Source organism: Podarcis tiliguerta (genome assembly GCF_965153285.1).
Source record: "Podarcis tiliguerta genome assembly, chromosome: 2".
Lineage (NCBI taxonomy): Eukaryota > Metazoa > Chordata > Lepidosauria > Squamata > Lacertidae > Podarcis > Podarcis tiliguerta.
Genome location: NC_139535.1, coordinates 117575687 through 117647775, shown reverse-complemented (window position 1 = coordinate 117647775; position 72089 = coordinate 117575687). Strand labels below are relative to the sequence as shown.

At 45.4% G+C, this 72089-nt stretch overlaps 2 long non-coding RNA genes across 2 annotated transcripts; both read left to right on the top strand.

Moving 5' to 3' along the window:
- The first annotated feature begins 44223 nt into the window (after positions 1 to 44223).
- On the top strand, positions 44224 to 52312 carry LOC310671947. Its single transcript, XR_014508305.1, has 3 exons — positions 44224 to 44354; positions 44942 to 45018; positions 52156 to 52312. It is a non-coding gene; the product is annotated as an uncharacterized lncRNA (long non-coding RNA).
- On the top strand, positions 48029 to 50986 carry LOC310670035. Its single transcript, XR_014507490.1, has 2 exons — positions 48029 to 49614; positions 49853 to 50986. It is a non-coding gene; the product is annotated as an uncharacterized lncRNA (long non-coding RNA).
- Positions 52313 to 72089: the final 19777 nt, after the last annotated feature.

Here is a 72089-nt window from a genome sequence, read left to right as displayed (position 1 = left end):
TATTTGTGAGGAAGTGTTCTCCCCGCTCTAATTTTGGAGGTGTGGATATGTCCGTTCCCCTTCCTTCTTTATTGAAGCCCACATATTTAATATTCACACATTACTGTTTTCTTCCTCACATTTACTTTTTGATTAATGTTCCCTTCATGCTGCTTTTCTTCATGGGTGGGGGAAGGTACCTGGAAGGAATATTAATCAAAGACGGGTAGAAAATAAGAGGAGAAAAGGAGGATTTGTACCAGGTAGCCGAGCAAACTAATAATAGGATAGGGAAGGCCACTGAGGGCAACTCTCTTTGGAGAGTATTGAAACTAGGTCTGAGCCAAAATTTATCAGAGAAGACCTTGCTGACATTGGGGGGGGGGGGTTGTATATGTGTGTTCTTTTCGAAGCTGCTCCTGAACTCTGGAGACTTTCAGGTTTCCCCAGTTTTTACACCTGTGGCCTTTTGTGTGGAATTGCGGGTCCAGTTTTAATATGTTACATGTAACAAAAAGGTAAGGTTGTTATCACACAGTGGCTTATTTACACATATATACAACCTGAGCCTCTAATGGAGGGGTTCACAGCATTAACACTCCAAGTGGGTCTTGCATCTCCCACAGATGCAGTCTTTGATCCAAAAAAAAAAGCACCAGAACATCATGCTCTACCTGCTGCTTTGTTTCTCAGTCACATAAATCCTAATTCTGCTACTCAAAGCACTGGCTTTATTTGTTGAGGGAAAGGCTCCACTCATCTACTGTCTCACACAGAGTCCCTTTGTTGTCTTAAGGACCCATCAACCAAGCTATCACCTCAATGCAGAAGACTAGCCTGGCTTAATTAGCTTTTGACATGTGCTAATTCCAGGGGATTCCAGTGTCTAGTACATGACTCAATACACACAGGTTTGGCACCTAGTTTTAACACCAGAAGCTTTAATTAAATTCTAACACCTACTGGACCTAGGAATTTAGGGATGTCTACCACCCACAAACCCATAACACTATGATGGTGTTTATACCTTTTACTCAGCTTTAGTTTATATTGGTTTCCATATATGTGCTATTTTTCGTTTCCTTGAGTTACATTTTGTTTTTAAAAAGTGACTGACAAGTTCATTTGCTTGATGGCCCTGAATGCCTGGTGGTTACATAGCCTTTGAAAATTTTTGGAGACAGGTGAGATCCCTAGAGTCTGGAGGTGGGTAAATGTTGTACCCATCTTCAAAAAGGGGGGGGGGGAACCCAGGTAACTACTGACTGGTGAGTTTAACATCAATACCAGGAAAGGTCCTGGAACAGATAATGTAACAATCGGTCTGTGAACATTTAGAAAAGAATGCTATGATTACTAGACTCAGCATGGGTGTCTCAGAAATAAGGCATGCCAGACCAATCTGATTTCTTTTTTTTGATGGAATTATAAACTTGGTGGATCAAGGAAATGCTGTGGACATAGTGTATCTTGATTTCAGTAAGGCTTTTGACAAAGTCCCCCATGATATTCTCTCAAGGAAGCTGGTAAATGTGGGTTGAACAAGGTAACTGTTAGGTGGATTTGTAACTGCTTGACTGACCAAACCCAAAAAGTACTCATTAATGGTTCCTCGTCATCCTGGAAAAAATTGACAAGGGGGGTGCCGCAGGGTTCTGTCCTGGGCCAGTTGTTGTTCAATGTATTTATAAATGACTTGGATAAAGGAATTGAGGGGATGCTCATCAAATTTGTAGTTGACATGAAACCAAACTGGGAGGGGCAGCTAATGCCCCAGAAGACAGAATCTGAATTAAAAATGACTTTAACAGATTGGAGAACTGCAAGCTAACAAAATGAATTTCAATAGTGACAAATGTAAGGTTCTGCACTTAGGCAGGAAGAACCAGATGCACAAATAGACCACAAGCTCAAGGTGAGTCAACAGTGTGATGCAGCAGCAAAAAAATGTGTATGCTGTTCTAGGCTGCATCAACAGAAGTATAGTGTCCAGATCAAGGGAACTCACAGTCCCACTCTGTTCTGCCTTGGTCAGACCACACCTGGAATACTGTGTCCAATTCTGGGCACCACAATTTAAGAAGGATGTTGACAAGCTGGAACGTGTACAGAGGAGGGCAACCAAGATGATCAAGGGTCTGGAAACCAAGCCTTATGAGGAGCCCTTGAAGGAGCTGGTTATGTTTAGCCTGGAAAAGAGGAGAGTGAGAGGAGATATGATAGCCATCTTCAAATATCTGATGGGCTGTCACACGGAGGATGGAGCAAGTTTGTTTTCTCCTCTTCTGGAGGGTAGAACTTGAACCAATGGCTTCAAGTTAGAAGAAAGTAGATTCCAACTAAACACCAGGGAAAACTTTCTGACAGTAAGAGCTGTTCAACAGTGTAACGGTCTCCCTGGGATGCTGTGGACTCTCCTTCCCTGGAGGTGTTTAAGCAGAGGTTGGGTGGCCATCTGTCATGGATGCTTTAGCTGAATTTCCCGCACTGCAGGGGGTTGGACTAGATGACCCTTGGGTTCCTTCCAGCTCTAAGATTCTATGATACTGCGCACACACCACACACGTGCATGTGAGTGCACATTAAACAATTTTGACAGTTTGGATCCAGACAGAGAAGAAGACAGAAGCCTTAAGTCTATGCAGCTGGCTGGCAAAAGGGAGCCTTCGGAAGTTGTTTGCAATGTTGCTGCCGGGGGAGGGCAGCTGCTGTAAGGATGAGAGCTGCCTGCATGTCTGCTTGATCCCCCATTCTCAACTTGTATGTCTGTAAAATAAATCAATATTGGAAAATGCACCATAGCGCTCCACAGTGTTCTCTGCTATGAGGAGAATGACCCCATGTAAGTGGCTGCCCTGGATCTTCAAGCTGCTCAGGCAAGTGGGGAGAACAAAATGGCTGTAAACATTCAGCGCCTGTGCTTGTACTTCTTGACATCAAAGCACTTTGTTTTACATCACCTGGGGAGGTAGCCTAAAGTAAAGTACTTTAAATGTGTTTGGGTTTTTTTGTATAATGCTTTGAAACAGTCAATGTGCATGAAAATGCTTACCGGTGTTAAACCGCTTTGAGCCATTTAAAATATTTGAACCATCTAAGTGTTGGATGCACCATTAGGGAGTTTCAAAGCACAAGACTGTCTTTTATCTCCCCAGCTCCCCACTCCCAAATTGTTGCCTTTAGCAGCAACCCAAACCCCTTTTGTCCTTGCCTGTGCTATGGATTCTGCTTTGCAAAACCGCTCTCTTGTTTCAGCCCAGCATGCTCTTTTATTTTTTGTGTTTAGCAATGATGTGATGCCTGCCAGCTGCCCACAGAAGGAGGAACACTGACCTTTGTAAGCCAGTGAACTCTTTTCTCTTTCACACCCCCCCCCCACAATTAGCTACCTGCAGAGTGGGGGGGAAGAGGGGGGGTCAAACCACCAATTTATTAGAAGACTACAAGGTGAGAAGCTGAATAACCAAAGGGTTACTCCAAGGCAGCCTTAGATAAGGAGAGTAGGTTTGGGGCATTGAATTAAGCTAGGATCAACAATTCCATGGGGTAACATAAACTTCATGAAGCCAGTCTCAATGGCTGGCTGCCTGGCTTACATACATGCAGCAGAGGACAGGAATAGAATCCTGAGGTGGGAGAATGAACTGCACCACTTCAGGATGCAGGTGGGGAGAACACATTGTTGAATGCTCCTCTCAGGGTTAGCTCTGTTAGGATCGTCCTACTCGCGTGGAGGACCCTGGCAGAGATACATGCCCGACTGGCAAGTTCTCTCCCTCCTTCAAAAGTTTTCTTCAGCCCAAACATCACAGCGACTGATACCAAGAAGCATCAGCACACTTAGGGATCCTGCAGAATATTGGCGGTTCAGTAACAGACTCAATAGCTCCGCATCTTGGCTAATCTCCTTTATTTAAATATAATACACTCGGGCCATTCTGACTTAGCTCCTTCCTCTTTCTCATCAGAAAGCAAAGAGAGAAAGAACCAAAGGACAATAGTCCTACTTTCCGGAACACAGAAGCATCAAAACATCCTGTCTCCGTCACTTCCCACACTGTGGAATGAAAACATACACCGTCATGTGATAGACAACAATCTCATGACTGCAAACACGGAGCAAGAATCCTAACAAGCTACCAATGAGACAAAGTGAGGGGACTGCCCCAGACTGCTGGATCCACTGGGGCAACAGATCACAATGTAGATCTTCACCCACTCCCCTGCTCCTGACGTAGCTCTTCACTTACCCCTTCTTCTCTGGCAGGCAGGAGGGTGCCATTTTGTGGTTCATCCCAGATGGGCGGGTACAAATAATAAATTATTATTATTATTATTAGGCTGGCCCTGGCTCCTCTACATTCACTGCAAATTTAAAAAGGAAAGAACAGCACAGCACAGCACTTTCTCTCCCCAGTGTGCTATGTTTCTTTGCTTTCGTTTTTACATTTAATACCATTCAGAAGTAGCATTCCTCACCTGAAGTCTGAATGGTACAGTACCACATTAGCCCTCTGCCACCTCCTTCTGCAGCACATGCAGACTCATCCTATGTTGATGACTGGCACTTGAACAAGGAGCCTTAAAAGTGGGTCCCAGTGGTGTAGCATGGGTTGCTGGCACTCAGGGCAGGGTAAGGGCTGCGCCCTTCTGGTGGACTGGGCAGCTGGAGTGGGGGGGGGGCGGGTTGCAAAGAGCCCACTTGGAGGGTGAACAGAGCCTGCCTCCAACAGACTCCTCGCCCACTGCCTCTGTCCACCTGCCCACTAGACCAACCTGCCCACCACTGCGCCCTAGCTGCCTGTCATGGGGGCGCCTGGTTGTGCCCCCTCAAAAATGTGCACCCAGGGGCATGGCCCCCTGCCCCCCCCCCACTATATGTCTAGTGGGACCTGAATGCAACAAAATGTTGAAGTGTGGATATTGCAGCCATCCCCTGCCCTGGTTTTCTGTTCTCTCCCCCTGCCTGCCCCCCATCTCCCTCAACAGTCAGCCACCATTTTGTGCAAATTCTTGTGGTCGGGATATCTGCTATCCTAATGGAGTGATTACAAGAGGTATCTGCACAGTGAGCCCAGCACTCAATCTCATGTTGGGACGGGAGAAACTGGGAATACAGAACAGGAGGAAATGATAGAAACATAATGTGCACTAGGGTGCCCTATAAATAATCTCCCCACTGTGTGGCAGCCACTTATCCATGAGAACTTTCCACGGGGCTGAGAGACTGTCTAAATGACTCAAATGCATGGGTCCTGCTCATGCCAATTCCACAGGAAAGTCACACTCGATTGTGATGGAGGAATGTGATGTAGTGGTTAGAGTGTCAGACTAGGGCCTGAGATACTAGGGGTGGATCTGAACACAGGGGGAAATGCTATAGATAAGTCAGAAATTTAATCGTTATAACAAAAGGTTAAAAAAACCCTATGTAAAAATGCTATAGAAAGGTTTTGTGCTCTCTGGCACCATCTGGTGTTGTATGTTTATAAGACATTCAAATCACTGTATTTTGACAAATGTAGCTTCCCCCCAGGATTCAAATCCCCACACGGCCATGAAGTTCCCTGGGTGACCTTGGGCCAGTCACGGCCTCTCAGCCTAACCTACCTCACAGGATTGTTGTGGGGATTAAATGAGGAGGGAGAGGGACAGGCACCCCACCCTGAGCTCCTTGGAGATGTAAACACCGGCTGCGACAAATTTCATTTGTGAAATAACAATCCAGAAAATCTTCCTTATCCTAAAGCATTCGCTGCAGCGCTACTTGAGGAATTAAGTTGCAGGTACATTTGGCATGCTTTATTCTTCTGCACAGCCGTTGCCGTCTGTGCGGAATTGAAAGTGAGTTCATGAGCTGCCCATCAGGGAAACATAACAAAGCTATTGCGGAGGCGATTGCATTTTGATGACGCCAAAGAAAGTTGGGTTGCTTCTGCACTTCTGGCGGGACCTTGGAGGGGTGGGAAAGAGGCCGTCACTGCAGTTCTCTGTGCTGTTGTTTTTCCTCTCTTTGAAGCCTCGAGATGCTCTCTGTGTAATTACCCGGAGGGGATTTCAAATATCTCTGATTCTGGGGTTAGGGATGGACAAACCCATCCATATTTCTTCACCCAATTTCTCACTTTCCCCAATCTTAAATTTGTGGAAGATTTATGCAGCCCAACACACCTGTGCATAAGTGCCAGTAAGAAAGGGGTTAAGGATCACAGAGTTCTTAATTGTTAGAGAAGGCTCAAATTAGTCATGACCCCTAATCTGAGGGGGGAAATAACAGCTGTTCCCTGTTCCTCTCCCTCCCGTTTGAACCATTTAATTGACCACACGCATGAGGCTGGAGCTCCGGAGCCCAGACTCCATGCCTGAAGATACTTTTTGTATTTTGCCTGTGTTGTTTCTGTTGTAGCATTGAACGAGGCACGAGTGAGACCTGTGATTAAGTAAAGCATTTCAACATACTGAAGATTGTACTCTATTCACTCCAAGGATGGCAGAAGTGGAGGAGCTCATAGGCAGCCATTTTACTTTTGCAGTTTCTCACACATGTGGGACTTCAGAATTAATTGGTATTCTCCAGTTGGTATTCTCCCAACAAAATTCACTTCTTCACATTTGCCAATTCATCCGCATTTTAGTGCAAATTTCTTTTGATGAGCACATTTTGCTTGTATGCAGTTTTGACAAACAACACGTGGGGGATGGAGGGCCAGAGCTTTCCCATTCCTGGAGTAAATAATACAAGGCTAGATGGACTAATACTGGATACTAATACCAATACCAGATGGACTCCATATGAGGCAGCCTCCAGCCTTCCAGATCTTCCTCCCATCATTTGCTGGGTTCTGCCCTGACTCGGTCCATGGAGAAACGGATATGCCAACATCATCCAGATACAGCTTGGCCCCAACTAGGCACTTTGTTTTCTGGGACTCTTTTTCTCTTTCTGGTCACATTTAAAGGACACCACAAGATATAAATTAATGCAAGGCAGAGACGGAAGAAAATTCATTCTTCTTCCTGACAAAGTGCCGCAGGGAGCAGGGATTCCACAGTGACCTTCAGATAACCTTCATCTAGTTCGGCAATTAGGCGTTTTCTGGAGGTGCTGATTGCAAAACAACGAACCCCCTCATCATCCCCATGCCTGGGACCTGGCAGTGACAGCAAAGCGTTATTTTTTCCCTGGCAATTACAGCCATGCATCCAAGTTTCTCCTTACTCCTGCTGTTAATTACTTATTTTGACAGTCTTTATATGTCATGAAACAAAAGAGGAAGAAAAAGAAAAGAAGGGGGGGTGAACCTCTGAACCTCTTGACAGAAAAGTTTATGAATTCTTCTCCTTCGCTGTCTTATTCCCTATTTTCCACCCTCTGCTCCCTCCACTGCCCCCCCCAGCTCTTTACTCGCAGTAATTTGCTACCTACCCCACAGCTCTGCAAATGAAGGGTATAGCTTCCAAGGAGAAAATGCACACAGAGTCCATGTGACTCTGTTTCCTAAGTTCTGTGCTGTAGAATTAACTCTTCACACCTCTCCACAGCATTCCCCTTCTATAATGCAAGGGTCATACACCCAGGCATCTGTGTGCAGGCCCTGATGGCAAATTAAAAATAATGAGAAACCTCCCCAAAATAAATATAAATGTTGTGCCCAGATCACTACATTTTAAATTTTATTTTATTTTGCAATTTTGTTGCATAGCCTCAGCTGCTATTTTCTATTGCTAGGAAGCTGAGATCACTTTAATCAATCTGAGGTAGGCAGTGGGTGATAGGGTGTGTGTTTTTTCTGCCAGAGGGTTGAGGATGGCATAATAGATATATCATTGACCCAAGTACAGATGTCTGCTTTATTGCCCAAGCATGGTTTCTGGTCAAATAGGTTAAATAGGTTTTTGTCATCTTTAGAAACCTGCAAAACTCATTTGACTGGGTGATGATAGCTTTATCATATCGCCTTAAAGACCATACCCATAGAATAAACAATTATTTCCGGCCTCTTCTGGGTGTTCTAGAATCTTCTTAGAACAGTCTTCTCTTTGTGACAATCTCAGAGACACTTTACATAGGACAATAGGAGTCTGCATGCATCCTAAAATCATTAGAAGAGACTCCTGCTGGATCCGACCAGTGGCCCATCTGGTCCAGCATCCTGTTCTCACAGTGGCCAACCAGATGGTTGTGGGAAACCTGCCAGCAGGATCCCAGTACAAGATCAGTCTCCTCTGCTGTCGTATTCAGAAGCATTACTGCCTACTGCTCAAATCCCATCGATAGATCTCTCCTCCAGGAATCCTGCATGTTGGTTGCTGACACGCCAGACATACAGCAACATGTGTTAGTTGACAATTTGTTCAGATTACTTACCTGGAAGTGAATCTGTTTTCAGACATTTTATCCCCATTTCACACTCTGAGATGCACACACTCTTGCAGGTGCTGCTAGAGGTATATCCAGTAATCTTCAGTTCTTTGTGGTGAACTACGAAAACTGAAGCTCAGAAGGTTTTCCTGGCAGTGAAGCATTTTCAGGTACTGGTCTGGCCCCACCCACTCAGGCTGGCCATTGGGCGCTTCTGGACAGGAAGGGATGTAGAGGCCCTCCTCTTTGAGGTTGGCTCACCTCAGCCTTCTCTCTCTCTCTCTCTCTCTCTCTCTCTCTCTCCATGTGTCATACCAAGCAGCTCTTATGTGACCTGTCCTGCCATTTTGACACCCACAGTAAGAACTGTAATGATCAGCCTCATTGTCACAGGGGATTTGCAGTGAGGGTGCTGGTCTAGCTCTTGCCTTACTTCGCCCCCCCCCCCCGCCTGCCCGCCCAAGGCAACAAAGAGAAATGGTTTCTTGGGTGGAGCAAAGCTTCCTTCACTTTTCTTCTTGCCTTCAGTCCTTGCAGCCACAGTCTTTACCTAGAGCTCTCCTTCCTCCTCAGATGGCCTCTAGATCAGGACTGGGGCTCCTTTTGTAGCTCAAGGGCCACATTCCCTACTGGGGGCCACATGTCAAGGGTGGGCAGAGCCAGAGGCAAATGTGGGTGGAGCAATGAATGCAGATTTCATCACCCTGGCTTCTACACACACTCAGGCACCCCTCTCTACCCTCCATCCAGGCAAGCAAGAGTTGAAGGACACAATCCGGCCAGGCAAAAGCACTCAAGGAGGGTGTGAAACGGAACTAGCAGGGAATGTCTCAGGAGGATGTGTGGCTTGGAGAAAGTCCCGTGGGGCAGATGGAGTGGCCTGAAGGGGTGCGTTTGGCCTCTGGTCCAGTGGCCCAGTCCTACTTCCCCAAGGTCAGTGGCCAGCGCTCTCCTGCCGTCTGGCTTCTTCCCTCTTGAAACTGCCTGCAAGATAGACACTGGTTTCCAGCCAACTGACATTTGCATGTTAAAGTTAATTACAAAAGACACAACACGGGTAAATAGCTTTGACTGGACCAATGTTTGCTGTAGCAGGAGTATGCAAGCTTCCTTTGGAAGGATAAATAATGAAACCTTAGATATATACATATGAAAGCTGTTACAAGAGACTGATTCAAGCTTGCTTCATCTAACATGTCTAACACTTTTTCTGTCTTTCGATTCTACCTTGTTTAACCTGTTTTTATTACCAATTTACCTCCTCTCACATCTCCTATCCCTTTGGGACTAGCAATCCAACTGTCTACTGGAAAAAAATATTAGTAATGAGAGCTGTCTGTGTTCAGATAAATCAAGAACTTCAAATTCTGAGTGAAGGTAATTCCAGCTTCTGCACTATGCAAATAAATTGAATGTGCATATATTTATTATGTATAATAAATAAATAATATGCAAGACACTTTACATAGCAAATTGCAGTCTGCAAAATACAAAATGGAAGAGAAAAATGACAAGTACTATCTTGGGGAGCTTTACAATACAGTGGTACCTCGGGTTACATACGCTTCAGGTTACAGACTCTGATAAACCAGAAATAGTCCTTCAGGTTAAGAACTTTGCTTCAGGATGAGAACAGAAATAGTGCTCCAGTGGTGCGGCGGCAGCAGGAGGCCCCATTAGCTAAAGTGGTGCATCAGGTTAAGAACAGTTTCAGGTTAAGTACAGACCTCCAGAACGAATTAAGTACTTAACCCGAGGTACCACTGCATTAAGCTGTGGTTCTTTGAACATGTCAGAGATGGAGAACCTGCAGCCTTCCAAATGTTGTTGGACTCCATTTCCCATCAGTCCCAGCCAACATGACCAGTGGTTAAGGTTGATGGGAGTTGTAGTTCAACAACAAGTTCCTTGTCTCTGCCATATGTTGAATTAGCTTTTTTTTTTAAGTGCTGGGGTGGCAAATGGAAAATCAGAAAAGTTTTGGAATAGATGGAAATAATATGGGGTAGGTTGTATTGATTGATTGATTGATTGATTGATCAATCGATTTCATTGCATTTGATTGCATGGCATTATATTCCAGCCATATAACTATAAATGCCTCTGGGTCTTTTAGACATATTATTCACAACACAACCTAAAGTTTTAAACAATAAAAACATTTGTAAACAATACAGAAAACAACCTAAAAGTTTGGGATATGTATCCCAAGCTTTTAGGTTGTTTTCTGTATAGTTTTTATATGAAGAATCTAGAAAAGCTAACGTGTGTGTGTGTGTGTGTGTGTGTATGAAGAATCTAGGGTTGGGGGCAGGAGATTTGATTCAATTCATATTTAATTGCAGATCTACTGAATTCTCACAGTCCAAAACAAGGCATGAACCAAAGCACAGCCCTCCTTCCAAAGTTGTACTTCCCCAAATTTTGCAGTGCAGTTTTCTATATAAGTAATATGCACAAAAATGCATGCACTAAGGGAAACTGTGAATATAAATGTCTATGTTAGTGAAAATAATTTACAAGAAAATGCATTATATTCAGGAAAATGTAAATATTAGAATACAGTTTGCAATAATAATAATAATAATAATAATAATAATAATAATAAGGCAAAATTGGCTGCAAAAAATGTGCATATTAAGAAAAATCCACACTAGAATGCTGTTGAACTGTTTTAAAGGCAATCACAAAGTGATGTGGAACCAAAGACAACTGAATTTAATATTGGAAAAATGAGACAAAGCAATACTGACAGATTCTCCTGTCTCTAGTGGAGACAGAAGGTACTGAAAACCCTTCTCTTGTTTGTTGAAAATACCCCAAGCCTAAAACCTCTGGTTTCTGGAATGTGCAGGTCTGTTCTACATATCAATGAGAGCTAGAAATTCTTCTTTAAAAATAAAAACTGATAGGGGTCAATGTAAAGGTACTGCTGGGCCTTCACATACAATAACATGCACACACACTGACATACTTCTGTTTATGCAATAATTAATTTATTGGTGCCACAAGGGCTCTTGCTGCAGAGGTTGCCCCTTTGAACATCCCTGTAAGCAGGGTTGCATTGTCCGGGCGTGCAACATAGCAGTGTTCCGTATGCTGTCATTAGACTAGCTCTGAGTCGGGTCCTTCCATGCAAATCTGTGTTATTTTGTCCTGAAAGTGCCTCTAACATTTGTTACAGATATAGTGATGTTTCTCAGATTCTGGTTTCTGGGTTGAATTTGGATCATAAATAGCTTTTTAAAACTCTATAGGTGGTACTCAGCCACATTTTACTCAAAGTAGACCCACTGAAATTAATTGACCTAACCCTAAGGCTTTTTGCAACAATTGCATGAATCAGATTTAAATTTATATATATATATATATATATACCCCAAGTTTCTAGCCCTTAGGACTCATAAAAGTTTTGTAAGGTGAATGTAAGGTTCTTCATAAAAGGCAGACATCATCAAGTGTACAGAACTGTCCTTGGTGCTGCAAAACCCAATAAGCGAAATATGGCTTAATTCAGATCTATGGGCCAGAAGAACCATCTCTCATCTCTGCACCAGCACCAGCCTACAAACTCAGCCTTGTAACTCAACACACAAACAAACAAACAAACAAACAAACAACTCAAAGAAGCATTATGTTCTTCCCCTGCCCCAACTCCACTTGGCTATTAACAAATTCAGTTATTTTGTCTGTGTGAATGATACATAGTAAATACAAATCAAGGTTCTGAACTATTAGATGTGTACAATGCTGTGATCATTTCCCTGGAAAAGACGTGGGCACAAAACCCCTCAGGTGGTTCAAGATTGAATTTGGGGGAAAATAAATGAGGCTAGGTGTTTATTTCCATCCTAGTGCTTCTGTTGTTTCAGACATCAAGATTAGGGAGCAATGTACGCTTTTATATATGTTGTTAATTCCACCCCCCATTTGAGCAGTGGTCCACCAAATGTTGGACTCCAACTCTTACCAGCCTGAACCAGAACGGGCAGTGAACAAGGTAATGGGATGTGTAGTCCAACAACAGATTCCCCATCCTTGCTGTTGTGCATCATAAGAGTATGTGCAATGCTGTGAATGAACTAGCACTGGGAATTCCCCCTGATCCATCAAGCCATCCACTATCTCAGCCAAGACTTCCTCCCAGAGTTGGTTTGATGATAGGGAGGTAATCATGCACGTCTTCCTAAACTCATTGGGAAAATATCACATAAAAAATAACAAATTGTGGATTAACACAATTGAAAAAGAGGATAGGGTGTGCAGTTATGCTGGAGGGACATTGCTGCTGCTGTGAGGGCTGGAAGGAAGGCTGCTTCCTGCTGCAAGGCTCCAGGGAGGCCACTGGGACATTGCTGGAACAACTCTTGGGTTGGGGCAACTGGCGAAAATGTTTTACAATGTTTTAAACGGTCCTAATTTTGGTTCTTCTGTTTTGTTTTTGTCAGGGTTGATGGTTATTTTAATTTGGGTATAACTGTAAACTGTTTACTATTGTTGTTATTATCATTGTTATTGGTTTCTATTGATTTATTGGTTGGTTGGTTGGTTGGTTGGTTTGTTGCTTGCATAGGATATTCTGTTTTTTAATGTTTAATTTTTTTGTGTTTTTATATATGCTGTAAGACGCATATTAGTAGTAGTAGTATTAGTATTAGTATTATAGCATAATGGATTGCCAAGATTGGGGCTGGGAAGGACTTTCCTCCAAAGTCAGACTTGCTTGCTTCATTCTACCCATATAACACATGTCTTCATTCAATGCTTTGAGTCATCTGAAACTATTCCTCCTCAGGCACATTTCATCAATGAACAGGTACTCTGCTTTGCATAGGCCAATCTGTGAAAAGAACAGGTTGACTGATGGCATTTCTTAGCAATGGCTCAAAGCCCCCCTGAGAAATCTACTGCATAAGCTCATCCCCCTCAAACAGAGGTAGCCAATGTGGTGCCACCCAATTGCTGTGGACTACAGCTCCCATAACCTCTTACTATTGGCCCTGCTGGCTGGGTCAGATGGGAACTGTAGTGCACTACAGGTGGAGGACCCCACCTAGCCCCAAGAAGTGGTATTCCACCAGGAGGGTCATGTCCATGGTTAAAGTTGTGCATACTCCAAAAGGCTGTGTTCATCAACCTTTTCCATCTTGGCCAAGGCCCCCTTCAAAACTTATTCTGCCAACTCCTCCTCATAGCCCCAGCCATCTAGTCATAGCAAAGTGCACAAAGATCCTTTCATGCAGCAACAACAACAACAAAATAATTTATTATTTATACCCCATCCATCTGGCTGGGTTTCCCCAGCAATGTTCTGCAAGCAGCCTCCTGTTTTGTGCAAAGATCTGTGCAGCAGCGTACTAATCCAACACTGGTATTAGCCAAGAAAATACTATTTAGTGTTATTATAGTTCTGCCTTTTTTTTCATTGTGGTGATCAATGCAGCGTATATGGACCTAAAACTGCTATGTGGTTACATTGTTTGCTCTCAGGGCATGCACAACAATACATATTTGTACACACTATATTGCTCAACCCTCGAAAACAGCACATCAGTAGAGCAAGTAGCAAGTTGGGAGCCTTCACCACCCTCACACACATCCAATATGAACTTAGAGCAGTCAGTACACCAACCTCTTGGCTAGTGAGGGGAGGAAGTCAAAATCCTTGGAATTTTGTAACCCCTTTCAAGACATTTCATCCCTACAAGGAGGCCTGCTCCACAGTTTGAGGACAGCAGGTTCATATAGGCCCTAAAAGTTGTTTGGGGTGCATTTTTGCTCAGAGTCCACATTGAAGCATGGAAATCATAGCACTGTATCCAAAGCTGTCACTCAACTGATGGCAAAGTTTCCTTCAGCACAATGAGGGAGAACATTTTGAGGGGAATCCATCTCCCAACTGCAGCCCCCAACCAAATCCGCTCCAGAGGGTTGAAGGACCCTCCAGATATAGGGCATGGGAGAGTAGATGAAAACTGTTTCCTTCCCTCTTCTGTTGACAGAAGCCTCAGAAGTCTCAATGTTGCACAGGTATATATGATTGAGTTTACACTGTAGCACAGAGCTTGTAGTGTTTAAAGCTTTGCAATCATTTGTTGTGCATGTGTAGCTTGAAGATGCCCTGCCACACGGGATATAGAGACAAGATGAAAAGGTTTCGCAGGAACAAGATTTAAATGGCAATATTATGAGAATACAGAATGGAGTATAAAAACAGACACAGGAACTCCCTGGACAAGTAAGCACAGCAGGTTTGACTGATGTGATTCAGATTCCCATAATGGTTGTGTCTGTCACTGTATTTCAAAGGTCAGCTGGGCTTCATATGTTCCTGTACATGTGGCAGCAATTAGTCAAGTCACAAATAAATCCTGTGCTTGGCCACTTCCAACCACACAGCCTCACAAGCAGCAGAGCCCATGGCTCGGTTCCCAGGTGACTGCTACCTGCCTTTTACACTTTTCCCTCTGACTATGTTGCTTGCCCACCTGAGGATTAAGAGTGGGAGGGCAATCAGACCTGATCTGTTTGTGTTATAGATGGTTTGGAGCAACCTGCGGGGCTGTGTGACAACCTAGAGCAATTGCTCTGTGAGAGCATCCCTGGCTATCCTGGAGTAACTATTTATACTCTATCCTGGGGGGCGGGGGGGGGGAGGAGAAAGAGAGAATATATCAGTCTTCTAGAAAACATTAAGAGGGACCTTATTGTTCCTTGTTTCTGTAGATTCTGTAGATTATTGTTCCTTTTGTTCTGAGAAGTTTGCATAGCAGAGTCTAGTTCTACGGGTACATGCTCTAGTTTTGTTAGGATCCAGACCCTGAATGAGAAAGCAGAGCTTTCTGACTATCACGGTGTCCTTTTGTGTAATAGAAAAGGGAGCAAAACTGCACAGATCCTTACAAAAGGCAAAGGGCCATAGGTCAATGATAGGGTGCATGGCTCGGCAAGAAAATGGTCAACAAAAGAACACAAGAAGAGCCAAAAGCCCAGCCAGTCCCGCCTCCTGTTCTCACAGTAGCCAACCAGATGCCCCCATGGGAAGCTCACAATCAAGTCCTGAGTGCAACAGCGGTGCTCTCCCCTCCCATAATTCCCATCAATGGGTATTCAGAACACAGCTCTCACGGCTAGTTGCTACAGTATTTCCGATCCTCAGTGAATTTGTGTAATGTAAGTTAGTGGCCAGCACCAGGGGCGGCACATCCCAGTTCGCCGGTGAAATGGGAAGTGCTGCCTAACTCTGCCACCTCTTAACTGTTCCTGCCACCACCTGCTCTGCCGCCACCATGTACCCTGCTGCACCCACTCCTGGTGGTGGAGAAGCAGTGCTGCCATCGGCTAGGGTTGCCATATTCCCAAGAGCAAAGGAGAGGACACATTTGCCAGCAGTGTGTGTGTGTGTGTTGAAGGAGTGCGCATGCGCACCAGGTACACCATGGGCCTATGAAGCCACACAAACAACAACAACAAGAGAGAGAGGGGCTCACCCTGTTCTGATTGCTCCACGGTCTTCTCAGTGGCACCAAGTCCCAAGCTTGGCTCATGGCATCTGGCAGTGGCATGGCGTGGGAGCCAGAGAGGAGGAAGCTGCGGCTGGGGGGGGGGGACATGGGGCTGCCAGGGGTTGCCGGTGGCGCACAGGCCTTGCACACGCTCATCTCCAGCCAAAGCAACCACTTCTGCTTCCAGGGCAAACTCTCTCTCTCTCTCTCTCTCTCTCTCTCTCATCTCTGTCTCTATCTCTATCATCTCTATCATCTCTATCATCTCTATCATCTCTATCATCTCTATCTCTATCTCTATCTCTATCATCTCTATCTATCTCTATCTCTATCTCTATCATCTCTCTATCTCTATCATCTCTCTCTCTCTCTCTCTCTCTCTATCTCTATCTCTATCATCTCTATCTCTATCTCTATCTCTATCTCTATCTCTATCTCTATCTCTATCTCTATCTCTATCATCTCTATCTCTATCTCTGTCTCTATCTCTATCTCTATCTCTATCTCTATCTCTATCTATCATCTCTATCTCTATCTCTATCTCTATCTCTATCACCTCTCTATCTATCTCTATCTCTATCTCTATCTCTATCTCTATCTCTATCATCTCTATCTCTATCATCTCTCTCTCTCTCTCTCTCTCTCTCTCTCTCTCTCTCTCTATCTCTATCTCTATCTCTATCATCTCTATCTCAGACCCGGACATTTCCTATAAAATGTAAAAATCCACCCAGGCATGTTGGCCCTCCAAAAGAGGATATGTCTGGGAAAACCCAGACACATGGCAACCCTACCATCAGCACCAATTTGAGACAATATCACATTGATTGCGGGCGAGATATCACGCTCCACAAATCTCACAGTCTTGTCCTAAATCAGGACTGGTGGCAGAGCTGCTTATCGGCTACTGGTGGTGGCAGGCGGGACAGCCATGGACATGCCACCTGGGGGCTTCTGCTGTCTGAGGCTGCAGCCTCACCCTGCCTAACGGCTGGGCTGGCTCCAGCCATCACAACCAACCCCACAGTTTGACTCCGTACTGTGTGAAAAATGCCTTTATGTGCCCATTCAGCTTCACTGGATGGTCCCAAGTTCTAGCCTTCTGAGAGAAAGGGAATAACCTTTCCTTCTCCACTCCGCACAAAACATAATTCTGAATACCTCTGTCATGTCTCTCCTTATTCACCTTTTCTCCAAAAAGCCTCAAATGTTGTAACCTTTCCTCATAGCGGGAATTACTTCAGCCCCTTGATCATTTTGGCTGCCGTTTTCCAGCTCCACGATATCCTCAGGTGCAACAGCAGATTCAGCCACTGCCAATTCTGGCTAGGCTGGGAAAGTCCAAGTCTGTAACCCTGGAAAGTCACTGTGAGTTGATGTATACAACAGTGAACTACATGGACCAATGAATAGTTTCACTATGTTCTTCAACATATACAAAGTGACCTATAGTTGGATGAAGGTGGCGATGGATGAATATGTATCTTCAAGTTATTAATTTTTCCAATATTAAATTCAGCCCACCCTGTTGGTCATTCATTTTCAGAAAACTGTGAGTTTTTGTATGTAAGACAAAACTCTGGCTGTGAAGCTGGATTGTTTACACAGCTGCAAGATAAGACGGTGGACACATGGACATATGCACTGCGTTATGTGAGCAACTGAGAGAACTTTCGTTTTTGGCCCACGGAGAAGATGCAAGCAGATCTGCCGCTGCTGTGGGGATCCACAGCAGTTAAGGACTATCTCTGTAAATAGCAGCCAATACGCTTAATGATGGGCAATAAAGTAATCTGCCTACAACACTCTTGTGTTGCTGGTCAATCAGACTCAGGATTATTCTGTTCACTTTGCTGCCGACTGTCCTCTAACTCTGCTGGAAGCCTGGTGGAAGTGTGCCGAGCAAAATCTGTTTTATGGCAGCCTTCATGCCATAAACAGCCACACACCCTTATTTAGGAAACATGTTAACAAACAATTTTTTCTTCTAATACAATGCATTTTCATATGCATTGTTATGTACACTTCCCCCTGATATAGATGCCAAAAAAACACTTTTGGTTGGAGAACTACATCACAAAATTCAGAGGAAGGAGATTTCAAAGGACAGCTTTGTTTTGATTTGTGTTCCTTTGTTACTTTAACAGCACAAACCTAATAAGGTGTACTCAGAAGCAACTTCAATCAAATTCAATGGGACTTTGTTGTTCAGTCGTTTAGTCGTGTCCGACTCTTCATGACCCCATGGACCAGAGCATGCCAGGCACTCCTGTCTTCCACTGCCTCCCGCAGTTTGGTCAGACTCAGGCTGGCAGCTTCGAGAACACTGTCCCACCATCTCGTCCTCTGTCGTCCCCTTCTCCTTGTGCCCTCCATCTTTCCCAGCATCAGGGTCTTTTCCAGGGAGTCTTCTCTTCTCATGAGGTGGCCAAAGTATTGGAGCCTCAGCTTCACGATCTGTCCTCCCAGTGACTTACTCCCAGGCAAGCCCAAATATGAATCTTATCTCACTTACCAAGGGGTGGGCTCCATTGAGTCAATGGCACTTATGAAGGGAGGTGTATTACATTGCACTGTAAGGGTGTAGCCAATGCAAAATAACTTATCCTCCCTCTCCTGTCCTCTGTGCCCTCCACCTGTGCCCCCAGATCTGCACTGGAGGATTGGAGGAACCCATTTTAGGCAACTCGGAGGTGGATGGACCAAAGGCCTAGCATTATAGAAAGCAGCTTTCTGAGAAACGAAGCCCAGGTAATGCTTCTAAACTGTAACCTGTAACCTGTAACCTGCGACCTGAAACCAGCAACCCTTCCTTTCCCTCCTGATTAGCCCAGACCTGTTATTGTAAGCATGGCCGTCTCTGAAGTTCTCTCGCTCACTGTCTTACACGCCTGCCCCTTCTGCAGGGGAGAGCCCTCCGAGGTCTTCCATCCAGGCCCCTCTTTCCCAGCGCATGTAGCTGAAGTTTTGCTGTGGGTCACTCTAGGTCTCCATTATCCAGAAGCGAGGCTAGTTAGCCTCTCTGACCCTCTCCATCTCGCCCCCTTCCCAGCTGCCTCTCACCCTGCTAGTGAGTAATACGGTGCTGGAGTCTGCAAAATCAATTCCTATTCCAGCCAGGACACGAATGGAATGCGACAAATCAGAGCTCTAGTTCCGTAACGAGATAATGTCATTTTTCTTACTGAACTTCATAATAGGAAATCAATGGGGAGTCTCTGTGCGACTGGCTCATCATCCCCCACAATTGACTCCCCCCCCCCCCCCCGGAGCAAGGCAACACTTCTGGGAAAGAAACCAAACTCAAGCAGGTGGTAGCACAACGAACAAAACAACTGCCAGCCCCACTGTGATCTTGCACCCTGCACCCTGCCTCTGACAATGGGGAAGGAAGGCATCATTAAAATATTAAACAATATGATATAGGCAACTGTTGACAGGCTGGTCTCAGAGTACGGATGGATAAGTCTGTCAATTTCAGTTTCTCTTTTTTTCCAGTCTCCAAAATCCAATTTGCAATTTTAAAAAAGTCATCACAAAAATACCAATGTGTGCTTTTCTATATGCTATTTTCACTTATCTATGCATTTTTCTGGGCACTTCCCCCAAATATAGACATATTATTTTTGGTATGCATTTGTGGGGCAGGGATTGGAGAACTGCATTGCATGATTTGCAAAAGTGCAAATTTTAAAGGACAGCTGTGTTCCAACTCATGTATTGCATGTTCAGACCCAGAGACCCCCCCCCCCAAATAAATACACATTTGACTCAAATTTTAGTTTTGGTTTTTGGCAGAATTTAGGCCACAACTTTATTGATTACAGAAAAGTGAGTGGTTGCACAGGCTCTGGTTTGACTAGCTTCCTGCACCCTGCAGGTAGCGCTGACCCAGGGCACCAGCATAGGTCAGCCAAGTGTGAACACCTGAGGTAGGTGAAAAGCCCGGGAACAGACTCTGTTCACTCCCCAGATGCTCCCCTGGACTCAGGCATGGGCACAGCCCCCCCTCGGGGGTTGACCAAACCAAGTTGATTTCTTTAATGGAATACCCTTCACATTGGGATGGTGAGACCATTCTCCCATCCCTATCACCTGAACCAGTGTCTATCCACAACCTTACAAGTTGTGACGATTTGCTACCTGGCAGGTGAAACCCAAATGGCAACAGCCAATCAGCCAAGTGGGGGAAATTCGTGCCATGCCCCTGTCCCAATGACAGACGACACATGACTGCATAGCAAGGTCAATCGCAAAATGCCCTAAAAGTAAGGAGAGGTGGGCTGTTGTTTCGATTCAAGAGCTGAAAGAGGAAGCTCTGGGTCACATGCATAGGTATACATAGATCCCTCGATCTGTTTAGACTGCACCCCATTGGCCAGATTAAACCCAACAACAAGGGACCTACCAATCGAGTGTTGTGGCTAACCGATATACCCACCCACAACCAGGAGGTCAGTCTCCAGGTCTCACCGCAACACAGGCCCTCTTTCAAGGAGGACACAATTTGGTTCAGGAAGTGCAAATCAGGTAGGTTTGCATTAAAATGGAAACTAAACCCCCAATCTCTACCTCAGAGAACAAGATGAGAGGACTGTGCATCCTTTATTGTGACCAGCCAAATATTAAAAGTTTCTGACTTCAGGTGAGTTCTGCTGAACCCAAAAACCTGGACTGTTTTACATATTAGCACTCTATGGAGAAAGGAATTATAGAAAAATAGCCGCTATAAGGTCCTCCCCACACATACAGAGAGAGGTTTAAATCACCTTTAAGCATTTCACTAGGAACGCCACTAGGGTGGTGCTGTGGTCTAAACCTCAGAGCCTAGGGCTTGCTGACCAGAAGGCCGGCGATTCAAATCCCCACAACGGGGTGAGCTCCCATTGCTCGGTCCCAGCTCCTGCCAACCTAGCAGTTCGAAAGCACGTCAAAGTGCAACTATATAAATAGGTTCCACTCTGGCAGGTAGGTAAACGGTGTTTCTGTGCACTGCGTGGCCACATGATCCGTAAGCTGTACACCAATAAAGCAAGATGAGTGCTGCAACCCCAGAGTCGGTCACAAGTGGACCTAATGGTCAGGGGTCTCTTTACCTTTACCTAAGCATTTCACACACAATTGGAGAGGGTTTTGTAATGTGAATGATCACTTGGGGGCCAAGGTAGATTTTACATTTACATTATCAACCTGATTGATATCAAAGCTACATTAAGTCAAGTCACATATGAAGAAGTCTCCATTAGTCTATAACTGCAAGAAGGCCTAAAGTGATGAGGCAACAAAGAGAATGGGCTAGAGACCAACTTCACTGGGTTTCTGCACTGACTCTCGGGTAGTTTCCTGGCCATACCTGGAGATAGTGGGGTTTGAACAATCCTGAGATGTTTTAGTGTGCATTGCAGATGCTCCACAACTTAGGCCACACCCACACCATACACTTGATGGACATTACACCCCCCCCCCAAAAAAAAATATTATGGGAACTCTTTGGTTTACCCCTCACAGAGCTACAATTCCCAGCACCTTTAACAAAAGGCCGTTCCCAGGATTCTTTGCAGGAAGTCATGTGCTTTAAATGTATGGTTAACTATGGCCATTTCCCATGCAATCAAAAGTTGTCCTGTTAACATTTGCAGATCAAGCTGCTGTCTTAAAACTCACAGGAAGAAGAGCAGGTAGAATTACTGGCAATCTTCGCTGAAGCACAATGGATGATAATAATCCAAATTTCAAAAGATATTATTATTTGTAAAACTCTCCAAATGGTGTACAAATAAAATATGGATAAAAAGCACAACTCAAATCCACAAGCCATTGAAAAAACAAAAACTGAAAATCAATGAGATGAAATGAATGAACTATAATTTGCAAACTGCACCCTGTTTTGAAATCTGGCACACAATCTAAGTTTTTTTGCTGGAGAATTAGAGCATTGCCTAATAAACAACTGCTATCACCCTAAACAGAAATCAATTCCCTGTTGGAGTGAGGGAGCCACCCTTAATTCTTATTGAAATAACAAAATTGGAACAACATGTTTAAAAGAAAAAAACAACAAGTAGGACTTGTTTGGTGTGCAAGAAGGAGGAGGAGGAGGAGGAGGAGGAGGAGGAGGAGAAGTTCCTGAGCCAAATCTGCAACCTTTTAAGATCTGGGCATGATAGCTTAATGTCAGAGCACATCCCTGAAGAATAGGAAAGGAGCAATTGGGAATCCAGAGTTTTAGGTTGGCAGAAAGTGAGTCATGCAGCGATTCATTTATTATCTGCACTCTGGGCAAGACAAGGTGTTATCGCTAGGGAACTAGCAGGGATCCCTTGTGGTACAGAAAAGAGCTCTGATTATCCAAAGAGTTAAGGCAGAATTCAAACACAGTTTTGCACAGGTTGGATCTGACTGTAGTTTAAGCTTTCTTTTGTTTGAGTCATGATCATGGTGTGCTGCTGAGAGATTCAAATGAGGATGCGTCTTGCAGAGAGTTTGAAAAGGCCACAAATCTCAGTGAGATAGATAAGCATGCTTATGGAGGTACCTAACTCAGATCAGTGCCTTGAGAAGGCTTTGAAGGCTTCCTCTGGTGGTGGTGGAGAATGCGGAGAGTCACAAACACTTAGAACAGAGGGACCTTTTGAGTAATAAAAGCCATGTGGGGTAAATGAGTCACAGCTGTGGTTTTTAGGAGCCAACACGTGGTGGCCTTCATTGTGGAATCTGGTGTTCAGAATGGAACCTAGAGAAATGAGAGTCAGCCTAGTGTAGTGGTTAGAGTGCTGGACTAGGACCGAGGAGACCAGGGTTCAAACCCCCACTCAGCCATGAAGCTCTCTGGGTGATCTTGGGCCAGCCGCTGCCTCTCAATCTAACCTACCTGAAAGGGTTGTTGTGGAGATTTAATGAGGAAGTGGAGAACCGTGTATACCATCTTAAGCTCCTTGAAGAAAAGCGGAGACATAAATGCAATAATGAATAAATAAATATGCACTGGGGCAGCTTCATTTAAGTTTGAAATAGATGAGTGCTGGTTTCATGTAAGTTTTTTCACTTCTGGAGTAAGGTTGCTATCAGCTGGTTTTCTTCCTGCTGGAAATCCCTCCCTACCCACCCTCAACCCAGTCTGATATATTCATTTTTAAACGATACCCCCCCTCCCAATTTTACACACTTGGTTTCAAAATACAGTTTATTCGCACTGCATTCTCGCTTTAAAATGAATGTTAATTTGTTTGTGTTTACGCTTAATTGTATGTTGCACAACTGCCATGTTGATGCAGAAGCATTGCATAGTACAGAGAACCGCTTGCCTTCACAAGCCTTTGCAATTTCCAAATATATAAGCATTTCCATTCAGCTGGTGTGCAGCTTTTGATTAGAAAGAACCATCCATTCAACGGGATCCTTCTAATCAGAACTGGCACCATCTGGCTCTCTAAGAGTTTTTCATGTGCAGCCACAGTGACTGTGGGTGACTTGTTAGGGATGTTTAATGCAGCCACCAAGGCATGGAAGTGGGAAAGGGCACATCTTTCAGGTGGACCATACTAAAACTATTCCCTTTGGTTATACAGAGCAGCGTAAGGTGGATATTACAACCAGTGATGACAGAAAGCCTAAAAAGAGATGCTAGTCAAGTTTGCCAGGTTTGGGCCCATAAATGAACTTCAGGGGTCCAGAAATGCTCATCTCAAAGGAGAGGTGACCACTAAAACAGAGACAGGGAACCTGCGGCCCTCCAGATATTATGGGTTATGACTCCCATCTGATCATTGGCCTTTTTGACTGGGGCCATCTGAAACTGTTCCAGAAACATCTGAAAAGCCACAGGTTCTCCACCTCTGCATTAGGACCTCCTGAATTCTTCTTTGGATCAGATTAAGATCTGAGCCAGAGAATAATTCCCAGCCTGCCACCCACCTCAAAATGCTGCAAACAAACCAGTTTGCAGCATTTATTATTGATGTGGTTTCAGAGAAATGAAGGGATGACTGCATAGAGATGTTACAGATTGGCTAGTGCCTGTGATGTCACCAACACAGCTTCCCACTGATTCCCCACTATTTTTCCAAATATGCTAAAGGATAAACATGAAGGTATATATTCCACTTTATTTAGTTTCAAAAAAGCTAGGCACTGGACACTCGTTTGAAACCCAAAAGCTAAGTTAGCATGCAATGTCCTTTTGCAATGTAAATGGCAAAGCCAGGTTCACACCATGTATGAAGAACCCACTATGGGTCCGGCAATCCACTGCAATTGTTAAAATGCTGGGTTATGACCAAGAAGATCTGGGTTCATATTCCATTAGTCAACCTCAAAGATTAGCCAAGTGACCTCAAGCTAACCACCACCTCTGTGCCTAATCTACCTTGCATTCATGCACACCAGCTATGGGACTGAGGACATCTCAGCCCCCCCCCCAAAAAGTATGTGGGGACAAGGCTGAGCTCCCCCCCATCTTGAGGGGCTGGGCCCCACCAGGCCTCCCTACCTTGGCGGAAGGCCTCTCTGGGCCTCATGGCCTCCTACTGACATACGTGACGTAACACATGTGTGTCGCACATGTGGTGTCAAGCACACATGACAATCCCCCTCCCATGTTGTGCAGAACTTGAGGCTTCTGCTTGCAATGATGGTATTCAAAGGAGAGAAGGAGAGAGAGAGAGAGAGAGAGAGAGAGAGAGAGAGAGAGAGAGAGAGAAGCCAAGCATGCTAAACTGAGCTCCCTGAAGGGAGGGAAGAATGAAAAATGTGAGCTTAATCGTATTCACCTGATCAATATGTCTGACTTCCCCCTCCACTGCAGCCTGTCCCACTGTATGCCACTGCATTGCACAGACCTGCTTGCCACTGCGTGGTGTTAGTGCTGCATGGTGAGCTTCCCTCTGTCATACATCACAGGCACCTGCGTGGCACTGAATTGCGTTGCAGTGAACCTAGTGCTTTCACACATTTGCGCATTTGGCTGAGCCATTCTGGTGCCCCCCCCCCCCCCCCCGGTTCTCACAGACGAGGGGAGAAGGCTCAGAAGCCTCTTCTGAAAGGAGACAGCTTCCTCTCTGCTCCTGCCAAGGCTAATCTTATCCCTTCATAGCCTTTAAACTACCAAGCAATAATTGTGGGCCAATTAGCCTGTTAAATGCAGCTTCCTTTCCAAAGCACTGCTTTGTTGCTACCTGAGGCTGTCCCAATCCACGGAGGGAATTTATGCCAATTAATCGTAGTCTTTAAAAGAGAACAGCTTTCATTTGCTTGGGAAAGATAGACATTTCTTTTTATTTTATTTTAGTTTAGTTTTTTGTTTTTAAGATACATGCATAGTTCTTTGGGAGAGAAAAAAACAACAACCTTCCAGTTTACTTCCAGCCAAACATCTACTTATTAGCATGGAAAGAAAAATGCAGTTCTCTTTCTAAGTTTGAAACAGGGAACAAAATTCATATCTGCTCCCAATTTATTGTTCTAGTTTTCAGATACAGTATTGCTGGACTGAGCTGCTAAAAGTCTAGGGCAGTGGTGGGGAACCTCAGGCCCAAGGGGTTAAATGTGGCCCTCCAGACCTCTCAGCATGGCCCTCGGAACTCTCCCCAGGCCACATCATTCACGGGCCCTGCCTCATCCTTGAATGTTTTTGCCTGGCTAGAATGTGTCCTTGAACTCTGAAAATGCCTCTTGCTTGCCTAGATGGAGGCAATGGCTTTTTCCACCTGCCTTGCGCCAACTTCCAGCCCTAGGAGTCTTTCCCAGACTGCGACTTTAAGAACAGCAGAAGCAGCTAGGAAGAGAGGAGAGGAGAGGAGTTCAGAGAATCCTTTATATGTATGTATGTATGTATGTATATATGTATATATATATATATATATATATTGTGGTATTTCATGCATTGTGACTTGCTGTTATTTTAATATATTATTTATTGTAATTTTCCAGATCTAATCTCTGTCTACTTCATGCTTAAATTTATTTTGTTGTGAACTATTATGTACTAATGGATTAGTGAATATTACTTTAGCTGATATAAGTTGTTTATTTTAAAGATATTTTTTTTGCATTGGATCAGATTGTTATAAGGTGTGTAATCTTTCTTGTATATTTTGTTGTTTCTTTGGCTTGCAAACCACCTTGTGTACAGTGATACTGAAAGGCAGCGTACAAATTAAAAGTGAAATGAAATGAAATGCAGGTAGAGAGGGGTGTGCGAATGTGTTCAGAAGCTAGCCTGCAGTATAAAGAAAAATCACATTTGTCGCTGTACCCACTTTTGCCTCTGGCCCCGCCCACCAGCGGCTTGTGGCCCTTGGAAGGTTGCTGCAATGGGAATGTGGCCCTCAGCTTGAAACATGTTCCCCATCCTGGGCCTAGGACTCAAAGTTTCTGCACGTGTAAAGATGTTCAGAAAGGGCAGCTTTGCCTGCTGAATTTACACTTCTTCCCATTTTATAGATAGGAAAACTAAGTATCCTAGGCCAGTGTTGGCTTAGTGCGGCCACTCTTTGGAATCTCACTGGCAAAGGTACAGTGTAGAGGAAGGGCTGGTGTAAGTACTGAGACAAGCTTTCCCTTCCCCTGCATATATAACCTGTTCCTACAAGGAATGTTTATGGTTTAAAACTTGGTTTAAAAGATTAGCATCTCTCCTAAAGATTACAATCCAGCAAAGCATACGTTGTGATGAAGTCCTGTTTCAAGCAAGGAAATGAGATTTAACCATGAGAAATAGGTTCTGGCTTGCACCGAAGAGCAGACAGTTGATATTTGTGTTCCCATGAAGTTTGGAATCCAAGGAATTGTGAGGATGCATCCAGTTCTGTTATGTTTTAGGTCTGTTCAAGGACAACTGGAGAAACAGACGGGGCTTATGTCACTTGATTCCAGAGCAGGAAGTGGAGAGCCGGCTGTACACGTTGATGTAGCATATCACAGTTTGCTGACTGTGTGAATAATCTACACTAAATGCATAAAGTGTGAAGAAGGGGGTGCACATCTCCAAACAACCCGGAATTGGTTGCGATGCAGAGATGCTTGTCCGCTCTACATCTCCCCTCCGCACATCATCCTGCTCCCCCATAGCTATGGGTGTATGTGCCTGAAAGGATGTCATAAGTAGGCATACAAACAGTACTGATTTTGGCCAGATCTAGCAACCAGGTTGGTACATGCACAGTCTGTCAGTTCATCTGCTTAGTATGGAGAAAGAGGAGGGTAGATTCCAGCTGCCTGCCCCCAGATCTGAGTAAGGCTTGATCCTGTGGGATATATTCAATTAAGTCCTATTCAGAGTAGACCCTCTGGAATTAATGAATGTATATTAACTTCAGCAGGTCTGCTCTGAGTAGGACTTGCACTGCACACCACCCCATATGTTTCTAGAAGCAATCTCCTTGATGCATCAAATGCACGACAGCTTTTTAAACCCCATTTTCAGCAAGGGGTAACTAACGCCGTCATTGTAGGGGCTTGTTCATTGTCTTGTGCTTCCCCCTGGTGGCTGTTCCGCACCACAACATCTGAGAGACAGGGCTAACCCCCTACGGGACCACGGACTTCCACACTGCAGGTGGGGGTTAAATTACATTAAGAAGAATGGATCTATACGGGATGCTTCTTGTCTCGACATACCCATTCCTCCCAACCCAGTCCAGTAGCACAAGGAACCCAGGGGAAGTCTAAGAATGGTGCTATTGTCACTTTAAAAGAGAAATTGATTCTAAATTCCACGAGGGATGCCAAGGTACCACTGTCCGTTCCCCGTCTGGAAATAAAATCCGTGAAATGCATCCGGAAGAGAGTTGGGTTTGCAATTTATTTTAATTATCCTTGGTTCCAAAACACAGGCAGAAATAATACAAATGCCTACGTGCATCAGACTGGCAAAAGCATTAGTGGCAGCGAGAAGTCCCACAACGCGGGATGGGAATACATTATCTGGCCTCTTGTGCGCAGTGAAACTGAGGCACAGATCAAGGTTCACCTGGATACTGCTACCAGCTCTTCCAAAGGCAGGTGGTCTCCCTGGTGAAGACGTGGAAGCTTCAGTAGAAGTTCTAGTTCACTGTCCTGTCTGTGGCCACTGTCATATTGAAGGTATAGAGGCTGCGGCAAAATAGAGCCCTGGGAATCTATTTACTCTAACAAAACCTCCATGTTCTGCTTATACATTTGCAGGAGCCAAACAAGAGCAAATAGCTAAGTCTCCCATCACTGCCCAGGAACATCGGACTGTCCATTTCACATAGCAGGTCATTAAACCATGGGATTCTCTACTACAGAAAATAGTGACAGCTATCAACTTGGACAGCTTTAAAAATAGATTAGACAAACCCATGGAGGCTATCAGTGCCTACTAGCCACAACAGGAACTGGACCTCAGTGTCTGGGCTGAACGATGGGGGTGGAGACGCTCCTTCAGGTATACTGGACCAAGGCTGTTTAGGACTTTAAAGGTCAGCACCAACACTTTGAATTGTGCTCAGAAACATTTCTGCACTCAGATTCCCCAATTTTATTTAAAGTAAGTGTGTGTGTGTGTGTGTGTGTGTGTGTGTGTTGGTGGAAAATGTGGACTAATAAGACAAATCCATTGCATATTTTTAAGTATGGCATTGGCTATTGAGCCCATACATTTTTCATGCTATCTTCATTAATATATGCACACTTAATATATGCACTTAATATATTAATATATGCATTTTTGCACACATTACTTAGCTGGAAAATGGCATTGCGAAATTCTTAAAAGTGAAATTTTTGATGGATAACTGTGCTTTGGTCCAAGTTAAATTCTCCTTTAATTGAAAAAAGGAATCAGATTCCTCCCCCATTCCTAGAGGAAACAGCACATTACCCACAAATTACCCACACTGGGTTCAGTGGCGGGTGGGAAGGCCAAAGGCATTTTTCCTCGAACCCTGCCCACATTCCGCTTAAAAAAAGAGAAAAAAGCCACATGCAGGCTTACTATACAGAAATGCATTATATTAGTGGAAATTGCTTTGCAAGAATGTTATGTTAAGTAAACTTGCAAACAAACATGTGTGCATTAGGAGAAATTTGCACTAAAATGCTACTGAATTTTCATGATTTTTTTTTTAATCACAAACTGATGTGGAAATGTGGAGCAATTGAATTTAAACCTGGGGAAATGAGAGGAACCAGAATTGACAGATTCAACCATCCCTAATTGGGACCCTCATGTGTGCATAATGGGTGGTGTAAAGACTTTAACCCTTCATTCCCCATTGTAGTACTAATCCAGAATGGACTTCCTGCGACTGCAATTTGCAATGTGGGGGAAAGCTCTCGTCCTCTCCAATTAGTTTTCCACACAAATTGTTGGTGATATGGGGATCCCATCGGGATTAGGACCATTCCAAGAGGCAGAGGGGTACATCTCGCCTTACCTAGGGTTGCCATATTATTATTTTTTACAAAAGCATCAAATAAAGTGACTTGCCTAAGATCCAGGACCAATGGCCACCTTTCAGGTGTGGAGGAGAGGCTGCCATTTCCCCAGACATTGCCAGGGGGAATGTTGCAGGCTGTCTGGCCCCCAGGAATGCCCCTGCTGCTGTGTCAGATTTCTGAGCATGCAGGGGCTGCCTAAAAAGCTTCTCTGCTTTTCAGGCCCTGCCACCCACCCACCTTTCTTTAAACTTTGTTAGAGACTTTTGGCCTTTGCTACATCTTGTGGTAACAAACACACACACACACACACACACACACACACACACACACACACAGCACACACATGCACATTAATAATGAGCTGTGTGGAAAAAGTAGTTAGTTAAAGAACCTGAGGTTCTTAAACTTGGGATCCTCTGTTTGGCTCTGGCTTCTGAGCCTGCTGCTTCTTCATCTCATTGTGCACCCCTAGAGCTGGTGCTACTGACTGAAGCTGGGAGCCCCTTGTTTCCCACAAGCAAAACCTTTCTCGGATCTCTTCCTTTGAGGCCTGCCAGGCCTAGTACCAGGCAGCCTCCGTCCTTTGACTGCCATCCCACAGTGCTGTCAAGTTTTAAAATGGTGCATTATCTATTGAACTATTGAGCTCTCCCTGTGCACCTTTTTCCCCAGCTGGGGGTGGGTGGTGGGTGGGTGGGAAGCAACTTCCCAAGGCTTTTTCTCTTTGAACAGCTTTTGACACCTGTGTTGGTGGGGGTGGGGGGTACAGGCAGAAGGATGATGGGACCGACAGTGTTTGCAGCTGCTCACAAAATGCCACCAGATACAGCTGCACAAGTTCAGGACTCAGTGAGCTTGGGAGACACTTTAATTAGCTCTAATAGCACTTCCCTGCCGCGCTGACATCGAAAACCTACATAATTACCAGCAGCTACTGGGAGACAGGTACAGTAGTATGGTCCTAATTGAGTGTTTACTGAAGGTGCACAGACAAAAGGGGGGTAGAGAAGGAGAAACCCATCAAAAAACAAAACCCCTAATACAGCGGGGAAGTCTGCTCCTCCCTGTCGCCACGGCATTCGGGAGAAGCACAAAGGACGACCTGTGCGTCAACCTGCTTAATTGCACATTTGACATTTTTCGGGGGTGGGCAGAGGGTGCACTGGGAAGCAGGGGTGGGGATTCTGCAAAATGGTTTGAGTCAGGAATGGGCGAGGCCTCCAGAGACCAAACAGGGAGAGATGAGATGTGTCGTTGTGTCTTTATGTGATGGTATTTGCAGCCTGACTTCATTAACAAGGAGCCAAAAAGGATGAGAATGTCTCCAAAGGAGATGGCATACCCTCCAACATTCCTCAAATGAAAATAGAGCCGTTTTTCACTCCCCCTCAACTGACCCTCCTTGGACCCCCCCCCCCATTTTTGTCCCCCCTCCCTGCAGAGCACCATGATACAGCACAGGCACCCTCCACTGTCCTGAGAAAACCCGTTAATCATGGTTTTATTTTATTCTTTGGTATGAGTTGGAAGCATATTCTGACATGAGGATTGTGCTGAAAGTTTGCCTCTTTGAGGTTTTCTGTTTTAGTTTGCGGGTGTCCCTAAAGTATTCTCTAAAACAGCCTCCCCCAGCCTGTGACCCAGCTCCCATCATCCCTGGCTATTGGCCACACTGGCTGGAGATGATGGGACCTGGAGTCCCAACAACCATCTGGGAAGCAAAAGGTTGGAGGAAGGAGGCTGCTCTGTGTAGCTATTTAATTGACATTGTTTGCAAGCAAGTTCACTGCTATGTTTCTTCTTCTGATGTAGAATCATATGCTCTTCTTGATCCATTTATTTCTGCAGGAACCGCTTCCTGCTTTATCACTGATTGGAAAATGATCTGTTTTGTACCCATTTTCTTGCACTGGACCGCACTGCTAATCCATTGCCCGCCCATATCTCCTGCGTGGGCTGCATCAGAAACCCATTTGGGGACCTCTCTTGCACCACAAAACAGTACCACATTTCTTTTAAGTTGCCAGATTTTTGTTCATTCTCAGGGATTCAAGGTCAGCAAGAGTCTTTTCTCTCATCTGGAAACCACAAGAGGGAAGGATATGATGCTGAATCTCTAGAGGATGCTGAATAAACAGAACTATGCATTCCGCAATTCTGCAGAAATGCAGAGTGCAGGATGTAGTAGTGGGTGTATAAATTCAACTTCTTAATAAATGTCTGCTTTCATTTGGAAAAGAGAGAGCGAGCAAGTTTCTAGTCATGATGGCAGCAAAGCTGATCTTGAAAGTATGTGAGCAATATCTGATAAAATCTCAGAAGCCTGGAAGATGGCTGAATGAGATTTTCAGTAACGGGGGGCTCCAATGTCCTACCCATAAAGAGCACTAGAAATTAAACAAAGCAGCAATGGCTGATGAGAAATCATGCAGATTTGCTCTGTTGGCATAATTCATACAGGTCAGAGAGTTCAGCATCTGGGTGCAAAATTTGGTGGAGAGTTTTAAATTAATTTCTTTATTTTGCAGGTAGTATTCAGAAGTCCGCCAATAATTTCCCCCAGCTTGATGCTGTGGTGAAATAACATAGGTGAGGGCCATCAGAGATTAGTTCAATATCCTTGTGGCAGGGCAAACACTGCAACTGACAGATTTAAACATTTAAAACCCACCCGCCATTCCTCCAAGAAGCTCGGGGTAGCATGCAAGGTTCTTCCCCATTCCTCCTTTTATCTTCACACGCACTCTGTGCGGTAGTTTGGAATGATATTGCGACCGGCCCAAGGTCACCCAGGGAGCTGCAGGGATGCATACGAATTTTAACCCAAGTCTCCCTGATCCTAGTCTGGCACTCTAACCCCGCATGACACTCCTCCTCCCGCCCTCCAATCTATGCCTCTGCGGGAGCTTTCCTTGGAGGGATCCTGCGTCTCACCAGCTCTTAAGCTCTCTGCGCCAGCCATCTGCCACCCGCACCCTGAGTTTTGTCCGGGCACCTCCATCTCCTCCACCCGCCTTTCTTTGCCTGTCCTCCCTACTTGGTGTCTCTTGTTTGACTTGCTAATGCCGATCTCCACAGCTGTTGTAGCAAAGGTCTGGGTGCCTGTCAGCCAGGCTGAAATCCCCCCGCAGGCTTTCCTGGGGGTGCCTGTCACTTAGCCGTCCACCTTGCTCGCCTTTCTGGTGGCTCCGCGTGTCCTTTCTCCTCCTGACAGGCAGGCGCAGCCAGGTTGAACGGAGACGCCGTCACCTGAAGGGGAAGGAAGGTTGCGGAGCTGCTCCTTCCCACCCACGACGCCCCTTCATCCTGGGACGGGGGGGGGGGGCGACGCTGCAGTCGGCCTGGCGGCTCTGCGCACCTGCCTTTGGGAGGGGGCTGCAGCACCTGGGCGGAAAGGGGCCTCCGAGGACTTGCCGGATCATCCCGGGGGGGGGGGGTGTGTGAAAGATGAGCAGCCCGCCTTTGGGACAAGCATGGCTGCAAGTCAACGCTAAAAGAGAAGGATCCTTGTGGACAGGAGACACCGCTGCGCAGGGGCACCGACTTGCGCCCCACATGGGCGCCCCGTGACGCGTCCCGCCCGGGCCTCCTTCTCCCTGCGCGGCATCCGGCAGGCAGGAGGAGGATGGGGATGGCGGTGGGGGCTGGGATGCGCGGAGGGCGCCCGGCAGTGCATGTCGGGCCCCTCAGCATTGGGGGGTTCAAAATATTGAGGGGGCTGGAGCCCCTTGCACCCCCTATACCCGGCGCCGGTGCTGGTGTGCACACAACACTAGTGCATTTTACGGGGTGGGTTGGATTGCTCCGTTCGTGAGAGTACACCCACTGCGTGATATTCAGCTAGGTCTTACTCATAGTCATTCATGGACCTAGCTTAGTCATGCTCATTCATTTCAGTGGGTCTACGCTGTGTAATACTTCGGTGACTGTTTAAATCAATGGACTTAAGGGCTAGACTCAACTAACTGGGCCCGCTAGTCTGTGCCCATGCAAGGACTTCTGCTAACACAGTAGGGCTTTCCCCTTCCTCTCCTCCACATACCCCATGCCTCCCCCCAAACTGGTTCTGGGGTGGTCATGATAACTCCTAGAATGGGGGGCGGGGGGCGGCGGGAATAATTCCCTCAGGCAAGCAGAAATGCTTGTGCTGATGGACCATCGGCAACAGTGTGCTCGCTGTTGAATTCCACCCTAAGTATTTAAATCTCTATGATTGGCTATATTGGCTATCACTCAATACTACGAGTTTATAGCAATAGTACTTAGCCTACTTTTTCTTCTTCTTCTTTTGGTAAGTACATAGTCCTCAAGATTGCAGAGAAAAACCTCCAAAGAACATTTGGGTAGATCCTGCTAAATGCTTAGGCAATCAATCTATATGTCCATAAAGTAAAGGAGGGGCACTCCCAGTAGACAGTGGATGGGACAGTCTCCCTCATTGGCTGCCAGTGGTGTCACTCTCACTGCACATCTCTAGCTCCTCAATTTTCTGCTAGTCCCAACTTCCTTTCTCCAGTATGTGAATCCATCACCTGAAAAGGCAACTGCCAGTCATAAAAGGGTTAAAACATAAATGGGCAAGGAGATTAGGGCTGCAATCCCCACCCGGTGCTTACCTGAGAGCAAACCCCACCAATGCAGTGGGACTTCTGCGTAAATATGCATAGGGATGTGCTTAAGAATATAAATTAAAGCATGTGGTTGAAACCCTGGTTTTGCTTTGAATTTTATCTCTTATTGCAATGTAAGTCCACTGGGCTTTTGTCCTTCCTTCTCATGATTGCATTTTCGAACTGCCCAGGACTCTCAGCCTCTCTTCCTAGACATTGCGCCCTAAAACCTTGATTATATTTGACACTCTCATCAGAACTCTCTCGAATTGGTTTACTGTGTTTTGGAAGAGCAAACCCCACAACACTGTCCTTTCTTGGAGGTCTGACCCAGGCTGCACACAAGGTCTCCAATGTCTTACGGGGGGGGGGGGCGGGGGGTGTTGATTCAGTTCACATTTAAAGGTGAACTTCCCTAATTCACATTTTCCAAAACAAGATGCAAAGCAAGACATAGCCACCCACTTTGCCAATTTTGCAATGTACTTCTCCACCCAGGTAAAGGCATACAAAAATGCATATACTGGTGTAAAATGTGCGTAAAATGGTATCTATCCGTTCAAAATAACATACAAGAATGCAATGTGTTAGTGGGGAATTGTTTTTCAAAAATGTGTATGTTAAAGCAAAACTGCATACAAAAATGTCTACCTTAGGAAACATGCGCTATAAAAGTGGGGCTGATAGGTGCTGGAGTCCAATGACATTTGGAGGCCCACAGGTTCCTTGTCCCCGCCCTATGGGAGCCAGATGGGGACCGAGAGAGGGGACCGAATCTTTCATTCTTCTCCCTTGGTTTTCCTCCTGATGCCTTTATACGTCCTACCTAGCACAAAAGTTTCTCATCGAAGTACTCAGGTGAGCTTGTTCTACCACACAGTAAAGTCCATGGTAGGGCTTTACTGCTTTCAAACGAGTTGATCCACAGTAGGGATTCCCACACCACGGTGGGGGGAGAGGAAGCTTCCAGTCAGCTCTGCTGAGATGAGAGGAGACACTCTTCCGTATGAAAGATCAAGGGGAGAGTTAAAAACAGGAGTCACTGCACTCTGTTAATAAGTTCAGTCACTACACTTCTGACATCCCCCCAAGCTTTCTCCAGGATCAGCTGGGTGTCATGACACTTTGGAGCAGAAACTGGTTATGTATTGTGCTGATTGGCAGGAGGGTTGTGATGTCAGAGCAGGATTGCGGGTGTCACAAAAGCTGGTTTGGGGTTTTTTTGAATGTCATTTTTTATTATTAAAAAAGTTTAAAAGTACAAGCAGTGTTTTAAAGGAAAACAGGTTTCTCTGAACTTGTGTGCAGGGATGGGAAAAGGGAATTCATCATACATGGGCTGCTACTTGTGGTGTGACCATTTGCATGAAGAATGTGGGGAAATTGGGCAGCTAGGCCCATGCTGGCTCCTGTTTTAAGTTATGTCAACTCCCCACAAGGAAAACAGTGAATAGCTCAGCTGGGCAGAACATTCCTTCTAGTAAGCAAATACGCTAATGGCAACAAGAGCCATGCCGTTAAGCAAGTCGAGTTGGCCTGTCTCGTGCGACAGATTTGGGGGTGCCATTTAAAGAACAGCAAAATTGTCAATTACATACACTCCAACATTTTTCTGATGAAAATAGGGATGTCCATTCCATAATAATAATAACTTTACTATTTATACCCCACCCCTCTGACTGGGTTGCCACTCTAGGTGGCTTCTAACATATATAAAACATAATAAAACATTAAACATTAAAAAAACTTCCCTATACAGGGCTGCGTTCAGATGGCTCAGGGGTCAGCTAGCTCCATACCCTCCAACATTTCTCCCACGAAAATAGGGATATCCTAAGGAAAAGCGGGACATTCTGGGATCAAATCAGAAAAGGAGAGGGCTTCTGTAAATTGGAGATGTCCCTGGGAAACAGGGACACTTGGAGGGGTTTCAATTATTTAGTCAGTGTATTATTGCCATCAGCAGGGAGTACCCAAGTCTTGGGTTGAATGATGGCAGATACAGATTTCTGGTACTTTGACCTCACATTATAGAACCTAGGTAGGCTCATATGGTACACTAGAATTGCCCTAGCTGAAATTATTCCAGACCAGCAGCTTATTAGTTTAAACAATTATAATTTTTAAAATAAAATTATTGCTTATTGTAAAAACATTATATTTATACCCCACTTTTCTTTGATTAGAATCCTGGGAACTGTCATTTGTTAAGGGTGCTGAGAGTTGTTGTTGTTGTTGTTTAGTCGTTTAGTTGTCCACCTCTTCGTGACCCCATGGACCAGAGCACGCCAGGCACTTCTGTCTTCCACTGCCTCCCGCAGTTTGGTCAAACTCATGTTGGTAGCTTCGAGAACACTGTCCAACCATCTCGTCCTCTGTCGTCCCCTTCTCCTTGTGCCCTCCATCTTTCCCAACATCAGGGTCTTTTCCAGGGAGTCTTCTCTTCTCATGAGGTGGCCAAAGTATTGGAGCCTCGGCTTCACGATCTGTCCTTCCAGTGAGCACTCAAAAAGCAGAGACATCACCTTGCCAACAAAGGTCCGTATAGTAAAAGCCATGGTTTTCCCAGTAGCGATGTATGGAAGTGAGAGCTGGACCATAAATAAGGCTGATCGCCAAAGAATGGATGCTTTTGAATTATGGTGCTGGAGGAGACTCTTGAGAGTCCCATGGACTGCAAGAAGATCAAACCTATTCATTCTTAAGGAAATCAGCCCTGAGTGCTCACTGGAAGGACAGATCCGGAAGCTAGGGCTCCAATACTTTGGCCACCTCATGAGAGTCCTTTAATAAACTACAGCTTCTGGGAGGCTGCCAGCTCATCTTACCAAGTGCCTGATGCTGGATCAGGCCTCGTACTGCAGCAGCAGCAGCAACATGGCAAATGGTCCATAGAAGTTATTCCCTGTACACAGCTTCAGCAAAACAGACACTTTGTCAACCTGAAGCATTCCTATTACTAAATGGACCTTGTCTTGGAGGATTAGCCCTCTTAAAAATAAAAAGGCTGTGCACTATGCATGACATCATGCAAAGCCATTACATATTTGGCAAGAGCCTGTCTCAGCTTTGTACATTTCACTTCAAGTGTTGCACAGCATAGGTGAGTGCAATTCTTTTAAGCCAGAAGCTGAAGCTTGCTCAGCTTGTTCAAACTTTCAGTTTCTTCTTCTTCTTCTTCTTCTTCTTCTTCTTCTTCTTCTTCTTCTTCTTCTTCTTCTTCTCTTTGTCATTTTTCCAACTTGCACATTTTTCACAGAACTCGCTTTTCTGAATCCTTTTCTCCACTGCCCCTGGGGCTGCTTGCCCTTTGCTGCACTAGAAGATTTCCCGCTCCTACCCCCACCGAGAAAGGATCCCTTTGGGTCCTTGAGTGCTCCATGTTCCCTCCCCATCCCATCCAAGATCAAAGTCACATCCCTTCCCTAGGCGGCGTGGCGGACTCCAGCAATCTCCGTCCTCCCCCCCCCCCTACACACACATACTGGTTAATTTTTCATGAAGCATTATGATAATAAACAGCACCAGGCGACCGCATGTCTGCGTCCCATACAAATGAAGTGCTTAAGAAACCCACCAGACACAGGGAAGGAGTTAATCATGGGAGTGCATATATTTCCAGCTGCCAAAAGGTCTCTGAAGAGGGCGCAACCCAGCCCCTACCTCCAGAATGAGAATACTTGGTGGCTACTTGGCATGCAAGGGTTGCCATCCTTCTGCCGCACTCCCTCCTCGCCCCTCCCTCCACCTGACCTCCTGTTTGGAATGTGTAAGGTGCTCTGCCTTTGGAATCTAGGTAAATTCACTCTGAGTGCCTCTCCTGATCTAATTTTCAAAGTGATGGAGGAAGGAGAAATTGAAAAGGCAAACAACACCAAGAGGGGCTCAGCCAGCCTCCATCAAGACCTTTTCCTATAACACTCCCAAACCAGAAGAGCAAGGCTTCCACACCCTTTGGAGAGGGGCCATTGCTCAGGGATTAGAGCATGTGGCTGGCATGTCTAAGATGGTCCCTGGGCTCTTCTGGGCTCTCTCTCAGGTAGGAAGTCTTGGACGGCAGCTTTCTAAGCCCGAGTCCTTAGACATCAGCTGGTGGCTGGAGTGGTTGATACTAGGTCAGACGGACCAGAGGGTCTGACTCAGGATTAGGGATGGGAGAAAAAGTCTGTTTGGTCACATTTGAGTACAAACCTGTCTCATTGCATTCCCTGAAACAACCTGCAGACTGAAACGCAGCTATCCTTTCAAATTCACGCGTATCTGAATTTTTCAATGCATTTCTCCAACGCTATCACACGCACAAAAATGTATATTTTTTGTGCACCAGAATATGCATGAAAATGCATACATTAGTAAAAGTAAACTTTCAAAAATGTGTGTTATATATGGGGCAACTGCTTGCAAACACAGATGCATTATGTGTTTAGTTCAGATCCTCTTGTATGTATTACTGAAACACAATAAGGTCTCCATACTGTTGTTGGTTGTTTTTCAAAATGTATTTTCTTTCCTGTCTACTGCTTTTTCTGAGAAAATTCAATAAGCACCTTAAAAAAAAAAGAATACATTTGCAAGGGTTAAGCCTGGTCTCCTTTCATGTGCTCCATAATACAGTTGCTGCCATATAGAAAGAAGGACTTTGCTGCTTTGGTGAACACCCGTTTGGGCAAACAGGCGAGACATTTGATCTACAATCCAAAAGGTGATGTGGACCCTCTTTTTATAACTCAGAAACATTTCTGTGAGTGAAAGAGGAGGTAAAGCTTCCACTGCACCAAGACCAGCAGATCTTGCTTGGGCAGCCAGATGTGGCCCACAAGGCTTTCCGTTGACTAGGCCTCCTAGTAGCAACAGCAATACAGGATTTAACAAAGTAGCACTGAGGAAATGCAAGCTTTAGGAATGATATTGTTGTTGTTGTTGTTACTATTATTATCTTTCTTGGTGTGGCAGCCAGGAGATAAGAAGATGGGATCCTCTCCAGCCTAGACTCTTGGCAGAAGCTAGTAGAAATTAATATATCTGGCTCAACAGGAAATCTTAATTGGCATTCAAGGGGTGCCTCCTTACCTGGAGAAAAATCAGACAGTACAAGTTAACTAGTTTATTTATTGTTCCATTGCATTTTATTTTTTTAATCTCTCCCTTCTTCCAAGGAGCTCAGGGCAATATAGTAGATCACCCCCTTCCCAGCCCACATCACCCTCACAGCAACCCTGTGGAGTTGGGTTAGGCCGAGAGATGGCGACTGGCTACTCAGAGCATTGCAGGAAGGTGCTCAAAGAATCTGGGATTAGTTTACAACAGGAGTCAGCAAAATTTTTCAGCAGGGAGCCGGTCCACTGTCCCTCAGACTTTGTGGGGGGCCGGACTATTTTTTTTTGGGGGGGGAATGAATGAATTCCTATGCCCCACAATAACCCAGAGATGCATTTTAAATAAAAGCACACATTCTACTCCTGTAAAAACACCAGGCAGGCCTTACAAATAACCCAGAGATGCATTTTAAATAAAAGCGCACATTCTACTCATGTAAAAACATGCTGATTCCCAGACTGTCCGTGGGCCAGACTGAGAAGGCGATTGGGCCGGATCTGGCCCCCCGGCCTTAGTTTGCCTACCCATGGTACAACATTTACTCTGCCTTGCTTCCAGGCATTGCACAATCAACAAAAGTCTCGCACCCTGATCCTTTACCACGAGTAGCCTCAATTGGTGGCCATATTACAGAGCAGCAGCACTTTCTTTATTTACCTCTTGATTTTACTAAATGTAAACCTTGTTTTGCCAACCAAGGGTGAGAAGGGAAAAGCAGTAGCTTTGAGATAATAGTAGAGCCCATGCTTTGCATGCAGGATGTTCCAGCTTCAATTCCTGGTTTCTTCAGGTAGGCCTGGAAAAGACCCTCATCTCAGACTTTGAGAATCCTTGCCAGTCGGTTTGGGAAGGACTCAGCCAGAAGATTCAATAGTCTGTCAAGGTATAAGGGAGCTTCCTACATTTCTTGGTTGTGGTAACCATGTTGTGGCACTTTCTCTATTCCACTGAGCTCCCTTCAGACTTCTAAAAGAGGAGATATTAATACTAAAATCTTATACTTTGTTCCAGCCACCATGGTCATTATGATTCTCAAACCCCATAAATAAAATAAAATCATTGACAATGCTTAGAGAACACTTTCCACAGAACCTGTGACGTTCACACAGAATTAAAATCAATACGCCTCACCCTTAGAAAAATGTGATTAAGATTCATTTGGGTCTGCAGGGTTTTAAGAGATGGTTAATTGAACTATTCCCTTTCTTCTTCTCCTCGCTGCTGTTATGTTGTATTCATTCGGCCTTACTGTATTTTAATCTACAGTGGTACCTCAGGTTAAGTACTAAATTCCTTCTGGAGGTCCGTTCTTAACCTGAAACTGTTCTTAACCTGAAGCACCACTTTAGCTAATAGGGCCTCCCGCTGCTGCCGCGCCACCAGATCACGATTTCGGTTCTCATCCTGAAGCATAGTTCTTAACCTGAAGCACTATTTCTAGGTTAGCAGAGTCTGTAACCTGAAGCATATGTAACCTGAAGTGTATGTAACCCGAGGTACCACTGTATTTTGTTGGTTTTTGTTCTGCTTTCGTTTAATTGGTAATTATTTCCAGCTGTTTTGTGATGGTTTGGGGTTTATAAAGTTAGGATTTTAACCATGAACCACCTTGAAGGCATTGCTAAGTCAAAACAACTTGTAAAGGTAAAGCTAAAGGGACCCCTGACCGTTAAGTCCAGTCGTGAATGATTCTGGGGTTGTGCGCTCATCTTGCTCTATAGGCCGAGGGAGCCGGCATTTGTCCGCAGACAATGGTCATGTAGCCAGCATGACTAAGCCACTTAGAGCAGCGCACGGAAATGCAGTTTACCTTCCAGCTGGAGTGGTACCTATTTATCTACTTGCACTTTGATATGCTTTCAAACTGCTAGGTTAGCAGGAGCAGGGACTGAGCAATGGGAGCTCACCCCGTTGCAGGGATTCGAACCACCGATCTTCTGATCGGCAAGCCCAAGAGGCTCAGTGGTTTAACCCACAGTGCCACCCACGTCCCTTAAACAACTTGTAGCTACATATAAAAGCAGCTGCCCCAACTGAGTTCTAGCCGCAGATTACAATTGCTAGCCCACACTGAGGGGGGGGGTGTGGTCCAGTTCACATCGCACCACTTTTGACAGAACCTGGATTTGCATGTTTGCAGACATGGAGATCTCTCTCCTGGATTGGAGCAAATGATGCCCTTCTCCTCCTCCTTCTGATTGCTGGATCCTGAGTTTGTATCACCCCTCAAAGACTGTCACTGGTTTGCACTTGGGACACTCTCTTCTCCAGGATGACCAGGTTTGTCTTCCTCTTGACAAGGGGTGGGAAACATATCCCTTGCGGAATTGCATCTCCCCACTCCACCCAACTCTGATGGCAGGGACCAGGCTGACTAACAGCCAACTGGATCTGCCTTTACTTTCAAAGGAGAAGACCGGGCCAGTCACCCATCACCTGATCCACAACTTCAAGGAGGAATGCTTTTGAAAGCATGGAACAGACCTGTTTGCTAGCCAGCCTGATCTGTGCCTTCAAAGGTGAAACGTAGATCAGGTCAGCTGGCCAGCCCCTTCCAAGTCCTCCCCAGGCAGGAGAGGGTTTTTTTAATGGGTTGTGTTTAAAAAGCAGAGTTAGTTTGGTACCTGATATTGCCTGATGGATACATCCAGACAGGCAGGCCCTTAGTGAATGTTTTCCTTTAGCTCCCCCTCTAAGAAACCGCAGATGCTCACAGTGCTGTTCTAATAATCAGATGGTGTATATAAACCATAAACACACATGTTGTCCTTGCAGGCAATGCTAAATAAATATTAGTTTGTCAGCCCTCAAACTGTAAAGAGATGTGCAGGCTGTGCACGCTTGTTCAAACTCCATGTTCAACGCTACATACACCACAGATGTGCATAGGGCAGGTGTGGGGAGCCTCCTCCAGCCTGAGGGCCACATTTCCTTCTAGTGGCAGCTGGAGCCAGGAGTAAAAGAGGGCAGAAGAACAAAGGTGAATTTTACCTTCATACAGTAGGCTAGTTTCTACACACACATACACCCCTTTCCATCCACCCTCCATTCAGGAAGCAAAAGGATTATTCAAGGATGCATTCTGGTCAGGCAGAAATACTCAAAGAGGCTGCAATGTAGGACAGGTGAGAGATGTGAATAATGAAGGTCAGTCCCGAGGGCCAGACAGAGATGATATTATTTATTTATTTATTTATTTATTTATTTATTTATTTGTACCCCGCCCATCTGGCTTGGTTTCCCCAACCACTCTGGGCTGCTTCCCATAAAGATTAAAAATACATTAAAATGTCACACATTAAAAACTTCCCTGAACAGGGCTGCCTTCAGATGTCTTCTAAAAGTCTGATAGTTGTTTATTTCTTTGACATCTGATGGGAGGGCGTTCCACAGAGCGGATGCCACTATTGAGAAGGCCCTCTGCCGGGTTCCCTGTAACTTTGCTTCTCACAGTGAGGGAACCTCCAGAAGACCCTCGGCGCCGGACCTCAGTGTCTGGGCTGAACGATGGGGGTGGAGACGCTCCTTCAGGTATACTGGGCCGAGGCCATTTCTGGCTTTAAAGGTCAGCACCAATACTTTGAATTGTGCTCAGAAATGTACTGGGAGCCAATGTAGGTCTTTCAGGACTGGTGTTATATGGTCTCGGCGGCTGCCCCCAGTCACCAGTCTAGCTGCCGCATTCTGGATTAGTTGTAGTTTCCGGGTCGCCTTCAAAGGTAGCCCCACGTAGAGCGCATTGCAGTAGTCCAAGCGGGAGATAACTAGAGCATGCACCACTCTGGTGAGACAGTCTGCGGGCAGATAGGGTCTCAGCCTGCAAACCAGATGGAGCTGGTAGACAGCCGCCCTGGATACAGAATTGACCTGTGACTCCATGTGAGTCCAAAATGACTCCCAGGCTGTGCACCTGGTCCTTCAGGGGCACAGTTACCCCATTCAGGACCAGGGAGTCCCCCACATCAGCCCGCCCCTGTCCCCCAAGAACAATACTTCTGCCTTGTCAGGATTCAGCCTCAATCCATTAGCTGCCATCCATCCTCCAACCGCCTCCAGGCACTCACACAGGACCTTCACTGCCTTCACTGGTTCCGATTTAAAACAGAGGTAGAGCTGGGTATCATCCGCATATTGATGGACACCAAGCCCAAACCCCCTAATGATCTCTCCCAGTGGCTTCATGTAGAGAGTCCTGGGGGGTGAATTCCTCCCCCCCGGGCCTAAAGTTCCTCATCCCATATAGTATGGCAGACTTAAATCCTGAACGTAACAACCCTGCATGATAGCCATTCATCAGAGAGTGATATAGTGCTAGGTCCCCAAACGAGGAAGTTGATGCTTAGGTTCTGTTGGCAGGATAGAATGAATGTCACAGGAAGCACTTAACATAACAAGCACGCAGCTTCCTTGAGTGGGGTGGGCCATGCATGCTTTTTTCAGTTACGGAATTGCTGCTTGTCTCAATTCCCCACCCGTGAAAGAGCCACATCCTTCTCTATCAGGCAGGTATGTTTGCTCCTCCACATCTGTGCATTAACTGTCTCAGCTACTCTCTGAAGAACTGCCCACTAGGGAAATTAACAGGGATTGATCTCTGATGGAAACTGGTGTGCACCCTGCAAAAAGGGTACCCAGCACACCTGCTGTACAATGAAGAACACTCTTCCCCCCACAAGCACACATGCCTTCTTGGGAAATAGCATAGTGCTTCTAATAAGCCCAAGCAGAATCACTAAACGCCCAGAACTTAGGAGAGATTAATTTTCAACTCCCCATGCAAATCAGCCATAATTAGGATGGATTTAGTTCACACAGCATGGGCTGAGATGATGGAAGCAGAGGAGGTGAGCTCTGTCTATCAACCTTTCATTTTTTTAAATCATGAGATAATGATTTTGTGTGAGCCAAGGATCCCACAGCCCAGGCTCCTGGCACATGGAACTGGCTGCATGTGGAACTGACATTTGTTGCTGCAAGGTCCCAGGGAAGTAGCAAGCAGGAGGCAAAAGCATCATCTCCTGCTCCTCACTACTCACCTCCAACGTTTTGATTCAGATCTGTGGGATGTACATTATTACTAGAGCAGTCAAGTACAGCATTTTCCTTTTGCCTAGAATGGACACACAGGGGAATGTGGCTCCAGACACTTCCTGTCATACCTGTTCTGGAGTTTCCTCCCCCTGTGTGTGACCAAGTAGATGGGCATGGCCCTAGCTGACCAGATAAAAGGGTTGGCCACACAACCATCTCTCTCTTGGACCTTTGGCCTCTTGCTCTCCTGGCTCTTAGCCAGCGCATGGCTCAGCCTTCACAAGCAGGAAGTCTGAGATGTAGCTCAGACTTCTTCTCACTGTAACCACAAGATAAAGCCTGACTTCAGATTACTGCTGTGAACTGAATGTGAGTAAAACTTTATTCTTACTTTATTTTAAGAGGGAAATAAAGGGGAAACTTACCAGGAACACTCCAGACTGGACAAGCCAAACTGAATTACTTAATTACAGGATTCTAATGAATCATCAACTTGCTTCCAATAAGTTGCAAAGGGAATGTGCTCTGCTGTTTACTCATGAGCATGAGTGAGGAGGGATAATATCAAAACAATATATCCTCTCCTACCTTCCTTAATATTCCCACAAGATCTGGGGATTTCCCCAGAGCTGTGGGGAGGGGGGCTCCATAGCCCTGTCCTGAGCAGAAGGGATACCCTTGTTCTCACCCCTTAATTGGGCTCAAGGCTCTCCTGATTTCCACATCTCTCTCTCTCTCTCTCTCTCTCTCTCTCCACTTACTGTGACAACGGCCCTCCATTCCAGATCTGGAACCTACTTTTATTCAGTATTTAATTTAGCAAAAAGAAAGGTGCTGATTCAAATGCATCAAGAAACCAGCTTCCATCCCTTTGCTCCGCCAACCACAAATCCCAGATATGCTGAGCGCTGAGTGTACTCACCATTTTGAGCTCCCTGATATTTGTTTTCTTTCAGAGATTGGAGGGTGCTTCCAGATGGGGACTTTATAGTGCAAATGGGTATTTCAGGCATTGCGGGTCATTGGCAACAAGGTTTGTTTGTTTTTATTTTATCTTATTTTAAAAATTTCTATACTGCTTTATATTTTAAAGAAAAGTCTCAAAGTGGTTTACAGCATATTAAATCAATAAAACATAAATAAAACAATCTGAAGAAAGTCAAATATAGAGTATACAGTCAAAGTAACATAACAGAAAACTAAAATATTATCTTAAAGGTTTCAAAATACAGTGGTACCTCAGGTTAAGTACTTAATTCGTTCTGGAGGTCTGTTCTTAACCTGAAACTGTTCTTAACCTGAAGCACCACTTTAGTTAATGGCGCCTCCTGCTGCCACCGCGCTGCCGGAGCATGATTTCTGTTCTCATCCTGAAGCAAAGTTCTTAACCCAAGGTACTATTTCTGGGTTAGCGGAGTCTGTAACCTGAAGCATATGTAACCTGAAACGACTGTAACCCGAGGTACCACTGTAAAACATTACAAAGGAGGTCAAATACAGAATACATATTTAACATAGTAGGGCTTGGTGAGTCCCCCTAGGGCAGGTAGAAAGATTTTCACAGAAACTCTAAATCTATATAAAATGGGAGGGAGACAGGGTAGGATACTGATGCCAATAATGTCATGTGGATGCTGTTAAAAGCACTAGTTTGGAAGCACCCCCAGCAGCATCACATCCTGTAAGACCAATTTCATTGTTTTTATGCCTGGGCAGTGGAAATCAGGTGTCTCTTAGATGAATACCCAATTCAGATTTCATTGCCCTTAATTTTAAGATGCTCCATCCCTGATTGTCCCTTTTTAGAAGAGGGGTGGGCCCTCCAGGCATTGCTGGACTATAACTGCCATCATGCCTGGCCTTTGGGCCATCCTGGCTGAGCTTGTTAGTCCAATGGCACCTAGAGGGCCACAGGCTCCTTATACCTGCACTGAAAATGTCCTGGCACTCCTCCAAGTGTGTTGGGAAGAAATGACACACACACACACACACACACACACACACACACACACCCCGGTGTATTAGTGACAACAATGTTATGATGGAGTACTGATCAGTGAAAGGTACAAGCCACACTATTTAATTTTAATTAACACCAGATCCCTGAGTGCCATTAGCAAAACCGAGAAGTAGGCAAACAGCTGAAAGTCCTGCCTGTCCCCCAGCGGTTATCACAATCCTGGCAGCGGCTGTTTGAAGATTCCAAGGCACCTCATAAACCCATCTCCAAATATTTAGCTAATTAACACTGTCTACCCCAGCCTCAGCTCCTGTTTATGCATCTAGTTGTGGAGGCAGGCATCTGATTACACCAGGCAGCTAGAGAATCCACAAGAGGTGAGGAGTGTTCAGTTTCTGTTAATTGATTCTCATGGAAACTTACAGATTCTGGCTTCACACAATTAACTCAAGGCAGTGTCAATTTACTCTTGGCAGAAAGCCAAGGTCTGCTTGACCTAGAAACTACTGACTCTGATTGGTTAACGACCAGCACTCAACTCTGTTATCTGCGAATGCTAGCACAGTTTGGTGTGGTAGGTGTGTTAGGAGTAGGAGTGCTGTATATGGTTGAGAGAGAGAGAGAGAGAAAGAAAGGATTTATTTTGCTTTGTTTTGTATGCAGAAACTCTGCTGGTTTCTTTTCCCTTTTAATAAATCCTGTAAATAGTTATTCTGAGTCTAGCTGACTAGTCATTTCCACCTCAACTAGCTTCTTCGCTGTGCAGGAAAACTCTGCTACGTTTGGGCTAAAGCCATTAGAGCTATGCCTGACACTTCAAAGTTCCATGAGGTTATGGGTATTGTGCTGCCAGCCTGAGTTGTGGTGGTGTCAGCATCAACGGTGTTGGTTCCAGAAGTTCCAGAAGTTCCAGACACTGGTTGGTTCCTGACTGTTGTGAGCTGGTGACGCAGTGGACACAAGGACAACAGACGCAGCGTGTGAATGCTGGTTGCTGTGGTTCCTGTTTTCTCTCTCGGTGGTCGTGAGTAGCTGGTTCCGGGTTCCAGGGACATCGCTCTCAAGATGGCCTCACAACCAGTTCAGATGGCTTTTGAGCGTCTGAATGACTCCAATTACTTGCTGTGGTCGGAACGCATGCAGGCAGTGCTGCAGAGGGATCGTCTCTGGCAAGTGGTGAGTAAGTTTCCTGCGAAGCCTGATGATGAAGACCTCGATAAAGACCAAAGAGCAAGGGCCACAATTGTCTTGGGGCTGGAAGATTCCCAGTTGCCGTATGTGAGGGGAATCAAGACAGCTAGAGGTGTGTGGCAAGCACTTAAAGAACTCCATGTGCATGAGACAGCGGTTTCCAAGCTGTTCATTCGCAAGGCATTGTACAAGGCAATGTTACAGCCTGGGGTTACAATGCAGGAACACCTACACAGTTTACAGTTAAAGTTTGTTGCGCTACAGGAAAGAGACTGTGCGTTAGACCAGCAGGAGAAGGTGGCTATTATTTTGAGTTCTCTCCCGGAAAGCTGGGATAATTTAGTTTTGTCTCTAGAAGGTTTACAGGAGCGTGATTTATCAGTCAGTTATGTCACTGGGCGTTTGATTGAAGAATGGCAGAAGAGGCAAGAAAGGTCGTTTGCTGCAGAGGCTTCTACAGGCGGGCGGTTTGGAAGGAGTTCTCATGCCGTGCCAGAGGTGACGCAAAAGCAGCGTACCGGTGAGGAGTCAGCGTTTGCTGTTAGGCGTTGTTTCCGCTGTGGGTCTTCAGCGCATCTAAAACGACAATGTCCGGAGTTGGTCAAGTCTCAGTGGCCGGTGCAGGAGCAGAGACGAGATCAGCAGCAGCAGCAGCAGCAGCGTAAAAAGAAATTCTTCAAACGAAAACAGTCGGCTCAGCTGGTGACCGCAGAGGTCAAGATTGCTGATGAGAAACAAGCTGTCTGGGTGGTCGATTCAGGAGCGTCTCGGCACATCGTAAATTCAGATGAATTGTTTGTTTCCAAGAACTCAGCACAGCGCAGCCAGGTGACTCTAGCAGACGGAAGTACTTCCGAAGTGATTTTGGGGGGTGCAGTTTTTGTTCCTTGTCTTCGTGAATGCCTGCAAAATGTACTTTGTGTACCTTCATTAAGGAGCAATCTGATGTCTGTAGACTGTTTGCTAAAAGCTGGGTTTAAAGTGTATTTTGAAGGAGACAGTTGCATTATTAAGAAGGCTGGTGAGATTTTAGGCACTGCTAAGTCAGAGGGAGGCTTGTTTTGGCTTAAAGCAGGATCTCAAGTTGCAGCAGCAGTCAGTAAATCTCAGCCTGCAGTGAATAACAAAGCTATACATGACAACTGTGTGCACTTATTGCATAGGAAAATGGGGCATGCTGGCTGGAAAAGTGTACTAAAAATGTCTGAATTGGCTGATGGGGGTAATTTGAAGAGTTGTAACAAGTACCTTGATTGTAATGTTTGTAAAAAGGTTAAAACCCACAGAGTCTCTTACCCCAGAAGTGACAGAGTTAGTGAGTCACCGCTACAGCTGGTTCACATGGACGTAATTGGTCCATTTCCTGTAAGCAGGGGTGGATCGCGTTTTTCATTAACAATTGTGGATGACGCCACGCGTTACTCTTGGGTTTTTCCCATGAAGAATAAGGGTGACGTGTTCACTAAGTTTAAAGGCTGGGTGGCATCTGTGGAAAGATTTCTGTCCACTAAACTCAAAAGGATTCAGACGGACAGAGGTGGCGAATTTATGTCAAATGCTTTTAGAGATTGGTTACAAAAGCGTGGCATTGGGCATAGAAAAACGAACTCTTTTTCCCCAGAGGAGAATGGCGTTGCAGAACGAAAACATAGATCTTTACAAGATATGATGTTTGCCATGCTTGATGATGCTGATTTGCCCATGTCTTATTGGGGGGAGAGCATGCTCACCGCGTGTTATCTCCAAAATAGGCTCTTTCATCAAACAATAGGTACAACTCCGTACTTTAAATTGTTTCACAAAAAACCCAAAATTGACCATTTGCATGTGTTTGGATCAAAAGCCTGGGTATTAATTCCAAAACAAATGAGAAAGAAGGGAGATCCTAAGACCAAACAGTTAGTGTTTGTGGGTTACCAGGAGCTGGGAAAAGGTTTCCGTTTTGCTGAAGGGACAAATGGCATTGTGATCTCCAGGAATGCCAGTTTTTGTGAACATAGTGGCTGGGAGAGACTACATGCCAATACTGAGGTTTGGTTTGAACCTTCTCAGGAGCTTCATGACTCTGAAGGTAAACATAGAGAATCGGAGTCTGAGGGGGAGGAAAGTTCAGATAAGAGCTCTCAAGAAAGTGGAATTAGCCAGAGACCAGTTGCTAAGCAACAAAAGAGAGGTCGTAGTTCTGAGGAGGAAAGTGGGTCAGAAGAAAAAATTTCTCCCAGAAGATCTAAAAGACAAAACAAAGGAGTGCCTCCGGTGCGTTTTTCTCCGGATACTGCAAATGTGTTTAGTGTAATTGCAGAGCCCAAGAGTTTTCAGGAGGTGTTAAAGTTACCAAAAGAGGAGGCAGAGCTCTGGAAACAGGCAATGGAGGAAGAGATGTCCTCTCTGAATGAGCACAAGGTCTTTACACCAGTAGCAGCGCCTGAGGGGGCAAAGATTGTAGGCTGCAGGTGGGTGTACAAACTTAAACCTCTGGTGACAGGAAAGTACAAATACAAAGCTCGTTTAGTGGCTCAAGGATACTCTCAGAGGCCTGGAAAAGATTATGACGAGATTTTTTCCCCTACTGCTAAGGCGGAAAGTGTAAGGTTGATTCTAACGCTTGGAGCAAAGAGAAAACTCTTGTTAAACCATTTTGATATCCAGACTGCATATTTACATGCACCAATATCAGAAGACCTGTATCTAGCTGAACCGCCTGGTTATGAGACAGGTTCCAATAGAGTGTTGAAATTAAACAAAGCTCTATATGGTCTCAAACAGGCTGCAAGATCTTGGAACAAATGTTTCCATGAGGCCTTAGTGTCATTTGGTTTCAAGCAGAGTACAGCTGACAATTGCGTTTATGTACGTGGTACAGGCAGTGATCAAGAGTTTTGTCTGATTTATGTAGATGATGTATTGTATGCTTGCAAAACTGATAAACAAACTAAAAGGTTTGCCAAGCAATTGTCCAGTAAGTTCAAAATGAAAGACTTAGGCCCGGTTAGGACATATCTAGGGTTGGAAGTGTGCTGGGCCCAAGATGGCAGCTGCCTAATTAGTCAGCAGAACAAAGTTAAACAACTACTGACTACATACAGGATGCAGGATTGCAAAGGGGCAGTGGTGCCTATGGATCCAGGTTTCATAAAAACACTTCATATAGATGAGAGTCCTGAATTTGAACATCCTGATGTATATCATTCTGTAATTGGAAGTTTATTGTATCTAGCACAGTGGTCCAGACCTGATATTAGCTACGCAGTAGGCATATTAAGTAGATTGGTCTCAAAACCCACACTAAATGCCTGGAAAGGGGTAAAACAAGTTCTGAGATACCTCAAACAGACAATTGGCTATAAGTTACAATTAAATTCTTCAGAGGATGAAATGTTGGTTTGCTATTGTGATAGTGACTGGGGAAATTTGCCAGATAGAAAATCTGTCACAGGACTAGTCATAATGGTCGGTGGAGCTTTAATCAGCTGGCGGTCACGCAAGCAAGACATTGTAAGTGTGTCATCAACGGAATCAGAGTATGCCGCATTGAGTGAATTGTGCAACGAGGTGATTTATTTCAAGCATTTGTTAGCAGATTTAAATGTAAATTGTGGAGAACCAGTACAAGTTTACATTGATAATCAGGCTTGTATAACCTTAAGTAAAACAGAGGGTTTCAAATCACGTTCCAAACATATCTCTGTAAAATACCAAAATGTGCGTTGCTGTGTACAAGACAATATAATCACATGTACTTATGTATCAAGTGAAGAAAATGTAGCAGATGTATTAACTAAACCATTGGCAAAGATAAAGAACAAGCAAATGTGCAAGAGTTTAGGTTTGCTGGAAAAATAATCTCCTACATAGGTGTTATTTGATGTTAATTGTCCAGCAGAATCTGTGAGGGGGTGTTCAGTTTCTGTTAATTGATTCTCATGGAAACTTACAGATTCTGGCTTCACACAATTAACTCAAGGCAGTGTCAATTTACTCTTGGCAGAAAGCCAAGGTCTGCTTGACCTAGAAACTACTGACTCTGATTGGTTAACGACCAGCACTCAACTCTGTTATCTGCGAATGCTAGCACAGTTTGGTGTGGTAGGTGTGTTAGGAGTAGGAGTGCTGTATATGGTTGAGAGAGAGAGAGAGAGAAAGAAAGGATTTATTTTGCTTTGTTTTGTATGCAGAAACTCTGCTGGTTTCTTTTCCCTTTTAATAAATCCTGTAAATAGTTATTCTGAGTCTAGCTGACTAGTCATTTCCACCTCAACTAGCTTCTTCGCTGTGCAGGAAAACTCTGCTACGTTTGGGCTAAAGCCATTAGAGCTATGCCTGACACTTCAAAGTTCCTCAAGAGATAAGGTGCAGACTCTGCAAACTATTTGGAATGAGCCAAACCTGTCAGGCTACATACCGGTACATGCCATACATTTAAGGCACTCTCCCACCAAAGAATTCTGGGAACAGCAGGGCGTGGGTGGTGCTGTGGTCTAAACCACTGAGCCTAGGGCTTGCCGATCGGAAGGTCGGGGGTTCGAATCCCCGCAATTGGGTGAGTTCCCGTTGCTCGGTTCCTGCCCACCTAGCAGTTCGAAAACACGTCAAAGTGCAAGTAGATAATTAGGTACCACTCTGGCGGGAAGGTAAAAGGCGTTTCTGTGTGCTGCTCTGGTTCTCCAGAAGTGGCTTAGTCATGGTGGCCACTGTCTGCGGACAAACGTCGGCTCCCTCAGTCTACAGAGCAACTGAACTTAACTGTCAGGGGTCCTTTACCTTTACCTTTACCTTTACCTTTACCTTTACCTTTTTAACAAACTACAGGTCCCAGTATTCTTTCTGTAACATGTGGACATTCCTTGCTTTCTTCCACCTCCTTACCCCAGGGTCAGGTCCTGTTCTCATGGGATTTGCATCGCCTTGTGGGGCGTGGGGAGCAGACAAAATGGCTTACAAAGAGCAAAGCAGAAGCTTACATGGAGCCAACCAGAGCTTAAAATAACCATGGCTTGATGCTGTTTCTTTTCTTAACAGAATGAAGAGAAGATAAATTAAGGCCCACACACCAACAAGGTTTGATAATTCTCCCACTACTGAGTGGACCCCAGGCCCAATTCTATTCACCATGCACATTAATTCCCTGCTTTAGCACCAAGGAGCAGATGCTTCTTCGCTCCTGCAGAGGTGTCAATGAGAGACACAAATAGGGCAGTGGGGCTGGCAGCCTCAACACTCACAGAAGCACCTCCACCTGAAGACCTGAGCTCACCTGCTAGGAATCCCTGTTCCCTGCCCTCCACGGTCGCTTCACTGACATTCCCTCATTCTAATGCATTGCTGTCCAAGTTCTGCTGATGCTTCCCAAGGTAACCCTGTTCTCTCACTGAGCTTTCCTCCAAAAATGGAGAAGGGCACCCACCCTGCCTTATCCTGCCATTGAAATCTTCCACAGCAGAGAGAGAGGTCTATTCAGCTACCAGTTTCTTCCTGCATCTGGAGACATGTCACATAGAATCATAGAGTTGGAAGGGACCCAACGGTCATCTAGTCCAACCCCCTACAATGCAGGAATCTCAACTAAAGTATCCATGACAGATGGCCATCCAACCTCTGCTTGAGAACCTCAAAGGAAGGAGAGCCCACAACGTCCCAAAGGAGACTGTTCCACTGTTAAACAGCCATTACTGTCTGAAAGTTTTTCTGTATGTTTAGTCGGAATCTCCTTTCTTCTAACTTGAAGCCATTGGTTCGAGTCCTACTCTCCAGAGGAGGAGAAAACAAGCTTGCTCCATCCTCTATGTGACAGCCCTTCAGATATCATATCTCCTCTCAGTCTCCTCTTTTCCAGGCTAAACATACCCAGCTCCTTCAAGGGCTCCTCGTAAGGCTTGGCTTCTAGACCCTTGATCATCTGCACATGTTCCAGCTTGTCAACATCCTTCTTAAATTGTGGTGCTCAGAATTGGACAGAGTATTCCAGGTGTGGTCTGACCAAAGCATATTAGAGTGGGACTATGACTGTTAGGATTCTTGCCCTGTGTTTGCAGTCATGGGATTGCTTCTACCACATGACGGTGTATGTTTTCATTCCACAGTGTGGGAAGTGACGGAGACAGGATGTTTGTATTACTGTGTTCCGTGATGTGGGACTATTGTCCTTTGTTCCCTCTCTTTGCTGTCTGATGAGAAAGAGGAAGGAGCTGAGTCAGAATGCTCCGAGTTTATTATATGTAAATAAAGTAGTTTAGCCAAAATGTTGTGCTGCTGAGTCTGTCACGCGAACTCCCAACACTCTGCAGAATCCTGAAGTGTGCTGATGGCTCTCAGAGATGTCAGTCGCTGTGATGTTCGGGCTGGAGAACGCTTTTGAAGCTCCCGAACGAATGACCAGGAGGGAGAGAACATGCCAGTCGGGCATGTGTGTCTCTCTGATGCCTACTCACATGTAGGACGCTCCTGACAATAACTTCCCTTGATCTGGACGCTATACTTCTGTTGATGCAGCCTAGAATAGCATTAACTTTTTTTGCTGATGCATCACACTGTTGGCTCATTTTAAGCTTGTGGTCCACCAATAACCCTAGATCCTTTTCACATGTACTGCTAGTAAGCCAGGGTCCCCCATCTTATATTTGTGCATCTGGTTTTTCGTACCTAATTGAAAAACATTTTGTTAGCTATGCTCCAATCTGTAATGGTCATTTTGAATTCTGATCCTGTCTTTTACATCATTAGTTACCCCTCCAAGTTTGATCTCATCAGCAAATTATGCAACCCACATTTTACCAGCTTCCTTGCGAGAATATCATGGGGGACTTTGTGAAAAGCCTTACTAAAATCAAGATACACTATGTCCACAGCATTCTCATGATTCACCAAGTTTGTAATTCCATCAAACAAAGAAATCAGATTGGTCTAGCATGACTTATTTTTGAGAACCCCATACTGGGTCTTAGTAATCACAGCATCCTTTTCTAAATGCTTACAGGCCGATTATTGAATTACCTGTTCTAGGACCTTTCCTGGTATCAGTGTCAACCTCAGGGGTTGGCTGTTACTGGGGCTTCTTTTCCCCCCTTTTTGAAGACAAGATTTGCCCACCTGCAGTCTGCAGGGACCTCATCTATTCTCCAAGAATTCTCAATGGTCATATCAAGGCAAAACTCCCTTAGGACTACATTGCCAATCAGGGCACATGCTAGTACCAACCATTCTGCCTATTCTGGTTGCTAAGCAACACCCCGCTCCCCAGTTAGGCAGTTTACTGGAAAAATAATTAACTCTTAAGTTTCACATGGAATGATCTCTTCTGTTACACTTCCAACAGGGGACAGAATAGACTTATGAACACATCCAGAACTGACATGAACAGAAATTTGATTGATTGATTGATTGATTGGTCAATCCATCCATCCTGTCAGCATCGCCCTTGAGCCAGTGCCACTAACTGGACTCATCCACTTCAAACCCGACTGGGCCAGGCGAGCTGGGTAGCACTTCCAGAGACCACCTTCTGCACAGGAACTGGTCAAAGTGCTGTGGACTCACAGCTTAGTGTTGTGAGCACCGGATTCACTCCCACAAGAAGACAGTCGTCGCACAGCAGAGTGTAGCAGAGCATAAATGACTTGGAGAGCAGCTCTGTAAAATATCTTCTTTATTCTATCTACAACTATAATACACAACTATATACAGAGCTAAATGAGGTCTAAACTAAAAAACTGAACTGCACTGAGTGTCTGCAGCTGCTCTTAGCAGCAACCTTATCTATACACACAATCTCTAACACTCAGTCTCTCTCTCTCCGACACACTGACTGACTGATGTTAGGCTGGAGCGGAATAAGTAGAGAGCAGAACACCGCCCCTCCTCTCTGGAAAATCACCAGACTCATCAGCAGATTCTTGGATATGGGAGGGGTGAAATGTCCTCATCCATCCATCTATCCCTCGTCTACAGAGATTTGAGGGACTGAGCGGGCCCAGAACCTGCTACAACAAGGCATTCTGAAAATGCTTATACCCTCACTGGTACTTGGGGGTTCCTGCCCAGATGCCTGCTGGGTAGAATCTGGCAGTATCCCTAACTCAGTGCTCTAAGAACTCTGCCTGAGACTGCAGCTCAGGGAGCCATCTGAATTTGCTCTCCTCGTAAAAGAACTATTGTGTTAACAGAAGGGAAAATTGCATTGGATTAACAAGCATTCCAAAGTGCATTGCCACGCCCCTTCCTGAAGCAGTTCTTTCTCATTTATACTCGCATTAGGGGACCATCTTCCAGCATGCAGATGGTTCCCAGGGCGTTGCATTTTTGAAAACCAGATGGGAATTGTGTGTTTCAGGGAAGACACTGGAGGGTGGTTGGGAATGGAGAGGTTAATATTTATCCTTGCCATCTGCACAATGCGAAAATGCTTTCATCAATCCTGCCCTCCCCACGGTTGCAAGGGGCCCAGTACGCACACGAATAAAAAAAGGACTTCTTGGACTTATTTCACATAGTGTTGGGTTTCATCGCTTTTTTTTCTTTGCTCACCTCCCACTCCTCTCCTTCCTAGCCCGTTCCCCCCTCCCAAAAAGAAGCAAAACACCAAAACGTTCTTTTGACGTAATTGGACCCGACACCACGGTTTTTGCAATAATAGAGGGGGATTATTGAGGCGACGAATATGCTACTCTTAATGCATTGAAAATGGCGAGGAAAAATAACAACCCAAATAAAGCACACACGGTCACCTCGGATTCTTATTTTCACATTGTTCCCCTCTGGACAAAAAACAATTACATTTGTATTGCAGGGGAGGGGAGGGGGGACCCAGAAAGAAGCAGCCAACCCCCACTAGCCTGGGGGCTGAAATGCAATCGCAGTATGCAGGAGCTTCCGATTATTCTATGATCTGTGCAAGATAAAAAGGGATTCAGCATCCAGCTTCCAAGCCGCTGAAGGTTGATCCTTCTGGCTTTTATTTTATTCAAACTCACTTTCAAATGAGACCGAAGATTGGCCTGAAGATAGATCTGGCACCAGCACCTCAGTTTCCAGAAGACTTGTTATTTAAGGGTTTGGGGAGGGCTGCCCCTTATATTTCAGAGTCCCAGGGGATAAAAACCCAGAGGATTCCTAGAAAATACATTCTGTTTCCCTAACCCCCAGCACAGGGGGACACCAAGCTGCCTTATGACAAGCCAGACGGTTTGTTCATCTAACTCAGTATTGTCTACTCTAACTGGCAGGAGCGCCCCAGGATTACAGGCAGGGATCTTTCCCCTCCCTGTCTGCAGACACTGGGGCTTGAACCTGGGTGCAAAGCAGGTTCTCTACTAATGAGCTAACACCTCATCATTCCAGTTAGGTTCACGAGGATCCAGAGAAATCATTCCATCCTACAAAGTAGCTTAGAAAATGAAGTCTTGACTGCAAAACCAGTTTGGTCTATTGGACAGAGAGCTTCACTGGGAACAGGAAGATCTACTTTCCATGTCCCAGCTTCACCAAAGATTGCTTTGGGGCCTTGGGCAAGATGCTACCCATTAACCCTTTGTACAATTGGATTAGGAGGGACAATCTTCGACTCTTAAGGCTGCAAAATAAACCCCAGGAGTTGCTAAGGGTAGAACCCCATAACTCTGTGCACAGTTGCCTCATACAATCTGCCATCAGGGCAACAGGCTTATCTCCCTCTAGGTCAGAGGTGGGAACCAGCTATTGTTGGACTACACCTCCCACCTTCCCTGACCACTGATCATGGTGGCTGAGGCCGATGGGAGTTAGAGTCCCACAACATCAGGAGGGCTACAGGCTCGCCATCCTTGCCCAGTAACCAGCATTTCTGGTTACTGAAGTGACTCCCCCACCCTCACAAATGCAGCCTGAATCTCATTTTCATGTAGACTTCCTCACAGTACTGTGGGGCCCTAGCTTCAGGGCCATGAGGCCAAAGTGAAGTGAATAATATTTGAAGTCCAACAAGCATTTTTCAAAACTGGCCCCATTCTGACCTGGCTCTGCCACTCTTGGAGGCCAATAAGGTTCCCAATCTGCCTTGTTGCCACTGACCTCTATTTAAACTCCAGGTGCCACCCCGTGTTCACTGCCAGCATCCTGCCCGCATTACTGCTTTCCTTCTTTCGCTCAAACGTCACTTTATTATATGCAAATGCTCTTGCCGTATTTATCGCTTTCCACTGCCTGCCCTACCAATTTCCTCTGTTGCCCTGAAAGCACACCTGTGGGTGTGCGTGCGCATACAGAGAACCTTAAATTGAGGGAGGTGGGTAGAAAGTAATTTGGAACAAGCAATTTGGAAATGGCCATCTCTTGCGTCCACAAAGCTTCTGCTCTGAATCCTGGGTTCCATTTTTTATTATCTCTAGCAAGTCCCTTATCAAGAGGCACAGCCTGTTGGGGCCGCATTGGGACCAGTGCCCCCTGTTAGCATATGCAAAAATCCCTATCATAAGGTCTGACAATGCATGTCAATGCATCTGGTCTCCTGAGGCAATTGAGTTGTTAGGGACAACTCCCAGCTCCCCAGCTATGCAGGCCCTCTTCCTCCTAGTAAGGGACAACTGGATGACATTTCCAAAAATGTGTAGCTGAAGTGCTTAAATTAAAATATGGGACCTTCATTGCGCATTTTGAAACTTTGATCTGAAATAAGGGATCAGAGCTATGTGGGATCAGAGATATCTGCCAGTCTTCTCTGGTGGGTTTTGTGCTTGCGCAGTTCTCTGTTGGCTGGCTGAGACAAATAACCAGCACTCATTTCTGGAGTCTTTCCCCTCCCACCCACCTCTCCCGTCTACCACAGTAGAACCACTGCAGGCTGGTGCACATGTCGCATTTGCTGTGGAGATGCTGCCACAGACAGTGATGGTGACTGATTTCTCCATCCCCTTGATTGAAACTTCATCACTGATCTCGGTAAAAAGGCTTTTGAATTATGGTGCTGGAGGAGACTCTTGAGAGTCCCATGGACTGCAAGAAGATCAAACGCATCCATTCTTAAGGAAATCAGCCCTGAGTGCTCACTGGAAGGACAGATCGTGAAGCTGAGGCTCCAATACTTTGGCCACCTCATGAGAAGAGAAGACTCACTGGAAAAGACCCTGATGTTGGGAAAGATGGAGGGCACAAGGAGAAGAGGACGACAGAGGATGAGATGGTTAGACAGTGTTCTTGAAGCTACAAACATGAATCTGACCAAACTGCGGGTGGCAGTGGAAGACAGAAGTGCCTGGCGTGCTCTGGTCCATGGAGTCACGAAGAGTCGGACACGACTGAACGACTAAACAACAACAACAACAGGCTACGAAATGTAAACATGAAGCAAAACCCGTCTCCTGAGAACGTACATGCCATCAATACTCAAAGTGGGGTGGGATATAATCCCACTTCTTATTGAAGTGGACATAAATTTTAAGTCTGGCTTAGCTCATCCCATTTCCTTTTTGCTCCTACTTTGGAAGCACCCCATTTCTTTCAAAAGCATACCACTTCCTCTCCCACTTCAGAGACTTCCTACAGCGCAAACCCACATTGGTTTTGCTCCACTTGAATTGTCATGGTTTTCCTGAGAATCCTGGGAGTTGTGGGTTGTTCAGGGATGCTGAAAACTCTCCAACAGAAAGCGCTCTCTGTAAAAGCAGAGCTCTCTTACCAAAGAGAAGGGCAGTTATCCTACAGAGTTACTGTATTTTTCGCTCTATAAGACGCACCAGACCACAAGACGCACCTAGTTTTTGGAGGAGGAAAACAAGAAAAATAATATTCTGAATCTCAGAAGCCAGAACAGCAAGAGGGATCGCTGCGCAGTGAAAGCAGCAATCCCTCTTGCTGTTCTGGCTTCTGGGATAGCTGCGCAGCCTGCATTTGCTCCATAAGACGCACACACATTTTCCCTTACTTTTTAGGAGGGAAAAAGTGAGTCTTATAGAGCAAAAAATACGGTACTTAAACTCCTTCATCTCCCAGAGCCTCTCCAAGGGAAAACTTTAGTTGTATGTTTTATAAAGCACCACTGACTCCAACCCAAGTCCATCACCCAATGTTTTGTTGCTACTTCCAGGAGCCTCTGACGTCCCAGAGTACATGGAGAAATTTTCCACACACCCCTTTCCTGTGATAGTTTTAGCAGTGAAACACTCCAGCCAAGACATCCGGATATCTTCCCCTTTCTCTTTCAGCTGTAATAATATCTAGGATGTTCCCTGTATCATTAAGCATGGGGGGCAGGTGGGTGGAAGAGAGTTTGCAGAGCCTCCGAGACCCAGTAAACAGACACATGAAGTTTGAGCACATTTGAGGAAATAGCCAGGGGCTTTGCCAGCTTCCATCCTTCATTAACTTCCCTAACGAGCTCAGTGCTGGGCCCAGGGGCCTCAGGCAGGACTCGGCACTGGTCATTACCAGCTGCAACTGAGCCACCCAAGCACAGCTGCCTCCCATCCTCTCCGTCTCTCTGTGATGACCCAATATCATCTTATTGATCCAGGAACCACCAGTATATTTCCATTACTATGCAGAGGATTTTCTGCCTTATAAATGCTGGAGAAGTAGGCACCTTGTTTGAGAGGTGCTGACTGCCACACCTGCTCCACCAGAAGCCCTTATCAGTAGGACACATGAGAGCTTGAAGCGCAGACCTTTGCTCCATCAGGGATTGGATGACACCCAAGTGGCCAACATGGAGTGGGGCACAATCTACTTCACCGAGATTCATCTAATGTCACAAACTGAGGGATCTTTTAGGGATTATAGCATGACTGATCTATGTTATGTGATGCAAAGTCTGAACTTTTGCATAAGAACATGAGACACATGTGGGGAACCTCTGGCCTGCCAGCTGTTGCTGAACTACAGTTCCCATCATCCCTAGCCATTGGCCATGATTGCCGGGGCTGATGGGAATTGTGGTTCAGCAACGTCTGGAGGTGTGCAAGTTCCCCACACCTGACATGAGAATGGGTCAGAGTGTTGGATCCTATTTCAAACTGAAAGCCACCTTACCTTCTAGACAACCTTCCGGGGGTTACCTGCCCACCTGTCATGGGTGGAGCAACGAATGCAAATATCACTGCTGTATGGTAGTTTCTATTGAGGTTATTATATTGTGCATATAGAAGCAGTTGGATGAAAGAACTTGCTCTTCTTTGAAATAAAAATTCTCCAGTCCAAAAAAAAGGGTGCAAAAACTTTATTTAAAGAACTCCGAGTCCAAAAAACTTCAAACAATAAAAGTTACATTCAGCTAGATACATAATTTCTTATACTGTTCCCAGCATAAGACATAATATTTTAATTACAAATATATTGCATCCTGAGCTAAAAATCAAAGCTCCATCTCTTCTCCATTAGCCCCAAGCTGTTTGTTGGAGAAAGAGAATTAAAACGTCCATTCTCTTGAGTAGACTGGAAACAAAGAACTCAAACCCAAGATGGATGAACACCTCTTAATGATTTACCTGTTAAGATGTTCTTCAATGCAAATCAGTCATGCTTTCCCAGTACAATACAGTCACATTATGTAATTATTTTCCATTTCAATGTACATTAAACAATTATTCTTAACGGTTTCTACATACTCTCTTTCCTACTTCCAGACAAGAGTCATCAATCAGAGTTCAAGGACCCAATCCAGCAGGCAAAAACACTTTGGGGCTGCAGCTGGGCCACTCAGGGGTGTGGCCTGCATTCCAAGGACCAGATGGAGAGGCCTGGAAGACCACATTCAGCTTCTGGGCCAGAGGTTTCCCACCTGTGAATGAGGACCTGGGCAACCAAGGTTCAAATCCTCACTTATTCCTCAGCCTAACCCATGATAAAAGTGATGATAAAATGGAGAGAAGAAGAACCATGTAGGGCACCCAGAGCTCCTTGGAGGAAGCAGCATAAATGAGACCAGGGGCGGATCTACACTCATGGCTTTTAATGTTAAGAAAGGGTGAAGGAATGGTTTTGATAACCATATGGAAACATGATGTCCTACTTTGAACATTCATGTTGTTGTTTAGTCGTGTCCGACTCTTCGTGACCCCATGGACCAGAGCACGCCAGGCACTCCTGTCTTCCACTGCCTCCTGTAGTTTGGTCAAACTCATGCTGGTAGCTTCGAGAACACTGTCCAACCATCTTGTCCTCTGTCGTCCCCTTCTCCTTGTGCCCTCAATCTTTCCCAGCATCAGGGTCTTTTCCAGGGAGTCTTCTCTTCTCATGAAGTGGCCAAAGTATTGGAGCCTCAGCTTCAGGATCTGTCCTTCCAGTGAGCACTCAGGGTTGATTTCCTTAAGAATGGAGAGGTTTGATCTTCTTGCAGTCCATGGGACTCTCAAGAGTCTCCTCTAGCACCATAATTCAAAAGCATCAATTCTTTGGCGATCAGCCTTCTTTATGGTCCAGCTGCGTTTTAAAAATCTGACACCAGAGGGCACAGCAGAGCAACCAGCAGCAGTGAGGTAGCTGTTTTGAGGGGGGAAAGCAAAGATAAAAAAACATTTTGTTTTACAAGTATGCCCTGTGACATTTTAGAACAACATATCTAATATCATTCTAATAACCTTAAACAGGTCAGTGTAGATCCAGCCCAGACCAAGCTCCACTTATGCCCAACATTCTTTGCAAGCATCTCAGGAACCAGCAGGCACTAGGCTGCCACCAGAAATCGCCCAGGAATCCACCTGTGAATGTTCCTCTGCCCTTTGCCCATCCCAAGTCAAACTTATTGGTGTCTGTTCTGAGTGACAAAGACTCTCCAAAGTCTAAATACAAAATAGCTTTCGTAGTACAGTCATTCCTCTATTTGCGTTAGGTTCATGTTGCGGATTTTCAGGTTGCGAATGCGGCAACCCCGGAAGTGTATATTTCCAGATTTTGCCACATGTGCATGCGCAGGAGCGCTCTATTGCACAGGAGCGCGCTACTTATGGACTCTTTGGGGTGCAACCGGCACCCTGGAACGGATCACGTCCATAAGTAGAGGTACCACTGTATAGTGCTTCCTAGTGTTTAAAGTTTTTCGAACACATTATCTTGTAATTCTTAAAACCACCTTGTAAAGGAGCTGAATATTAAACACACACAAACATACACACCCCTATATTGCAGTGTGGGGACTGGGACTAGGAGTCCCTCCTGGCCGAAGCAAGATCTGAACCAGGGACTTAGCTCAGTCTCGTAACCATTACGCCACACAAACTCTTCTTATTCTGCTTCTTACATTTTATCCTGCCCTTTCTCCAAGGTGCTCGGGAAAGTGTACCTCATACAACAACTCTGCAAGGTAGGCTAGGCTGAGAAATGGTATGTAAGCCAAGGCTACTAAATGAACCTTATGGCTCAGCCAAGATTGGGGCTCCGTTCCCCAAGTCCTTGTCTGAAACTCTGTTCATTAAAACTACACCAGCTGTCACCTTAAGAGAGCCTTCCCTGCTCTAGACACCAAGGATGCCAAAACTCAGAACTTTGGTATGCAAAACATCACTTTCCATTTAGGATTTTTCATTGTGGCTCTCCAGAGAGACTCACAATGCCAATGTCAAGGACACTCGCAGGGTGATGGCGGTGCCCCACAGCAGTGGCAGAGTGCAAGCTACCGCCTCCCAGGGCGGGTGTGCGGTGCAAGTCCCCGAGGGGGTCAGGGCACAGAGGGAGCTAAGGAGAGAGGTGGTGACAGGGCTGCCACTCTCTTCCGCTCCAAGCCTGGGTCAAGCCTGACCCGGGAGCAGAACTGCTGCAGCCCAGTGCCTTGGCAGCTCCCTCACACGCTGGAGCCAGGCTCCAAGGAGGGAGCTGGTTGTGGGAGCACCCCCTCCCCACCCCCTCAGCCCCCATGCTAGGCCACTGCCCCACAGCATTTAATTTCTAAATGTTTATGGGGTGGGGTAGACAGATAACTTACCAGAGGCATGCCCTTTTTTAACAGTACCCCAAGGAGTGCCTGAAATTTGTGATCTGGGCCAAAACTAGCTTACAGAGCAGCTGAGCTCTTCCCTTCAAGCCAAGATATCAGATGTTGCACAAAGCTTACTAACTGGGGCTGGGGGCATGCAAATGATTACTCCGGGGGTGTGGGCACTCACTGGTGCAGGACTTGTTTGGACAGCAGGGGTCAGAATCAGTTGAGCCTCAGAGTCTTTTTGTTTTGTTTTGCAGTCTCACATTTTCTTCCACACGCACCAGAATCACAATTCTTCCCCTTCCCTGAGTCTAATAAAGACATTGCAAGAAGCGACAAGGGAAAAGAAATGAGAAAGAGAGAGAGAAACCATAAAACCCACAAACACGGTCACAAAAGCATGAAACAGCTTGAAAATCCGAGTGCTGAGCGCGATCAGCCCCATCCCTGGCGGAGGCTCCATCGCTCCTGCTTTCCTTGGGCCTTGTAATGGAAATTAAATTTGGACACAAGTGCTTGGGCATATTTATTATCCTGCTGCTATTGATCTGTCAGGGAGAACAGAAAACTGCTATTTCAGCTGATATAAGGCAGGGAAGCACTGTGATTAGACTAATAGGCCTTTCATGGATTGAGATTTAAGTGCCGGGGTGGTGAAATTTGTATTACCCCCCGAAGCTGCTCTGTCTCTCTCACCCAATCCTGTTAGCATAATGTGCTCACAAACCTATCGCAGGAGCATCAGCAAATTTCGTGTGCTTTTTGTTTAGGAATGCCAGGAAGGAAGAAATAGAGAGAGAGAGAGAATCATACACTCATAGAGAGAGAAAATACAAAACTAAAGCCGGTTGCGGAAGGAAATCAGGGGTGCAGAACAATACCCTGGATATAGAGCTTCCTGAACATTTTACTGGGATTATGGCTGATAGCCAGAGCCAGCATTTTATGGGTCCAACTAATAAAAACAAGCTTTGTGAGGCCGGTAATGGGCTCTGAAAAGGTAGTGATGGCCACCCCATTCCCACATAATATTTCAGGCTCCGTTCTAGCCCCACCCCTAAATTTGACCAGCCAGATTCTGCCATAAACGTCACCCTGATGTTTTTAATAGTGTGACACTGAATTCCACATGCTATAAGTATCTAGTAATCAAAGCCTAATCCATACTATAGCAGCATGTTTAAAAGACCAAACTAATGATTTTAGAGAGCAGCAAATAAAATTCAAATTTTATAAGAGTTACCTAAATCTTAGCTAAGCAACATGTTAGCTGGCAGCCACCTCACACAACAAAAATGTTGTGTTTGGGGTCCATTTAGACAAGAGGCCTGTATCTCACGTGGACTGCTTGGCTTAAGCATGAAATCTAGATGCTTAAAATTGCCAACTGACCAGAAAAAACAACACAGCATGGCTCACTCTGACACCTTTCATTGCAATTCTGATCTGTAGAAAACAGCACATGGAGCTTTAGATCAGGAATGAGGAAGCTGTGGCCCTTCCACATGTTGCTGAACTACAGGTTCCAGCAGTGAATGGCACCATGAGGCAAAAGCGCTTACTTGACCTCCCAGCAGGTGAGTCACTGCTGCTTATCGGGAGGGAAGAAATGGCCGTCCTCCCCACCGCCTCTCCTCTCTCCATAACCAGCACTGACTCATCTGCTGGGAGGTCAGATAAGGGCCCCACCAGGCCATCTACTACTGCCAACACCACCTGCTGGTTAGTTACCTTATATTCATTGTTGTTCATGGTAGAGGAACAGGAGCCTGAGTGGGGGGCGAAGTGGCCACCCTAGCCATATTGCTAGTGTCAGTCATGATCTGATGAGCTACATTATAAGCCTGTGGTGAGCAATTTGAAAGGACCATTTTGAAGAGCAGACAGAATGTGGTGGGCCTGGGCTTCACCTATGTTTCCCAATTCCTTTCCTGCATCGTACATATTAGTAGAGCAGTTGGGGCCTCCAGTTCCTTATTTCTATTGTAAAATATTGACAATTAGGTTTACTCACAGCCACTTTGAGGAGGATATACATGCCCATGCCCACATCTCCTTTTCTTTCTTTCTTTCTTTCTTTCTTTCTTTCTTTCTTTCTTTCTTTCTTTCTTTCTGTATCTAAAAAGCATATTTATGACAAGGACAGGGAGGGGAAACTTCAACTTGGTTTTGCAACTGATGACTCAGATGGCCTGCCCAGGGGGCTCAAAGTGACCTGGGGTTTCCAGTTGCCAATCTCGGCAATGAGAGGGAACTCACTGGCGGTGCTTTCTGAGCTTGGGAAGAAGCCAGCTGGACCACACTAAAAATAAAAATTTCAGAGAACCTGGTTCTTGTTTTGCCTTTTGCTACAGAAACACATTTTTCTTCAGCTTGACAGAGGAAGCCAGACAACACTGCTGCCTGCAAGGTCTTCGCAGCTCTGAATTGTTGGCCAGCAAAGGTCATCCGTTGCTGTTGCTGAATGGCACATCTTCTGCATCACAGTTGCTTCCTGGTCCAGGCTCTTTTGTCAGATATGACAGCAGCTGTCAAATAGGTAGTACAATGTCTCATTGTGGAAACGGACCAAAAAAAATTCCACCCAGTGATGATTATATGAATTTGCATAGAAGAGGGGAGGGTCTCTTTCTCCCTCCCTTCTAGGCAAACATTTGTTTTCATCTGGAAGATTCTAAAATGGGATTTAATAGGCTTTTGTTTTCTTTTCAATCTCCTCTACCAGCAATGGAAGCTATCAACATTTCCAAAGTTTTGCACTAGTTGCAAAACTTTGCACAGGGTGACACGGAGAATTGGGTTGAGCAGCCCTCCCCAATTTCTGGGCCTCCAGACATCGTTGGACTTACTCCTATCGGCTCTGGTCCACATGGCCAATGATCAGTGATGATGGGAGTCATAGTCCAACACCATCTGAAGGGCTCCTGCTTGGTAGGGTTGCCATATTTCCAAAAGTGAAAAATCTGGAAAAGCCATGCAATGGCGCGAGGCTGGGGTGGGGGCAAGGGAATGCAGCAGCAGCAGAGAAAGGGAGGGCGAGTGTCAGAAATCGCAGCCAGAAGAAGGCCCGGGGGGGGGGGTATCAAGAAGCCCAGTGAGATGCAGGTAAAGGAGGGAGGGGGGAGAATTAAATCAATAAGTCCCAGTTGGAGGAAGGGAGGGTCTCCCTGAGCCAAATATATCCTCATTTTCTGGAAGGAACCCCCCCAAAGGGGGGAGAAGGGTGGTTGTGAGGGGGGAGGGATCATTGGATGGAAAATGAGAGGAGAGAGGGGGGATGCGGAAGAGGCCCATGGGGGGGGGGAGGAAGGGGAGGGACAGAGCGATAGACTGCTACTGATTTTGTCCTGGGGGGTTGGATTGGGCAGTGATGACAGTGGGGTGCCTGTCTCTCGGTTCCCCCTCCCTCCTACTCTGTCCCTCTGCTACACTCGCACACTTACATACACAGCACACAAGCACACAGGCTGGCACGCACAGTGCACTCCCTTGGTTGGATCCTGCACAATCAGGGGATCTGCTTGCCTGGGAACTGAGGGACGCAGGGAGAATTCACAGAGTTTCCAGCCAGACCAAAGCTCCCTCTCACACCCCCCCTTCTGCCTTGGCTTTCAATGTGGCTCGGCTTAGCACTCCTTCCAGGTTAGGGAGGGAGGGAAATAAATCCACCAACGGTTCTCTGAGAGAGCGGGAAAAGGCTGCCAAGATGGAGGTGTCACCGGCTGCTTCTCCTCTTTAAAAAAGGCCAAAGAAACCCCACACTTTCAAGAGGGGTTGCCATACGTTCAGGTTTTCCCGGACATAAAAAGGGAATTGAAAATTCCACCCGGATGCCATTTTGGGATGCCAAATCCCGGTGATGTCTGGGATTTTCCGGATGTATGGCAGCCCTACATTATGGGGAAGGCTGCAGTAGAGACCTGGGTTCAAATCCCACTCAGCTGAGAACTGTGGATTGGTAACTTCCCTCCTCAGCTTCTCTACCTCATGGCGTTGTCATTAGAATAACATTTTAAGGGGAGCACTTGGAATTAAATTTAGTTTTGCTCTAGTGGTGATCCTACAGTGTAAAATAAAACCCTCAAGAAGAAGCAAGAAAAATCTGCCTTCTCTCTTCTTGGCCGGGAAATTGAAAGCACATAGTCTTGTTTCTCCCAAGCTTCCCCCACACGCACCCACAACGCCTTCTGCAGGAAGCCCCATCTCTGAGAGTAAGTGGCTACAACAAGCCCTCCTCTCTCCCCAGGGGCATTTAATCTGAGAAGAGAAGACAGCTTTTGGATAAATATCATGAATATGCAGATTACATTTATGCTGATTTATCTGGAAATCAGCTCGCAGGCTTCTGGTTATTCTCTCCTTCGCTGCAGCGTATTTCCAGCATTTTGATATTTCCTCTGTTGTATGGCCACTCTCCTTTTTCCAGATAACCCACCGTGGAAGCCTTGGCACTCATTTCTACAATGAAGTACGTGCTTGGCTATTTCCACAGGAAATCAAGAACTGATTATAAGTAATTACTAAAACTTATGGTAGGTGTGTGGGTAGGTGTTTAAAGTTCTCAAAGTCTTTGATCTAAACAAAAAAGAGAAGCTTTTTTAAGTGGGTAAATTGTATACTTTACTTTTTTAAAAAAAGAAATCTGTAGATATATAAATAACTCAAAAGTGAGAATCACTCTGCTTCCAAAGGGGCAGCTGTGAACTGAAGGAATTGTTTGTCTGCTTGTTTATAACCTGCTTCCACATGGACCCAGAATGGCTCACAATAAGGCAAATGATTCAGTTTTAAAATACAAGCCACCCCAGAGCAACCCTCTGCCCCACTTTTTTACAGGAGCATCTCAGAATCCCTCTAAGCTTTGCAGTTCATGTAGCTTCACAGCAGAGGAAGTTGCTTCATACCAAGTGAGGCCACTTGGTCCATCTGCTTCAGTACCATCTACACGTGTCTGGCAGGCAGGGGTCTCTTCCAGCCCTACCTAGAAATGCTGGGGGTTGGACCTGGGAACATCTGCATCCAAAGAAGATACACCACCACTGAGCCACGACCTTTCCATCAATGAGCAAGAATTGTGGAAAGCAAATGGTGAGACAGTCATATCCAAGCATCTCCACTGGCCCCTCTAGTGATGGTCATTCTCTACCCACCATCACTACCTTTAACCACTTAGAACAGGGATGGGGCACCTGTGGTCCTGCAGTTACTCTTGGAATGCAAGCTCCATCAGCCCCAGCTGGCACAGCCAATAGTCAGGCATGATCATTATGGCAGCCCAGCAACATCTGGAGAGCCACAGGTTCACTGTCCCTTGAATGCTTCCCACAGGACTGACCTTTGAACCATTCAAGGAACGGCTGCACATTTTGGGTTGTGCTAAAGTAGCTGTCCACCCACACTTCAGGCTCCAGCTGTATCAGTGGGAAAGCTCAGATGGCCAGACCTAATTAAATCAAGAGTTTTGTTATCAGTCTGTTACATCATGGTGCCAATCAGCTAATCACACCAATTAATCAATTAATTCTCCTCAGAATTTATATGAAATCAGGTTACTGGCCATGGGAAGTGGGGCAAGCACCTAGCTAAATTTCATGTGCAACTATGAAATGGTCCATTTGTCTTAACAATGGGTCTGACTTGTGTATGATTTACCCCCCAACTCCCAAAAAGGGGAAGGGGGAATATATGGCATTGTGCTTATTTCCCTGTTCTCCACCCCCATCCTGCCATCTTTCCCTTGCTACAATCCTTTTCCAAAGTGCAGGTGCTAATTGCGCCCCTTAATGATGTATAGATCGGCCTCCAGTGTGGTATTTTCAATTACCTGCAATGTCTCCTGACCTTTTGCGGAGGTGTCAAGAGAAATAGGGGTGATTAATCAAGTGGGTTCAGGCTTAGAGATGGGGAGATGGCCTAGGAGGAATGTGTAAGCCTCCCCCCTCCCTCCATTTTTAATGTGTGGCTTGCTGGGTGGGGAGAGAACAGCACATTAGTTGGGGATTTTCACATGGCCACAAAATCTGGCCTGATTAAGCTGGTCTTTGGACATGGGCGTAGGTAGTCAGGATTTATTTTAGGAGGGGCAGAACCAAGTTATCTGTGATGCAATTGGTCAGTTAAGTTTGTTTGTTTGATGCGGGGCAGCCAGCCACCCACCCACCCCCCAGCTATGCCCATGTCTTTGCAACATTCTAAGAGGCAAGGGTGGCAAAATGTTTTTTTCTCGTCTATGGACATGCTTGTTAAATTATTCCTTCTGAACAAAACACAATGTGTTTAGAATTCAATGGGGCTTTTTTTTTTTTCCAAAAAAGAAAGAAAGAAAAAGAAAAAACACTGTAAGCGAGGGCTGCCTTACCTTTATCACCGATTCCTGAAAAATCCACATGGATTTCCAATAATTGTGCAACCTTGACATATGGGGCTGCTCAAAGGATTTATAGGCCCTGGAGTGATTTGGGGCCTCCATTTCGGTTTTGGACCTGACCAAGACCAGATCTACACAGACCACACATCTTGACTCTTGTATATTAACACTTTAAAAGTTTCCCAGGAGGAAATGGTGGTGGTGCTTCTGCCTTCCACTGGGAACCTGTCTTTAAACACAGCTGTAACACAGAAGTCTTCTCTTCAGGGTCAGGTGTTCTTTGAGAGTGGAACAAATTACTCAAACTAATCAATTTGCAAATAATTTTAATGGGCTGGGTGGGTGAATGGCTGGGTTGTACAATTGACGACCAGCCCTCACTAATCTTTGGGATTTCGGCTGATCCTGGATCTCCGGCTCCTGAAATTTCACCATGTATTTTTCAAGCTTTCAAGCTTTTCACCATATGGACTAGGAACTTTATATTAAAAAAAAACAAGGAAAGGAAAAAAGAGGAGGGGAGAGATATTTGAACTCCTCTTTAACTTTTCATAGCATGGAATTGTTGAACATTTTCACCTGGTTAATATCTACTGTCAAGGTACAGGAGCAAGGAGGAAGTAAACAAGAAAAGATTCCTGCATTGCAGAGGGTGGGGACTGGATTGCGCTTCCAACTCTACAATCCTATGATTCTACGAAAAGCGGGCAAGCAGAAAATGGCAGCACGAGATACATACAACCCCAGGACATGACTTCCCGAGGCTCCTGCCATAACCACCTCCCCAACAGGGCTGCTCTGAAGCTTTAGCGCTTAATTTCCTATTAACTGCTGATAAATCCAATTAGGCCCTGCCTATAATGAGGGACATCTGCTCTGTTCCTTCGCAGGGAAAGGCAAACAGCCTGCAGACTGTGCAGGGAGAGCAGACAGGGCTTGGTAGACCCCAGTGGCTCATTCACTCTTCCCAGCCCGGCCTGGCCTTGCCGCTTGCATCCCTCGGAAGCAGCCTGACGTGACTGTTATTTTCCAGATGAGTCTAATTAAGTTGTTCTTTTCAGTTTGTTAAATTAAAGAGGGGGAGGCGTTGGCTTCCTCCCCGCTCCTCCTGAACACACACATTCTGCCCTTCCTCGTTACACACACACACACAGACACCCCACTCCAGCTGCAGCGAATTGGATGCTGTGGCACCTCTCTCGCTCTCCCTCCCTCCCCATCCAGAGCGGCGCAAGTAAATAAATAGACAAGGCTGGTAAAAATTAACTGTAGACGAGATGGGAAATGAGGTGGAAAATTGTACCGGTTTGCCGTTTAAAAGCTGCCTGGCATATCTTAGAGAATGAGAGTGACGAGTTATCTTAGCCTGTAGGTAAACGAACACCCATCCAGAATTTACTGAGGGCAGCGAATGTGTAATTGAGTAATTTGGGTCCAAAAGTTGTTAAATTAGGGGAGGGAAGGAAAGAGAGACCTCGATTCTCAGACACTTTGGAACGGTGCCACCCCCAAGCAGCAGCACAATCACCCCCTTGTTTTGATGCCACCATCAATTCATTGGGTTTGCTGTGTGCCAGGATTTGACCAGTCTGACCAATGTACGTAAAATTGTGTCCTCCTGACTTCTGTCAAGTAACCAGAACTGTAATCTGCCAAATTAGCAACCAATATATTTAATTTTTAACCTGCCCTGTGATTTCATGATGAAGTCTAATCTAATTAATCTAATTGCATTTATATCTAATTCATTTGTAACTGAAAATCAATAAAATACAGAATAATAATAATAACAATTGTTGTTATTGCTATCATCATCATCTAGCTACTTGTCTTGCTGCCAGTATCTATTGCCCTGATGGTACTGAAGAAGCAGCACTTTCTACCTGTAGCTGCTGATGGAGTTGTGAAAGGCTGCAAGATCTTATGATGAAAGGTGATATATAAGTCAAATAAATAAATTAAACACTGGAGGAAAGCAGCACAATTGCTATGATTGACTGGCAGAAGAAAATCATGTCTGCTTGGAGAAGCAGGGTTTGCAACTAGAGTAAACTGCTTAGCTCATTTGGTCCCAACACCAATATGGACATTCCTGGAGCTTCCTATCTATTCTTTGTTGTGGAATACGCCAACAAATGAGCACTTGGCAATGTGGACTTCCAAGTGTGCTGCTGTGACCTTGTGCATTATCTTATGAGCATGTAAGATGCTTACAGGATGGCTGGTGCCCAATGCTACTTTGCCCCAAATCAAATAACTCCTTGACACAATGTGTACGATGATTGCCTTCTAGGGCACCCTGTAATGTTATCAAGAGATTACTAGGTTACTGGGTGCTCAAGCCAGAATTGATAAGTAAATGGCCCTTTGCTACTACTGATATGAGCAGAAGGGTTACATTTGAAAAAGATTATCTGCAACATGGTTGAGTGGGCAGGAAAGCAGAGGAAATAAAGCAGAGATGTTTAAGCGAAGATAGGAAGTCAGCTACTGCAGCCTCTCTCCTAATGGTACGGGGCCATACATCATACCTCTCTGAGCCATTTGGAGACATTAGTCTGCTGATACCTTCTTTGCAGTGCACCTGCTCTCCGTTTCAGATTTATCTCTTCTGAGTTGAAAGCAGGGAAGGATTCCGCAATGTCCAAATGCCAGGCCTATGCTTCGATTGCTCGAGCTTTCATTGCAAAAAGCAGCATATTGAAAACA